General features: G+C 39.9%; 2 protein-coding genes across 12 annotated transcripts; one reads left to right on the top strand and one right to left on the bottom strand.

The window, feature by feature from the left end:
• The first annotated feature begins 26939 nt into the window (after window positions 1-26939).
• On the top strand, window positions 26940-62074 carry CIBAR1 (CBY1 interacting BAR domain containing 1). Of its 5 annotated transcripts, none has more exons than XM_078352701.1 (9): window positions 26940-27065; window positions 27608-27842; window positions 30569-30637; window positions 31532-31633; window positions 35061-35066; window positions 37683-37787; window positions 47568-47681; window positions 54792-54911; window positions 57335-62074. In XM_078352701.1, exons 1-9 carry the CDS (start codon window positions 27040-27042, stop codon window positions 57416-57418), a joined length of 861 nt encoding a protein of 286 aa, XP_078208827.1. In that variant the 5' UTR covers window positions 26940-27039; the 3' UTR covers window positions 57419-62074. The 5 variants fall into 5 exon arrangements, with proteins under 5 accessions (XP_078208827.1, XP_054102431.1, XP_054102432.1 ...); XM_054246456.2 differs by lacking the exon at window positions 35061-35066 and adding an exon at window positions 28859-28882; XM_054246457.2 differs by lacking the exon at window positions 35061-35066.
• On the bottom strand, window positions 59342-70735 carry RBM12B (RNA binding motif protein 12B). 7 transcript variants are annotated; one of them, XM_002759073.7, is made up of 4 exons: window positions 70551-70680; window positions 70302-70369; window positions 66649-66697; window positions 59342-65763 (listed from the first exon to the last, which is right to left on the bottom strand). In XM_002759073.7, the coding sequence occupies exon 4, from the start codon at window positions 65733-65735 to the stop codon at window positions 62730-62732; it is 3006 nt and encodes a 1001-aa protein (XP_002759119.1). In that variant the 5' UTR covers window positions 65736-65763; window positions 66649-66697; window positions 70302-70369; window positions 70551-70680; the 3' UTR covers window positions 59342-62729. The 7 variants fall into 7 exon arrangements, with proteins under 7 accessions (XP_002759119.1, XP_035133356.1, XP_008981143.1 ...); XM_035277465.3 differs by lacking the exons at window positions 70302-70369; window positions 70551-70680 and adding an exon at window positions 70693-70735; XM_008982895.5 differs by having other exon boundaries at window positions 69801-70680.
• Between the last annotated feature and the right edge of the window lie 1354 nt (window positions 70736-72089).

Below are 72089 nucleotides of genomic sequence, written 5' to 3'. Positions count from 1 at the left end.
CAGACTGAACAAGAGGAAGAGAAAGAGGATCAGACCTCTTTTTCCCAGTGCAGCTTTGTCTGTTTGATTAGGAAAGACAATTCCCCCTGAAATTTCTGCCTATATCTCATTAGCCTAAAGTATGGCACATAGCTGTTTTCGTTTCACACTCTAACAAACGTAGAATGTTTTCATAAGGAAGACTGGAGTAGAAATGGCACCAAGCAGTGCCTCCCACAGTTGCACAATATCCCAATTTGTCAGAATCTTCCATGTGTTCCTTCAGATCTACTCTCCACCCGTCCCACTCTGCTCTCTACTCTGGAGGCTGATCTCCAGGGCTACTTTCCACAGGCTGCCATGCTTTCCCAGGCCAGGTTCTTTAGAAACAGATCCTGAGGTGGGGATTTGAGTACATGTGACATATTGAGACAGTGCTCCCAGGAGCAACACTCAAGGGAGTGAGGGAGGCAGACAGGGAATGAAAAAGAGCTATGGAAGAATGTGGTATCAGGTGAAATCCAGCTTCCGTGGCATGATTCCATGAAAAGCTCTGGAGTGTAAATTCTGATGCAGTCTTTTTCAGCTTGGAACAAGGAAACAAGGACTTTGCAGTACCTCTCCAGTCAGTCCTGGGCCATTGGCCACTAGGTGGGGAAAGAATGTGTAATTTCCAGTCACCTCCAGGTAAGATGACCTCAAGCACCTAAGGGTAAGCCTTCTAAGAAGGGTGCAGGTGTTAAGTCTATAGCAGAAGCACCTGCAGCAACTGAGGAATGAGCACACCAACCAAATATTTGAGAGAGATTGTCAGGGCTCTGGGCTGCATAGCAACAGCTAGTATCTGTGCTTTCTGGCTTCCACTGGCTTTGGCCAATGGAGAGCTAGAACAGGCAATCGAGGTATTTCCCTTGGCTCTCTCCATGCTGGGTTTCCTCCCAAGAATTCTTGGACATGTGAGGAAATGTCATTTCATGACTGTTAAACTAATTAGACTTAATTTATAAAAGATATGAAGCGTATCAGAATAATTGAGCTAAACAACAAAAGATCGTCAAGTTGAGTAAATCCTGGTCTTTCATGGAAAAGAAAATGTATTTAGAATTTGTTCTATTCACAGTTATTGAATACAAAATCTCCAAGCAGATATAAGTTTGAGTATTTCACTTTTTGAATGATTTTTTTTTTTGAGACGGAGTTTCGCTCTTGTTACCCAGGCTGGAGTGCAATGGCGCGATCTCGGCTCACCGCAACTTCCGCCTCCTGGGTTCAGGCAATTCTCCTGCCTCAGCCTCCTGAGTAGCTGAGATTACAGGCACGCGCCACCATGCCCAGCTAATTTTTTTGTATTTTTAGTAGAGACGGGGTTTCACCATGTTGACCAGGATGGTCTCGATATCCTGACCTCGTGATCCACCCGCCTCGGCCTCCCAAAGTGCTGGGATTACAGGCTTGAGCCACCGCGCCTGGCCCAAATGATTGATTTTTTTAATAAAAATCTAGAAAAATGTTTTTCTAAATTATAAGAAAATTTATATAAATGATGTAACAAGCATGTCATTATTTTAAAATATGTAGAAGTAAGAAGGACATGGCAATGTTTATAGGACTGTAAAGAGAAAAATCACATACAAATAATCTCCAAATTAATTCCTCTACAGATTATTTTCTTGACATCATGTATCAAGTGTAGTCTTGAATTAAAGAGAAATTTGAAAAGGAAATAGCAATATACTACATTTTGTATTTTTCTTAAGAATATTCCAGTGTTTAGAAATTTTAAAGTTAAACTTAAATACTCTGTGAACCTAGTTATTAAGAGAAAGTGAAATTGCTACATAGGTGCTAGTGACATATGATACACTTAAAATGTTTTGCAATAAATTCTATGATAACTTAATCATGCATCCAATCTACCCTATTACAATAATTAAACATAACTTGTAAAATTCATGGTTAATTTCCAAATATAAGGAATGCTTTTAAAATGTCATTTAAAAATCTCAGGTATTACTTTGTCAGCAAAATGAAGTTTATCTTAATGGAAACTTATTAAAACAAACCATCAAAGAGCTACACTGTTCCAAGAAAGAATGGTTCATCTGTAATTGCTATAAATATTGCCATATTACGTGAAAATAGTGATTACAACTACGTAATTGGTGATTTTACCGAAATGACAGGAAAAATAAATTTATTAAAAGCATTTTTAAAAATTCAAAAAAAAGAAGGTCATTCCAGAATTCAAAAGAAATGTCATGGCGGCCAGATGAAGTAGGAGGAGGAGTGGTTTGAGAGAGTCACACTGATGAATATAGTTGTAGTTTCATTTTCACTTCCAGACAGTGATCCTTTTATTGCTATCCCACTAGTGTACTTTGTACTGCTAATGAACAGTCGGTTTTCCCCATTTTTTCCGATTATGAACAGTGTTGCTGTAAGGTGTACATGCCTTCTGAAACACTGGTAAATTTTCCAGGAGTGCGAAATTTCTGGGTTGTAAGGTCTCTGCATGTTCGTCTTATCAGTATAATGCCAAAGTTATTTCTAATGCTGTGGATATTCCCTTGTTTTTCTTTTAAATTTATGGTTGTGTAATAATACTGTGTGTGTGTGTGTGTGTGCGCGTGTGTGTTTGCACGCGCATGCATACGCGCGTTTTAAAACAGATTTTATCGAAATGTAACATACATTTAGAAATGTGCTTAATTCATAAGTGTACAAACAGTTATCACATGAACACTTCCATGTAACCACCAGATGAAGAAAGAATATTACTGGTATTTCAGACACCTCCTCTCTTTTCCTCCAAATTACACACTCTTCTCTACTCTACAGGTAACCAGTATTCCGACTCTGACAGTATGGTTTGGCTTTTTGTTTTGAGCCCTGTGCAAATGCAGCCATAAAGTATGCATTCTTTCTTTTTTCCTTTTGTCTGTCTTAATTTTCCCAATATTTTTGTGAAAAGATACATAATGTTTCCTGTATCTCTAACTAGTACATTTTATTCTATTCCTTTGTTTGAATATTGTACAATTCATGTAAGCATCTTGTACTGATGACCATTGAACTTTGCAGTTTGGGGTTATTGTGATTAATACTGCTATAAGCACATTTTAATATCTCTGTACATGTATTTCTCTTGGGTGCATACCTTGGACAGAAATTGCTAGGTCATATGAGATGCATTTGTTCATTTTCCGTGAATGCTGCCCATGTTCTACAGTTTATATTCCAACAAACTATTATGTGGAGTTAGACCAGAAGATACTCACATTGCCTTTCTTGTCTTAATTGATTTATATACTCTGCATGTGAGCCCACTGGGTGGATATATGTTTTGTAGATATTTTCTCCAACTCTGTGGCATGCCTCATGTTAACTGATTCTTTGGCTATGTTCAGATGATTAGCCTATCAAAGGCATTCTTCCATTTCTCTTATGATGGCTCTGATTTCTAATATTTCCTTTTGATTATTTGAGCTTCCATTTTTCTGCTGATAATGCAAGGAAGATGAGCCCCCAAACTGGGGATTAGCCCAGGAGATTCTCAGCTTCGCTCAGGAAAGAATTCAAGAGCCATTGGTGGTAAAAGAAGTTGGGTTTATTGGAGCACCAGGGCACAGCCAAGTGGCTGCCCGTTATGGAGCACGGGTGACTCATAGGCAGTATGCCCAGAGTAGCACCATATGGGCTGTTGGCCAGCAGTATTTATACCCACTTTTAATTACATGCAAATTAAAGGGTGGGCTACTCGTATAGCTCTAGAAAAGGAGTGGTAACTTCCAGGTGTGAGTGTCTTATGCTGATGGGCAGAGAGCACACCTGGAGGTAGCCTTCTGCACTATTTGCTGGATCTGCCAGTTTCTTTTTTCATTCTGTCTAGACTAGGAAATAAGCTCTACCTGTCCCCTCCCTCACTTAGATTACCCATCTGTTCTTGCGTGTTGTCCACTGTTTCTGTTAGAATACTTGGTATATTAACCATAGTTATTTTAAACTACCAATCTGATGATTACCTAATCGTTGCCATATCTGAGGCTGGTTCTAATGCTTTCTTTGATGGCTTGGCCTGCTGTGTTTCCTTGACTTCAATGTGCCTTGTAGCTTGTTGTCGAAAGCTGGGCATGGTGCATTCATTGAAAGGAACGGCAGTACAAAAGGCCTTCATTGAGGTTGTTCTGGTTAGAAGTTAGCCTTTGTTTACTGTTTGCTGTAGTTGTGGTATCAGAGGCTAAAATTCCCTCTAGTGTCTTTACTCTTATCTGCTATGTTGTCTTTCAGTTTTCCTAGACACTCTTGAAATAGGAGCTAGGCTTGCAATGCTTCTAACTGAAGTCCTATTACTATATAGGAGCCCTATTGATGTGGTGGTTACTCTGCAGAGAGTGAATAGCAGGATTAGGTCTCAGTCTTTAGTGAGCCTGAGTTGGATATTTCCCTTCCCCCAGGTCACTTAGACTTTGGTAAAACTCTAGTAGTTTAGTCTCTGGCAACATAGATTCCCTTGAGGGTAGGCCTTGCTAAGAACAGAATGTTCTGGGTGTAAATCAGAAATGCTCTTTCCTCCCACAGGCCGATCTTCACAGCAAGAACCTAGTTGGGCTCCTGGAGAGAGAACTCAAAAATGGTAGGAGAGGTTGTGAGTCTTTCAATTTGGTGTTTGTCTTAGAAGACTGTAAAATTTTCTCTTTTTCCTTCACCACCCAATTGCCAAAGGATCCTTCTCCCTTTGCTTCTGTCTTCCAGAAGCTTTGTGTTTAGAAGACTCTCTGATGTGGTTTGGCTGTGTCCCCACCCAAATCTTATCTTGAATCAACTCTCATAACTCCCATGTGTTGTGGGAAGGACTCAGTGGGAGGTAATCGAATCATGCAGGCAGGTCTTTCCTGTGCTGTTCTTGTGATAAGTGAATAAGTCTAACAAGATCTGGTGGTTTAAAAAGGGGAGTTCCCCTGCACACGCTCTCTTGCCTGCCACCATGTAAAACGTATCTTTGTTCCTCATTTACCTGCTGCCATGTAAGAGGTAACTTTATTTCTCATTCGCCTTCCACCATGATTGTGAGGCCCCCAAGTTATGTGGAACTGTGAGTTCATTAAAACTCTTTATAGATTACCCAGCCTTGGGTATGTCTTTATTAGCAGCATGAGACACAGTTGCTCGGGCCTGTAAATGACACATAGTTTTAAGTCCATTTCCTGGAGTTCTCCTATGATTGATCAGGGATTTTTTGTTGTATTTTGTTTTTATTTTTGCATTTTCAAATTAAGGGTAGATCAGTTTGAGGGTCTTGGTCCAGCTCTGTCTCAAGCCCCCCACCAGCTGTCTATCTTTCTTGCAGTTTACCTCACAGAGCCTTGGGGTGGGCATGTATGGGACTGTGGTGCTAAGATTTAATTGTTTTTCTCATTTTCCTCATAATTTTTTTGCAATTTTGGCATTCCCTCTGTCTTAAAGGCAGTGTTGAAGGTATAGTTTTCTGTAAAAGATTCATAATTGTAGAGTTACTTTATAGAATTTTTTTTTTTTTTTTTTGAGACAGAGTTTCGCTCTTGTCACCCAGGCTGGAGTACAATGGCGCAATCTCGGCTCACCGCAACCTCTGCCTCCTGGGTTCAGGCAATTCTCCTGCCTCAGCCTCCTGAGTAGCTGGGATTACAGGCATGTGCCACCATGCCCAGCTAATTTTTTGTATTTTTAATAGAGACGGGGTTTCACCTTGTTGACCAGGATGGTCTCGATCTCTTGACCTCGTGATCCACCCGCCTCGGCCTCCCAAAGTGCTGGGATTACAGGTGTGAGCCACCGCGCCCAGCTACTTTATAGAATTTGAGAGGAGATTTGGGAAGGTTGCTTACCACTTACTGGCCATTGTTTTTAGTTACCTGGAAGTCTCCTGACCTTAGTTTTTGAAGTACTTTGGCTGGATATGCTTTTTTTTTTTTTTTTCTTTTTTGAGACAGAGTCTCTGTCACTCAGGCTAAAGTACCATGGCATGATCTCAGCTCACTATAACCTCTGCCTCCCAGGTTCAAATGACTGTTGTGCCTCAGTCACCCAAGCAGCTAGGATTACAAGTGAGCACCACCACGCCTGGCTAATTTTTGTATTTTTAGTAAAGACAGGGTTTCGTCATGTTAGCCAGGCTGGTCTCAAACTCCTGACCCCAGGTGATCCACCTGCCTCAGTCTTCCAAAGTGCTGGGATTATAGGCATGAGCCACCGCAGTTGGCCTGGCTATGCTGTAAAGAGGTCATTTCTTTTTCTTCTGGCCCCTATTGTTTCTGACTAAAAGTTAGCATTATTCTTAATAATATTCCCCTATATCTAATGTATTGTTTGTCAAACTGCTGAAAACTCATGATAATTATCTAAAGAGAAGGCAGTGACAACACATAAATGTGAATGCTTTTATTTTGTTAACCTAATCACATATCAATTTTCTCTTGGGCCCAGACAGGATCCTAAGATGATGTAGGTGAAATTTTGTTGCCCTACAATATGGACAGTAGTTTGCAAGTGTCTGAGTTCTTGCTTTCAATTCTCATGAATTTTCATAAATTGTTTCTTTCTCATTTTCTCCTTTTGGGACTCCAGTTGTGCCACAGGACTCTGAGCTTCCTGTTTCATTTTTATAATGTGTTTGTTTTCCAGTTTGTGTGACTTCTACTGATATATTTAAAGTTCATTAATTCTTCTGTCATTTTCATCTGTCAAATCCATTTAGTGCTGCTTAAAATCCAGATATCTGAGGTCCTTAGGAAAACAGGTACTTCTCCCAAATGTAGCTTGGATTTTCACTGAATGTGGTGGTCCACTAAGCCAATAGCACACTACCTCCTGGCCCGCCCTGGCCACCCAGGGAGGAGTGAAAGGAGACATAAGTGTAATGGTAATAAACCTTGCTGTGCACAGCTTTGTGTAACAACTAGAAAAGGTGATGTGTTTTTCTGCTCCCATCCCCAAGCCTGATTTCTTCAAGATGCAATAACTGACACCCTCCCCCACAAACCCTCTCCTCCTTTCATTATTCTGTCAAGAACCCTGTCTAGGGAACAAGAAAAGCCTACAAAGAAGATGTCTCAAGTACCCATCAGCAGCCATAACGTGATGACAAGTGGGTCTGGTGCCATTAAGAGGTTGTTTTCAAACCAACTTCTCCTGCAAGCAGAACCCAATCACATGGGAATCCAAGCTCCATGATGGGGAGCTGGCATGAGCCTGCAGGGCCAGCAGGGACCTCATGGCTATGAAGACCCTGGACTCCTGTGTTGCTGGAGATGGTGTCCGTGCCTCACATGGTCTGCTCAGTCCTCTTTCTGCCACGTGGAGAAGCAGCTGCTGCCGTTCAGCACAACAGAAGCTGTAGTGTGTTTCCAGGGTGGGAGCCTGAGAGTGGTGGACTCTGACACTTTGACTTTGACAGATTTGTTCCTTAATGTTCTTCCTAACATGATTGGTTCTTCTGAGGGCCTCAGACTTCCTCTCCAATGGTCTTCTGCCCTCTCCCATTTCCACATTTTCATTTTTGAGCTTCCTTAGCTAAGTGGTTTTAGTTTGTTTTTTTGTTTGTTTGTTTGTTTGTTTGTTTGTTTTTAAGACAGGGTCTGGTTCTGTTGCTCAGGCTGGAATGCAATGTCACGATCTCAGCTCACTGCAACTTCTTCCACCCAGGTTCAGGGGATTCTCTTGAACCTCCAAAGTAGCTGGGATTACAGGTGTGCATCACCATGCCCAGCTAATTTTTGTATTTTTAGTAGAGACAGGATTTCACCATGTTGGCCAGGCTGGTCTCTAACTCCTGACCTCAAATGATCCTACCACTTTGGCCTCCCAAAGTGCTGGGATTACAGGCGTGAGCCACTGCACCTGGCCTTACATTCTCATTGTGTGTATACTGGCTATCGTGGGCATTGTTCCTCACCTGAGTGAACATATCTATGCATTCCTAATATTTGTGTCCTGGGGCCTGGTTTGGAATTTGGAGTAGAGAGGTCAAGGGTTTGCAGTTGGGCAGTTTACTTGCAAAATAGTTATGTATTGTGCTTTCTTCTTAGTAAAAAACCTTGGGGGACGGTTATGTCTGTGTCTGAGCTTGGACTTGGGTTTCTTTAGACCAGAGATTCCTAGTCCCTTTGAAGCTGTGAGTGTTGGGAGGGAGTATTTGTCTTTCTTGAGAAGGTCTAAGAGTTGCCATCAGTGTGGTGACAGGGTATGTTGTACTTAGAGACGTCATCAGAATGGATAACCCATTTTGCCTCCATCACTTATGAAACTACTTTTATCAGCTACGTTAAAATGCCACCAGTGTCATACTAGATTCTCACAAATACTGGGAATTAACTGATGACTTTCTCGTCCAGGTATTCACAGGCTTTGGCAATGCAATCATACACAAAACAGGTCACATTCATAGGATTCTTGACGTTCAACTCTGAAATATATAAACACAAGGAAGAAAAGTAAATACTGGCAAGAATAAATGCTATGAAGAAGAGTAAAGTTGATAGGGCCATTGACAGATGGGATTGACCCATTAAACCTGTACAGTGTACAGCGTACACTTGGTTTTGGCCACTTTAACATTTTAGGAAACAAAATCCTCACAGATAACCGCGAAAAGCAGTTTTCCCGAACATTTCAGTTTCTCCTAAAACAGAAGAGGGCTTGGAATGCTTACTGAGGAATCACCCAAGCATTTCCTTCTATCATGACAAGAGCAATTCCAGTTTGTTCCATGAGACCCTCTTTCTCACACTATATCTGGTTTTCAGGTTGCAGGATTTGAAAAATGCTTGTCAAAACTTGGTTATTTCTGTTTTCAAAGGCAGTTAGATCTGCATTCTCTTCCAGTCCATTCACTTCTATCTGGTTTGGCCTTCAAGATCTTAATCTTTTGCCCAAGAAGATCCTTCCATTTAAGCAACATGAGTTCCTTGATTTGTCTTTAACTAACCCACTGCTACTTTTCTGAGTTCAGAATAAAAGCTAATTATTAACTTTATTATTATTATAATTATTTATTTTGATGCAGAGTCCTGCTCTGTCACCCAGGCTGGAATGCAGTAGCATTCTCCTAGCTCACCACAACCTCCGCCTCCTGGGCTCAAGCGATTCTCCTGCCTCAGCCCCCCGAGTAGCTAGGATTACAGGCATGCACCACCACACCCGGCTGATTTTTGTATTTTTAGTAGAGACGAGGTTTCACCACGTTGACCAGGTTGGTCTCAAACTTCTGGCCTCAAGTAATCCACCCATCTCAGCCTCCCAAAGTGCTGGGATTACAGGCGTGAGCCACTGCGCCCGGCCTAAAAACTGATTCTTAATCTGATCTAGCTACTGCTTGGGAATCTAAATCAATCAATTTGCTTCCTAGAGACAGAAGTTTCAGCCTTGGACCTTGACAGTTATTTTGACCTAACACTGGTGATAATTTTTCTCTATCTCACCCAAGAAGATGGTGGATTGGAGCTCTTTTTACATAGATTCACCAGTCTTCCCAGCAAACTGGGGGTGGGGGGAGTCATTTATTTTCTGCAGAGAAGGAGACAGGTGCAAAGAGTCAACTTCCCAGCTGGAAACTGGAACCAGTATCAAGTGCTTATTCTGGCATTCAGCCCTCACTTTACCTCTTGATCCCTTTCATGCCTGCATCGACCAGTGGATCTGTTGGACTCAGAGTGCATGATAGAGGGGCTCACGGTGTTCCATTTGGCTTCCTGAATCCCTTCCTTTTCCCTTGCAGGGCTTCTATGCAGGACTTTGGGTGTGTAGTTGGGCATTTACATCCCTGAGTGAAAATGCTGAATGTTCAGCGAGCCTTGGTCAAAAGTTTTCCTAGGCTCATTAGTGAAGAAATAGCAATCACTCACTGGGTGTTGCTGGGTTCGGAGAAAAGAATGTGTACACTAGAAGCCAGGCCCAAAGGGAAGAGAGTACTTTCTCTCAGCATTGAGTCAAAGTGGCCATTTTTTAAATGAGCCTTGAGAATCCAGCATAGCAGTTCCCTCTGTGCCCACTTTCTCCACCACAGTAATGAATTCCAGGGACAACCTAAGTGACCCATGACCACTGCATCTCACTGCATTTCCCTGACAATTCTCAGAATAGACAAAGTATCACATAGTCTCTGGAGGGAACTTCTAATTACAGGAACACAGTCTTCTTGTCTGAGTCTTGTTTTCAGTTCTTGGAGCCTCTCCAGCAGGGACCATCTCTGTCTTGTGTAACATTTGGGTAACATCCAATCCACTCAGGAATTCTTCCCTGCTAGGGAACCTACTATATACACTCAGTGAATATCAGCTAAGTGCCTTCCACTTTTAATTAGGTTTAGGGAAGAAAGATCAATAAGACATAGTATTGCTTTTAAGGGAGTAAAGGTCTAGGAGAAGAGCGATATTAACAGTAAACAGGATACCTAGTTTGGCAGGTGAATTCATTTGGGAGGCCCCAAATGGGGAGGATGTTGAACTTGGGGCCATAAGGCAAATCTAAGTAGTAGAGATGATGCAAGCTAAGTGTAGAAGGCTTACCAAGAGTTCAGGAGCAAATAAGCATGCTAATCCTGAGGACGAAGGCACAGAAAAAATGACAGTATGTTACATTCTGTAGATAAAAGACTCTTTGGAGTAGGAGGCAGACTTGAAGGGTAATATGGGACAGATTGTAGCACATATCCTTTTTCTTTTCTTTTTTTTAAGGACAGTCTCATTCTGTCACCCAGATCGGAGTGCAGTGGCATGATCATAGCTCTCTGCAGCCTCAACCTCCTGGGTTTAAGCAATCCTCCAACCTCAGCCTCTCAAGACTTGAACTATAGAGACATACCACCATGCCTGATTAATCCTATTTTTTATTTTTATAGAGACAGGGTCTTGTTATGTTGCCGAGGCCAGTCTCAAACTCCTGGGCTCAAGCAGTCCTCCTGCCTCAGCCTCCCCAAGTGCTAGGATTAGTCATGAGCCATTATGCTCAGCCCACACACATATGTTAATCTTAGTCTATCAGTTTCCATTTAAATTTTAGTTGGAAATTGATGGAAATCAATTGACATTTGATGCAATTTGCAGTTGCGCGAGGTAACTGGCTCCCAATTGGGGAATAAATGAAGGGTCCTGTTTCCATGAGCTTTTGACTAATAGCCACCCCAAAAATAGTGGTTTAAAACAACCACCAGGCTGGGTTTAGTGGATTATGCCTATAATCCCACCACTTTTGGAGGCCAGGCGGGAGGATCACTTGAGTCCAAGGGGTTCAAGACCAGCCTGGGCAATATGGCAAAACCCTGTCTCTCAAACAACAAAAACAACAGCCCACCAACATTTATTTAGGGTTTTGTTGATAATTTAGGCTGTGCTTGGCTTGAGAGTTCTCTTGACTGGCTTCTGCAGTCAGTTTCTAGTTAGGGTGGGGATCATTATTCTTCACTCAAGATTTCATCTCCCAGCCCTCCAGGTAAGGCCTGTTCACACGTTGTTGGAGGGTTCCATCAGAGCTCGTGTTGGGTTTGCCTACACCCCATCAGCCAGTGTAATCATGCAGGAGCCCAAGGTGGAAGGGCCCTCAGTTACATGGAAGGGGCTTGGATATGGAAAGAAAAGACACAATGAGCATTCTTTTCTGCAGTTGGCCACAAGGCCAGTGCATTATTGCAAGAATCTAAGTAAGTGAACCAGCTTTATTGAGATGTGATTAACATGTGGGAAATTCACATATTTAAAATATAGAACCTGATAAATTTTAGCCTATGTGTACACCCATGAAATCATTACAGAAATCAAGATTGTGAACCATTGGCCAGGCACGATGTTATGCCTATAATCCCAGCTACTCAGAAGACTGAGGCGGATGGGCCACTTGAGCTTATGAATTCAAGACCAGCCAGGGCAACAGAGCAAGACTCCATTAAAAAAAAAGTGAACCCCCAAAAATTTCCTCATGTGCCTTTATGTTAATAAGTAACAGAAATAATAATTAATAAATTTTCCCAATCCTTCTCCAGGCAACACTGGGAAAAGTGTGATCCTTTCCCACTGGTTGCCTGGAGAAGGATTGGGGAAATTTATTAATTATTATTTCTATTAATTATTAACAACCATAACCATGTTTTCCTGTAAAGAATTGAAGCCTGACTTCCAACCACTGGTTTTCACTCCCTGCTCTTCTCCTCCCCTCTCCCCCAATCCTTTCCTCACCACCAATGTAGTACTCTGTGGAGCCTCTCACAGTGGATGTCTTATTGTGTCCTTAGTGGAAGGTGTGGAGCTGCAGAGATGTGGGCAGGCACTCAATTGGAGTCCTTCATGTTTCATTAGAAACTACACATGGAAAGAGCCATGTGGAGCATTCTAGAGATGGAAACAGAACATTGCACACAGGTGGAAGAAAATTTGTTTTATGATTCTAGGAGGCTGACCATGAAATCATGCCAGCAGACCAAAGCACATTATTTTATGAGATTGAATTCTTTATAGAGACACTCAGATCCTAGGAATAAATAGCACATGTTTAGAAGGCCTTGAAACCATAAATCTCACTAATTATCTCAGTGTCTCTTTAAGACTGGGGCAGAGCAAACCCTGCAAGCACTACTCAGCAGCCCCTGGCTTCTGCCCCTTGAAGTACCAAGGGGTGCAGGTGAAAGCACAGCATTTTCCAGACAGGTTCTACCTGAAGGCCACCATCCATTTGTTTTTAGAGGCATTAGACCTTCTATTTTATATATATCTTCTGGCAGATGCTACTGTGTGGAAGATCCTAAGTAAATATTTGCTTGGAGGCATTGGAGATAGGAGTTGTCTACAGATGGTATCCTAACTGGTTGATAGAAGTCTCCTCTTCTCTGCAGAATAGTATAACCCAGAATTGGAGGACAGTAGCTTTTGCTCCTGTGTTTCTCTTCTTGGGCTGGTCTTCCATACTTGGAGTGGGATTTGTGGTGTAATTAGGGGATGGTCCTGTCTGTTATGGTTTGGCTGCGTCCCCACTCAAATCTCATCTTGAACTGTAGCTCCCATAATCCCCATGTGTCATGGGCGAGACCTGGTGGGAGGTAATTGAATCTTGGGGGCAAGTTTTACCCATGCGGTTCTGGTGATAGTAAATAAGTCTCAAGAGAGCTGATGGTTTTATAAAGAGCAGTTCCTCTGCACACACTCTCTTGCCTGCAGCCATGTAAGATGTGCCATTGCTCTGCCTTCACCTTCCACCGTGATTGTGAAGCCTCCCCAGCCACATGGAACTATGAGTCCATTAAACCTCTTTTTCTTTATAAATTACCCAGTTACGGGTATTTCTTTATTAGCAGTGCAAGAATGGACTAATACACTGTCCTAGATAAAGTTGAGCTTGGCCAGTTGATGGAACTAGGGAATGGAAGACTCCATATCCCTAAATAAAGGCCATGGAGACTCAGCCAACTTCATGCAAACATACTCCTCAGTCCTTCGTCTGGTAGAAGAATTGCACCACATAGGTTGCTGGAACTTACTTCCTGCATCACACCTAAGGAGTACAGAACTCCTCCAAGGATATGGGAGGTTGGCAAGATGAAAGACATGTATCTTTTCCCAAACAGTCCCTGAAGCAGAATTTATGGGAAAGTCTTGCCTTAAAGAGCCATCAGTGGACATTTTTCAGATACTATAGTGACCAGTCAGTGATTTCCATGAATCATTCTGTGTTGCTATTTCCCTTTTTGCAAAACAGAGATAATAGTGGGACCCTCCCCATCCAGTTTGGATCTGTGTCCCTTCTAATTCCCATGTTGAAATGTAATTCCCGATGTTGGAAGTGAGGCCTGCTGAGAGGTGTTTGGGTCATGGGGGCAGATGGTCCCTTATGGTTTGGTGCTGTCCTTGCAATAGTTAGTGGCAATATCTGGTTGTTTGAAAATGTGTGGCACCTCCCCCAACTCTCTTGTGTTCTTGCTTTTACCACGTGCTGTGCCTGCTCCCGCTTCGCCTTCTGCCATAAATAAAAGCTTCCTGGCTCCTCCCTAGAATCTGAGCAGATGCCAGCACCAGGCTTCCCATCAAGTCTGCAGAACCATGAGCCAATTAAACCTCCTTTTTATAAATTACCTAGTTTCAGATATTTATTTATAGCAATGCAAGAATGGCCTAATATAATGCCACATAGGTGACTGAAGATTATCTGAGTTAACACATGTACAATGCTTAGAGTAATGGCCTAGCATAATGAGCATAGAATGGATATTCAGTTTAGCAAATATTTACTTAGGATCTTCCACTCCATAGCATCAAGAATAAAAGCAAATATCAAGAACAACCAAGGTTTTGGTCAGGCATGGTGGCTCATCCCTGTAATCCCAGCACTTTGGGAGACTGAGGCAGGTGGATCACTTGAGCTCAGAAGTTTGAGACCAGCTTGGCCAACATGGTGAAACCCCTTCTCTACTGAAACTGTAAAAGTTAGTTGGGCATGGTGGCATGCGCCTGTAGTCCCAGCTACCTGGGAGACTGAGGCAAGAGAACTGCTTGAACCCAGGAGGCGGAAGCTGCAGTGAGCTGACATCACATCACTGCACTCTAGCCTAGGTAACAGAATGAGACTCCATCTTAAAAAAAAGAAAAGAAAAAAAAACCAGAGGGGTTTCTTGTCTTCTGGAGTTTTGAGATCAACCTAAAAGTGTTTATCTGTTTATTCAGCTAACATGCTTTGGTGTTTCTTCTACTCTGTACCTATGGCCTCATTCTTCATCCAAAGACTCTCTTGACTAGAGGCCAGTATCTTAGGTCCACTCTGTTCTGGGCTATAAGACAACCCGGGTCTTCCCCTTACTTTTTCCTGCATTTTCCTTTCCTTGACTCTTCTGGCTCATGGTAGATCAGTGGCTCTCATCCATGGGCAACTTTGCCCCAAGAGAACATTTGGAAATGTCTGAAGACTTCTTTGGTATCCATGACTGGACATTGGGGAGGTAAAAGGGAATTGCCAGTGGGTTGAGGCCACAGATGCTGCTAAATGCCCTACAATGTGCAGTTTTATAATTGTACAATGTATCATTTTACTATTTAACAGAGACAGGGTCTTGCTGTGTTGTCCATGCTGGCCTCAAACTCCTAGGCTCAACTGATCTCCTGCTTCAGCCTCCCAAAGTGCTGGGACTAAAGGTGCACCCAGCCAGTATCTTACAATATACAGAACAGCATGCCCCATTAAGAGGTATCTGGCTGTCAGCATTTCCCAGGTTGAGGAACTTTGCCACAGACTAATAGTTTCTGAACCAGGAACTGAGGGAAAGATAGAGGGTAATCAGCTTACTCCTTAAAGCTCATAGGATGATACTCTTGGATACCAGGTCCAAGGGTTCCATAGAGTGGTTGGAAGCTAAGACCTTATTCCACTAAATAAGACGTTGTTTTCTCCCCCAGGAGCCATCAGTTTTTACCTCACCTTTACTCACCTGCTGGAGAAGAATGCATCCAGACAGTGCTTCCAGGGGTTCAGGGTCCTGCCAATAGATCTTCACATTTTTCTTTTTTTTTTTTTCTTTGAGATGGAGTCTTGTTCTGTCACCAGGCTGGAGTGCAGTGGTGCAATCTCAGCTCACTGCAAACTCCACCTCCCGGGTTCAAGCAGTTCCCCTGCCCTCAGCCTCCCAAGTATCTGGGACTACAGGCACGTGCCACCAAGCCCAGCTAGTTTTTTGTAATTTAGTAAAGATGGGGTTTCACCATGTTGGTCAGGATGGTCTCGATCTTCTGACTTTGTGATCTACCTGCCTCTGCCTCCCAAAGTGCTAGGATTACAGGTGTGAGTCACCGTGCCTGGCCGAAAGTTTTCTTTCAATGAGATTTCCCAGGTTGAAAGAACCTACCAATAGATTTGCCTGTTGGAACAAATTGAATAGTCAAGAGACACACTAGCCAATGTAAACAAAAATAAAACTCTAAGCACCCCAACCATCTAAATAAACCCCTCCTTTTGGCCAAGAGCATTCCAACTGAAAAACTAGTTTAGGCCATGATGGAAAGTGGGGGTTGAACATGACATTATCCCTTCTTCCTTTGGAATTCATTATATGCTCCTCTCATTGGAATATATCTTTGATATTCCTGCTAACATCACAGCGGGTGTACAACCTGTGATATGCAAAATATATCTTCAATATTCCTGCTAATATGACAACGGGGGTACACCCTGTGATATTTTGCAGAATATATTTTCAATATTTCTGCTAATATCACAGTGGGTGTACACCTGCAATATTACACAGAATCTATCTTCGATATTCCTACTAACATCACAGGGTTTCCACCCAAGGTGATGTTAGTAGGAATATATCACCTTGAGATATATTTCTATCTATCTATCTATATATATATATGTTAGTAGGAATAACATCACCTTGGGTATACAGCCTGTGATGTGATGCAGAATAAATTTTTGATATTCCTGCTAATATCACAGTGGGTGTACACCCTGCGTGTACACCATGTGATATTATGCAGAATTCAGCTTTGATATTACTGCTAATATCACAGTGGTTGTACAACCAGTATGATATTGTTCAGAATATATCTTTGATATTCCTGCTAATATCACAGTGGGTGCACACCTTCTGTGTATACCCTGTGATGTTATGTAGAATATATCTATCCTCCATATTCCTGCTAATATCACAGTGGGTACAAACCCTGTGTACAACCTGTGGTGTTACTCAGAATGTATCTATCTTCGATATTCCCGCTAATATCACAGTGGGTGCACGCCCTGTCTGTATACCCTGTGATTTTATGCAGAATATATTCATCTTTGATATTCCTGCTACCTTCACAGTGGCTGTACAACCTGTTTGTACACCCTGTGATATTATGCAGAATGTATCTATCTTCAATATTCCCATTGATATCACTGTGGGTGTACACCCAGTGATATCAGAATATATCTATCTTTGATATTTCTGCTAATATCACAGTGGGTGTACACCATGTGATATTATGCCAGAATATATCTAGCTTCGATTATCCTGCTAGTATCACAATGGGTACACACTCTATATCTACATCCTGTGATATTTTGCAGAATATATTTATCTTCAATATTCCTGCTAATATCAAAGTGGATGTGCACCTAATGTACCCACCCAATGTGACATTATAAGGAATATATCTATCTTTGATATTCCTGCTAATATCACAGAGGGTGCCCACCCTGTGTATACACCGGTGATATTAGTCAGAATATCTTGGATAGATACTCCTGCTAATATCACAGTGATTGTACACCCTATGTGTACACCCTGTGATATTACTTCAAATATCTTTGTTATTCCTGCTAATATTACTGTGAGATGACTGATAAACATCTGAGCAATATTTTTTATTCATATCACAGTGAGTAAACACTCTGTGTAAACACTGTGAGATGACTGATGAGCATCCAAGCTATATTTCCTTCATTCATATCTCAGTGAGTAAACACTGTGAGATGACTGATAAACATCCGAGCGATATTTCTTTCATTCACATCACAGTTTGTCAACACTCTGTGTAAACACTGTGATACGGTAACTATCATCAGAGCGCTATTTCATTAATATCAGTGTAAACATTATGACATGATATAAATACCAGGGGGATATTTGATTAATGTCATATAAACACTGTGATATGATATAAATATCAGAGGGATATTGTATTAATATCACAGTATATAAACAGTGATATGATGAATATCAGAGTGATGTTTTATTAATGTCACTCTGTGTACACACTATGATATGATGAATGTCAGAGCAATATTTCTCTAATATCACAGTGTAAGCACTATGATAAGATGAATATTGGAGGGATATTTCATTCATTAATACCAGAGTGATATTGATCTCTGTGTACACTCTGTGTACATGCTGTGATATGATGAATATCAGAGCTGTGTTTCATTATTTACTATCACAGTGTGTACACACTCTGTGTAACCAGTCTGAAATGATGACTATCAGAGTGATATTAATATCACAGTGTGTATACCCAGTGATATTGGTCAGAATATCTTGGATAGATACTCTTGGATAGATATTGTGATATAATGAATATCAGAGTGATATTTGTACATGAATGTGTACACACTGTGATATGATGGATATGAACAATATTTTATTAATACCACAGTGCATAAACATTCTTTGTAAACACTGTGATATGTGATAAATATCAGAGTGATATTTCATTAATACCACAGGGTGTAAACACTCTGTGTCAACACTGTGATCTGATTACTATCATCAGAGTGATATTTCCTTAATATCACAGTGTGTAAACCCTGGATATTATAAGTATCAGAGTAATAGTTCATTAATATCACAGTGTGTAAACACTGTGTGTAAACTCTATTATAATTATCAGAGCAATATTTCATTAATATCATAGTGTGTCAGCATTGCATGTAAATGCTGGATATTATAAATATCAGAGCAATATTTCATTAATATTACAGTGTATAAACACTGTGTGTAAACTCTGGGTATTAAAAGTATTAGAGCAATATTTTATTAATATCACAGTGTGTAAACATGTGTGAAAACCCTGGATATTATAAATATCAGAGCGATATGTCATCAATATCACAGTGTGTAAACCCTGGATATTATAAATATCAAAGCGGTATGTCATCAATATCGCAGTGTGAAAACCCTGGATATTATAAATATCAGAGCGATATGTCATCAGTATCACAGTGTGTGAAAACCCTGGATATTATAAATATCAGAGTGATATGTCATCAGTATCACAGTGTGTAAACCCTGGATATAACTATCAGAGTGATATTTCATTAATATCACAGTGTGTAATCACTGTGTGTAAACCCTGGATATTTTAAGTATCAGAGCGATATGTCATCAATACCGCAGTGCAGCCCACACTTAAGGAGAGAGGACTTTTACTCCACCTCCTTGAGGTTGGAGTAGCTACACAAATTATTTGGAATTCTTCTGTGGGAATTTGTCTCTTCTTCTCCATTCATTTATTCATTTAATCTCAGCATAGACTCAAGAATATTTAATTTTTTACTTTGGGTTATAATCCATTACTACTTTATTTTCTTGCTCAAATTGTTCCAGCCCTGGCCATCCAGAGCTCTTTTAATTGACTCCCATGTCTCCTTAACATACCCTCCCACATGTGTTTTTTGTTTTGTATCAATTTTTCAAATCAATTCACAAAAAGATTAATGTATTAAGAATTAATGCATGCTAATAGGTAAATTAACAATGCTTATGTAGCATTAGGCACAGAGACATTAATGATAAGACTGCTGATATAACTTAGTTAACAATATTAGCTCAACAATGATATTATTACAAATTCTCCCTTTTTAAATTATCCAAGTTAGAGAAACATTGACAATCTATGGCATTAGTAGTCGCTAACCTTTGTGGACCACTTACTATTTCAGGTACCATGGTAAGCACTTAACATCTAGTACTCCGCTTAATCTTTACAACCCCAGAGCTAACCCTGAGGAATGTAAGGCACTCTGGAGTCTAGGCCAGTGGTTCCCAAAGTGTGGTAGAGACCAGCAGGTTCAGTACCACCTGAGAATTTGTTACAAAGGCATATTCTTGATCCTCACCTCAGAACTCCTGAATGAGAAACTCCAGGGCTGGGGCTTAGAAAACTGTGTTTTAACATGTCCTGCTAGTAATTCTTGTTAATGCTTGAGAGAGCAGTGGAGCCATACTTTGAATCCAGGTATCAGACATACAGCCCATCAAAGCCCATGTGCTTAATTACTTAATCGTACTCCCTCCCTATTATACAAGAAGAAAACCTAATAGGTGATTTCTACTTAAAAATGAGTCATAAAAGAGATAGCAGTCCAGGCAGTTTCATTCTGTTCTCTTTGTCTTCCAAGGCTTGACCAAGTTACTTTAAATATTAAATTCACCACTAGAGGGTGTCCTGACATTCCTCAAATACTGAATGAACCTTTTAAAAGCATGTAACTAAACAAGCAAACCCTAAATCTTTTGCTGGAAAAAAAAAAGTTTGATTTGTATGTATCATCATTAAAACAATTTGTTTAAGCTACTTAATATGGAAGAGCTGCATTTGGAGTTATATTGTTTGGCACAAATTACTTTTAACAAATAAATACAATATTGCATGACTGGTCACTTAACATCTCTGTTCATTTCTAAAACAGAACTGGAGAAGGGAAGGAGGAAACTCCAGTTAGCAAAATAATAATATACTTAAATAAAAATAATCTCGTTTTAACTACATCATCATCTCTAAATTCCTGATGAAATAAGACTGGAAAAGTGTTATTTATTTTTTCAGTAATACTTTGAAATTAGCCAGTTGCATGTGTCTCCTTCCACATTACTCTGAGCGCTTGAGTTCAGGAATGTCAAATTTGGCACCTAGTAGATGGCAAGTTCTCAGTAAGTAATGCTGAATAAATATGTAAATAAAGCGACAGCAACTCTCTGCCTCCACTACACCCCTCTTAAAACATGCTAAATAAATTGGAGTTCATTCAGTATTACACAAAACAATACTGTGCTGTTTTCACAATAAATATACAAATATCACATGATAGTTCAGAACAGTCAGAACCTATAACGCTTATAACCTGGAACAATAATTTCCAGAAATTTTGAAATGCTATACTCAGCGATGGACTGATCCTATGACACACACCCTCCTTCTTCCAAATATAGAATGACTTTAAATGTTTCAACTTGTTTAAGATCTTTGCAAAAAGTCACTTTTTTGTATTTCATTTTTATTTTCTATTTCAATAGGTGTTTGGGGGAACAGGTGGTGTTTGGTTACATGAACACGTTCTTTACTGGTGATTGCTGAGATTCCGGTGCACCCATCACTTGAGCAGTGTACACTGTAACCAATGTGTAGTCTTTTAGTACTCGCCAACCCCCACTCTTCCCTCAAGTCCCCAAAGTCCAATGTATCATTCTTATGCCTTTGTGTCCTCATAGCTTAGCTCCCACTTATGAGTGAGAACACATGATATTTGTTTTTCTATTCCTGAGTTACTTCACTTAGAATAATGATCTCCAATCCCATCCAGGTTTCTGCAAATGCCATTATTTTGTTCCTTTTTATGCCTGAGTATAATCCACTTGTATTCCATGGTATATACACACATTTTCTTTATTCATCCGTTGATTGATGGACATTTGGGCTGGTTCCATATTTTTGCAATTGTGAATTGTACTGCTATAAATATGCATGTGCAGGTATCTTTTTTGTATACTGACTTCTCTTCCTCTGGGTTGATACCCAGGAATGAGATTTCTGGATCAAGTGGTAATTCTACTTCTAGTTCTTTAAGGAATCTCCACACTGTTTTCCATAGTGGTTGTACTAGTTTACATTCCTACCAACAGTGTAAAAGTGTTCCCTTTTCATCATATCCACGCCAGCATCTATTATTTTTAAATTTTTTGATTATGGCCATTCTTGCAGGAGTAAGGTGGTATTACATGGTGGTTTTGGTTTGCCAAAAAAAAAACACTTTTAAAAGCAAAAATGATCCTGGTACTATGGAAAGAACACTGAAGAGAGAAGACAAAGGATTTAAATCCAGCTCTTCTACTATCTGATCATGCAACCTGGCCAAGGCACTTGATCTCCCAGGCCCCCAGCTCCTCTTTGATGAGATAATGTGTCCTTGGAAAGAGCATAGCCTGTAAGAAGGAACATGCCTCCAAGTAGTAAAAAGACTTGAGAACGACTGTGTTAATGCATATTTTTTAGATATCTGTTGACAGGAGAATAATATCAAGAGCTCATATCGCAGAAGGAAGTTTCCTTGAGCACTTTTATTTCCATATATTAAGTGGAGATTGAAGAAGGGTAATCCAACATGCATCTGTTCAACAATTATGATACCATATACCAGGCATGTGCTAACAGCTTTAAGAGCTACACAATAAATCACTCACTTTAACACATCAATGCCTTCACACTGATAGAAAGACAATGACTGTGATGGTTAATTTTATGTGTTAATATGACTGAGCCACAGGTGCCCAGACATTCCTCCAAACACTGTTCTGCTGTGTCTTTGAGGGTGTTTATGAATAAGACTAACATTTGCATAAAGGAGAGTGCCCTCTTTAATGTGGGTGGGCCTCATCCAGTCAAAGACCTCAATAGGAAAAAGTCTCAGTAGGATGAAACTGCTCCCACCAGACCACTTGACTCGGGACACTGTCTTTTCTAGCCTTCCCACTAGGACTCAGTCATCTGTTTTCCTTGGGTCTCCACCTGCTGGCTTTCAAACAGGAAATAAACCATCAGCTTTTCTGGTTCTCCAGCCTTTGGACTTGAACTGAAATGATATATTGGCTCTCCTGGATCTCCAGCTTGTGAACTGCAGATTTTGGGACTTCTCAGCCTCCATAATCACTTGAGCCAATTCCTTATAATAAAATTATACATATTATATATTACATTAATTATAACACAGACTATTGGTTCTGTTTCTCTTAAGAATCTTAACTAATACAAGAGCCAATCTCTAAACTCCTTAGCACGGCCAAAATGCCCGAAACAACCCAGCCCCCATCTACCCCTCCAACTAAATCTCAGACCATGGAGTGCCACTTCCTCCACTCCACCCCATTGGCTTTCTTCCATGTCCTCACACATACTGTGTCCTTTCTGTCATGAGGTTTTCACTCATTTATTTATTCATTCATTAATAAATTCAACTAATTATTGAGTTTCTACTATGAGTCAAGCACCGAGGTGGTACTGGGAATATAAAGGGAACAGGTAGGCCAGGTGTAGTGGCTTATGACTGTAATCCCACCACTTTGGGAGGCCAAGGTGGGTGGATCATCTGAGGTCAGGAGTTCAAGACCAGCCTGACCAACATGGTGAAACCCCATCTCTACCAAAAATACAAAAAAATTAGCTGGGTGTGGTGGTACATGCCTGTAGTCCCAGCTACTTGGGAGGCTGAGGTAGGAGAATTGCTTGAACCCAGGAGACAGAGGTTGCAGTAAGCTGAGATCACACCGCTGCACTCCAGCCTGGGAGACAGAGTGAGACTCCATCTCAAAAAAAAAAAAAATTTTTTTTAATTTTTTAAATTAAATAAAGTGAACAGGTAACAAATTGGCTAGTTTCATGGAGAATATATTCTAGTCATAGAAGACAGAAATAGATCTACAGCCTTACCTGAACACACCTGATCCTTGAAGCTAAGTGAGGTCCAGCCTGGTTAGTACTTGAATTGGAGAAGACAGAAAGCATGTAAATAAACAGGTTAATTTCAGGATGTGACACGTGCTTCAAAGGAAATAAAACAGGGTGATAGAATCATTTGGTGATCAGAGAAAGCCCCACTCATAGGTGTTTTTTAAGCACAATTTTATAGGAAGGGGCCATCCATGTGAAGACCTGAAGAAGGAACATTCCAGGCAGAGAGAATTGCAAACACAGAACTAACAGTGAGATAAGTTTATCTATAGATAGACAGAGAGAGAGAGAAAGAGAGCAAGTGAGAGTGAGAGTGAGAGCAAGAGAGAGAGAGAGAAGCTTATCTATCTATCTAACTGTCTATATAGATATAGATAAATGAAGTGTGGCTATAGCACAATGGGGCAGCAAGAGAAGGTAGCTGGGTAACCAGAAATAAGACAAAGCCTTAATAGACAATGTAGGCTTTAAATTTTTATTTGAAGCACACTGAGAGGCTTTGACATCATCTGATTTACATGTTTGATTTTGATTTCTTTTTTTTTTTTTTTTTGAGATGGAGTTTCGCTCTTGTTAACCAGGCTGGAGTGCAATGGCACCATCTCGGCTCACTGCAACCTCTACCTCCTGGGTTCAGGCAATTCTCCTGCCTCAGCCTCCTGAGTAGCTGGAATTACAGGCACGCGCCACCACGCCCAGCTAATTTTTTTGTATTTTTAGTAGAGACGAGGTTTCACCATGTTGACCAAGATGGTCTCGATCTCTTGACCTTGTGATACACCCGCCTCGGCCTCCCAAAGTGCTGGGATTACAGGCTTGAGCTACCATGCCCAGCCACACTGCAATATGTAACAGTGGACATGGGGAGACTAGTAAGGGAGGTTTGCAGTAAGGATGACTGGTAGTAGCAGCTTGTTTTATGGGGATGTAGAAAAAAAATGAAGAAGAAATGATTCAGGGTATATTTTGAGGTGGAACAGATAGGAATTGCCCATGTGGCTGGAGAAAAGAAAGGATGACACCTAGGTTTTTGATTTGAACAATCAGCTGGACATAGTACCATTTCTGAGATATGAAATTCTGGGTAGAGACAGGACTAGGACTGGGGGAGGCATGGAGGCAAACTGCCCGTACTGTTTTTCTCTCAGGACTGTTTTTCACTCCCTCTTCACCTAGTTAACTCCTTCGTATTCTTTGGATCTCAGCTCAAATGTCACTTTCTCAATGAAGTCCTTCCCTGACGAGTTCAAACCAAAGATCTTGATTAAATATAGGCTCAATTGCTGCCACATAGTAGTAGATTGGAAAAGTAGTCACCAATTCCTCTACCAACCACACCATACCTAACATTTCCACTGCCCTCCCACTCTCATCCCTCTGGTCTAGGCCACATGACTTGCATCCACCAACAGGGCATCAGAAAACGTAACACAGGCAGAGTCCTGAAAGGCACTTGTGCAGTAAGTAGACTTGTCCTGGTACACTGTTTTGGAACTCTGAAACCATGAAAAGAAGCCTGGCTGACATGCTAGACAATCAGAATCATATGGCTCCTGCTGATGACCTGCCACTGCCATGACACAGGAGTGAGCCCTCTAGATCATTCAGTTGCCAGCTAACCAGAACGGTAAGAGCCCAACTGAGCAGAAACTAGGTAAAAGAACTATCCAGCCCACTCAGAATCCAAAGCTAGCCAAAGGACTGTAAAAAGCCACTAAGTTTTGAGGTGATTGGTTACACCGTGAAAGTGGATACAGTAGCAGTATCTCAGTTGTCATTTTACATCTTTGATTAGCTTCCATGCCTCCCACCTGACTGTGAGCTCTCTAAAACCATAGATTATTCTGGCGGGGTACAGTGGCTCATGCCTGTAATCCTCAGCACTTTGGGAAGCTGAGGCCAGCAGATCACAAGGTCAAGAGTTTGAGACCTGTCTGGCCCACACGGTGAACCCCATCTCTACTAAAAATACAAAAAAAAAAAAAAAAAAAAAAAATAGTAGGGTGTGGTGGCTCACGCCTGTAATCCCAGCTACTTGGGAGGCTGATGCAGAAGAATTGCTTGAACCCGGGAGGCAGAGACTATTGGGAGCCAAGATCGCACCACTGCATTCCAGCCTGGGCAACAGAGCTAGACTCCATCTCAGGAAAAAAAGAAAAAAAGGTCAGAACTTAGGTTACTGTGCCAACCTCAAAGCCCAGTATGATACCTGGAACACACCAGATATCCAATCTATAACATGCTGAATGAATGAAAGAAGAAAAGAGAGGTACACATTGTATCATAAGAGAATGGCACAAGAGAATGGGGGAAAGTTCAAAACAAAGGACTGAGGACATCTATTTGTCCAAAATAAAATCTTTTATCGAGCAGGACAAGGCAGTGAGGAATACCAGAACAAAATCGCATTTCCTCTGCCTCAAAGGGCTCAAAGTCTAGAGTACAGGAGGCAGTATAAAATCAACAACGTGTACTGTTTGAGCATTTAGACACTTCGCTCCTTCAGACAGCATTAGGGCCCTGTCCCAAAGCGTTAGGACTAGGCCCTATCGCTGCCTAAAGGAGCAAAGTGTGGGAGGTTCCCAGAGAGTTTTCTTGAAGCAGATAAAGTCTGAATTGAGGCCAGGTGCAGTGGCTCATGCCTGTAATCCCAGCACTTGGGAGGCTGACGGGGGTGGATCACTTGAGGCCAAGAGTTCAAGATCAGCCTGGCCAACATGGTGAAACCCAGTCTCTACTGAATACAAAATATTACCCCAGCATAGTAGTGCACGCCTGTAAACCCAGCTACTCGGGAGGTTGAGGCAAGAGAATTGCTTGAACCAGGAGGCGGAGGTTGCAGTAATTGTGCCACTGCACTCCAGCCTGGGCAACAGAGTGGGACTCCATCTCAAAAATATATGTATATAAATAAATAAAGTCTGAATGGAGTCCTTGCGGTGTTTACTGGGAAAAGCAACACACACCAAGGCTAGGAGGGTCAAAGGGACAGAGGCGTTCGAAGGAAAAAGGAGAGCCTCCTGTTTGCTGGTGTTTTATTATTTTTTAATTTTTGTTCCCCAGGCCAACCCTGAGAGCCAGGACTGTTCGTTGTTTATCTCAGCACAGGTTTGGTGTGTTACCTCCTCAACCAACGTTCAGGCCCTTCAGGCCCAGGACCCCTGCTTCTTATATTTCTAGTTTTCCCAGTGTCCAACAATCTCTTCCACCAAGTAGGAACTCGATACATATTTGCTGAATCAACGAAAAGTTAAAGATGAGGCAGTAACACCGCTCCTTCAAAGGGCAGCTCTCAAGAGCCCAGGTTTTCAGATTCAACAGCGAAGCGGACGCGTCGGGTAGGAGACTACAAGTCGCACAGGCGGAGATGAGCCCCCTGGGGCTCTAGTTTCAGGTCTCCCTCCTGGATCCCGGCAGACCGGCGTCTTTTCTCCCCTGCTCGGAGTAGCCGAGCAGCCAAGGAGGCTGGGTGTCTGTTTCGCGCGGCTGTTAGGAAGGATGGAGGCGCCGCAGACCCGTGATGCTTCCCACAGGCTTCGCCCGCAGGGACGCACGGGGCGACCGCGCAAGCCGCTCTGCAGAGGTGGGCGCGCCGTCGGCCCTCTCGGTCCCTCGCTGCTTTGCACTTCTCGAGCCCAGCAGCTCTCAGGCAGCCTCCGGCTTTGACCTCTGGGGCGCTCGCCCCGTTTCCATAGAAACGCCCGGGCTGGCGCGGCGGCGCTAGGGGCGGGCTCTCCGGCTCCCGGCGGCTGCTTGCGCCGCAGCGCGCGACCGGGCGCCTTGGAGCCCCAGTGGCTGATCCCCCTGGTTGGGCCCCCGCAAGGCCCTCTGCCGAGCGCGAGGCAGCATGATGAGGCGTACCCTGGAAAACCGGTAACAGCCCGGGCCCAGTTTCCTGGGGCCTTCACGGGAGGGCCGGGGTAGGGAAAGTGGAGCCTCTGTCCGTGGGGGCCTCTGCGCCGAATTCCGACCCTGGGCGGGAGACTGCACGGTCCCCGCTGTGGTCTGGGGCCTAATTCCCTGGGCTGCAGCGAGCGCTGGAGGCCAAGGGGAGCAGCGGGCCCCGCAAGCCGCCAGCCACCCACGCCGCTGGGTCTCGGGTCCTTGCACTGTCGCAAGCAGTGCAGAAGCCTGGGAGGCAGTTGGGCGCCCAGGCCGCGCCTCGCAGAGCTGCCACCTGAGGCCGGGCCCACCTGGCCCGGGCCTCTTCCTGTGCCTACACTGTCGGGTTAGTGCGGCCAGGCCCCAAATGGGATCCTGGAGGAGAGCAGTCCGCGCCGGGAGACAGTGGATTGTTGGTTGGTTTGCGCCTTCAAAGCTGCAGAATGCCCGGGGTGTGTTGGCATGTTAGATTAATGTGAAGCCTTCTCATCGCTAACGAGAATGTTTCAACTTTTGTGTCACTTTTTCTCTAGGAACGCTCAAACGAAACAACTGCAAACAGCTGTCTCAAACGTGGAGAAGCATTTTGGAGAACTGTGCCAAATCTTCGCTGCCTATGTGCGGAAAACTGCCAGGCTGCGAGACAAAGCAGATCTCCTGGTGAATGAAATCAACGCATATGCCGATACAGAGACCCCACATTTAAAGCTGGGTCTGATGAGCTTTGCCGACGAGTTTGCCAAACTTCAGGATTATCGACAAGCAGAGGTATGGAGTGAGGTCACAGTGTCGTTGTTATGAATGAGCCATGAAGTAGTGGATGAAGGAACCGTGGAAACTTTTACTTGTAATTTACCTAACTGCAGAGGTGGATACAAACTTGATAAAGTATACATTTTCATGTCTATAACGTTTTGTGAATCTATTAAAGAGAAGTTTTCTGTGTTGTATTTTACCGTTTCCAAGCTAAACGTTAGGGCGTCTTGAAGTCTTGAATTTCCCCTCTTTATTTGCTAACTTTTGGCCAAGGGGGTGGCTGTTTACTGGGGGTAGTATGAATATACCCAGGAGGAAGAAAAGAAACATAACTCATGTCTTGTGTGGCACGTAAGTACATTTTAAAGAATGACTGGAGATGGAATTTTCAGAATGATAATGTGGATGGATAAATTATTAATAAATGGGCAAGAGATTATTGTTGAACTGCAAAAAAGGAAAAATTACATCATGGAAGCAAACCAATACTGAGACACCGAGGGGGCTTTTTGCTCTGGGTAGCAGGAGAAGTGCCCTTGCGATTGTTTTTTTTCTAAAAGCCCATTTTTTTTCCTTTAATGTTAATAAGTGCTTTTACTTATATTTATTTTCAGTTTCAAGGCATAGGTTAACTTATCAGAAGTTGACCAGTTAGAACGTTATTGCTTTTTTTGTACTTTTCTCATCAGAACCTAAAACAGAAATTTCAATTTTCAAAAAATAAAATGAGCATGATCTTTGAACTCATAATATCCATACAAATGTAAAGAGTTATATTTAGAGGCACTTCTGGAAAAATGTTGAAGTCTTGTCATGAAACTTCTGTAATAAGTAACTCTCAATTATATATGATAACTGGGGACTTAATGTTTCAAAGATAATTTATGTTCACAGGTAATCCTAAAATCCTATTTTAGCCTAATTTCAATGCCCCTTTGTAGAAAACCTTTATGCTATTCATCAAATAGCAAAGTGAATTGATTTGCATTTGTTCTCCTTTTATCTCCCTTGCTTACCAAATGGTGGAGGTGCTAATGAACAATGACAAAAAGGTAGGCAACAAAAAGGAGAACAGAAAAAAGAAAAAAAGACTTAATCCTTAAACTGAATAATCAGTATGGATTATAAGAAATGGTATAAACCAGGCCAGGCCCTGTAGCTCACCCCTGTAATCCCAGCACTTTGGGAGGCTGAGGCAGGTGGATCACCTGAGGTAGCAAGTTCAAGACCAGCCTGACCAACATGGAGAAACCCCAAAAATTAGCCGGATGAGGTGGCTCATGCCTGTAACCTCAGGTACTCAGGAGGCTGAGGCAGGAGAATCGCTTGAACCTGGAAGGCGAAGCTTGCAGTGAGCAGAGATCGCACCATTACACTCCAGCCTGGGCAACAAGAGCAAAACTCCATCTCAGGAAAAAAAAAAAGAAAGAAAAGAAATGGTGTAAACCAAACTGCCCTGAATATCCATGATTTTAAGATTCCTAATATTTGAATACTTGATGGGAACTTGATTTGTATTTTCCTAATATATTTTAAAATGAAGCATCTATAACACATTTTGTTTATGAAACTAAAGAAAAATCAATATGAAATACAGTGTATTTGTCAATTATATAAATATGTATCATTAAAAAGCCCTTTTTCTGCTATTAAAATAATACATGTTCATTTTAAGCAGTTGAACTTCTATCTTGAGAGAAAAAGTTTTAATGTCTAAGAGAGTTATTTTTCTTATGCTATATTTAAATACTTGCCTTAAAAAAAAATCTGTCTCTTCAGTGCTTTCCACTAGTGCTGTTTATAAAAGAATTACTCGGGCCGGGCACAGTGGCTCACGCCTATAATCCTAGCACTTTGGGAGGCCGAGGCGGGTGGATCACGAGGTCAAGAGATCGAGACCATCCCGGTCAACAAGGTGAAACCCCGTCTCTACTAATGATACAAAAATTAGCTGGGCATGATACAAAAATTAGCCTGTAGTCCCAGCTACTCAGGAGGCTGAGGCAGGAGAATTGCTTGAACCCAGGAGGCGGAGGTTGCGGTGAGCTGAGATCATGCCATTGCACTCCAGTCTGGGTAACAAGAGCGAAACTCCGTCTCAAAAAAAAAAAAAAAAAAGAATTACTCAAAATGTGATTTAAAAACCTGTAACGTTTAAGAAAAAGTAATTCTAAATGAAACAGAGATGAGACATGCAGTTTGACAGCTCAGCAACTCAGACCATTTATCTTGTTCTGCAGGCTTTGATAATTCACAAATGGCTTCTCAGAAAAAAAAAATACAGCAAATACAGTGATCGCTAAGCTTTTTTGCTTTTGACAGCTGTGTTGCTTTAAATGTTTACAGGATGCTCTATCTTTCAGCTATGATTTTTCTGAACAGTTGAGCCATTAACAGTTCAGAGATAATATATGTAAAGGATCCAGTACTGTGCTGAACACACTGAAAATGTTAGCTGTATTAAAATTAGAGCTGTCTTAGCACTTAAACTACCACTTGAAGGTAAATAAGTAATCCTAAGGTGATGTGGCGAGGATGAGCTCCTGGGAAACCTGAGACATTTTCTTGTCATTTTGCTCACCAGGTGCTTTTCTACTTGTACTGTTACTGTGCAGCTTAACAGTTTTTAATGTGTTTGAGTTTAGATTCTGAGTCTTATCAATTTCTAGTTATTATCCTTTTATTTATAGGTTAAAAGGTTAAACATTCTAATTTAAAATTTTAATAATTTTCAATAGGTTGAAAGACTTGAAGCCAAAGTAGTTAAACCCTTGAAAGCTTATGGGACCATTGTGAAAATGAAACGGGTAAGTAAATCCGTTTTCTCACTTATGAGTTACTCTGGCAAAGAGTATGAGGATTACAATTGTTCTTTTAATAAGAATTACAAAGTAGTATGTAATCATTCTTTTTACATACTCTGAAAGGTCACTTAGATCTTTAAGAACAATGAAATATTTTTAGTGAGCTTATTAAGTATACTGTAGCAACATAAGACTTTATTATGGGAACTTTAAAATATTTAATATTTATAATGAAAAATATATGGACAGAAATTAGTTTACTATATGAATATAAGTATTTAAAGCAGATTATAGCATTTAGACTTTTAAAATGTGTGACAGAGTTCTAAAAACTAACTTTATTGAGGTATAATTTACATCAGCAGTCGTCAACCTTTTTGGTACCAGGGACCAGTTTTATGTAAGACAATTTTTCTTTAATTCACAATAGGGTTCGCATTCCTATAAAAATCAAATGCTGCCTCTGACCTAATGAGGCAGAGCTCAGGCCTTAATGTTAGCTTGCCCATCACTCACCTGCTCTGCTGGTCCAGTTCCTAATAGACTGGGGGGTTAAGTGCCTCTGATTTACATGCAATAAAATTTTTCCATTTTCAGTGATCACTGAGTTTTGACAAATTTTTATATACATGTGACCACTACCACAATCAAAATTACACACTTATATACATATATGTATTACGGTTATAGTTTTGTACTGAAATTGTGTCATTCTTTTGAGGGAATATTAAACACATTCTCTCATACATAGACACACTAATTATGTAATACTGGTAATTTCTGTAGTAATGGTACCAGGATCACACAAGAAATATTCTTCTGTTCTTAAAATGGAGTGTGTGAATTTCCTTAAGTCAGACATTTTTACTAACTAAAAAAAAAAATGCCAATTTGCAGGATGACCTCAAAGCAACATTCACAGCAAGGAATCGAGAAGCTAAGCAATTAACTGAGTTAGAAAGAACACGTCAGCGAAACCCATCTGATCGACATATTATTGTATCCTTTGAATTTAGGTCTTTAAAAAAAAGTTTAAGGTATGGAGTACAAAAGCAAATGTATATAGAAATTATGCATTTTTACTTTTACATGAATGGAGAATTTGAATATAAAGGTTGAAAAGAAACGCATTTAGGAATTCTCACTATAGAAAGAGGCTAATTTTAAAGAGGTTACACCACCTAATTCAAATCCCCTTATATTGTTTTCTGCAATCGATTTGTAAACAAACAAACAAACAAACGAAAAACCTACTCAAAAATGCAGATGTTTTTATAAAAAGTAAATTCAAATTTTAAATTTTATTTTCACATGGTGATGACTATATATTAATTCTACAACTAACTTAAAGATCTATCATTAATTCTAATATATCAATGCCCTCTATGCCCTGCTTTGAAAAAAGGGAAAAAATATTTCCCATTTAATTTCCTTCGCCTTTTTGAAATGAAACAACTATGTGAAATCATGACTTCCAGCCAGTTAATCTCAGGAGACTTAGGAGTATAATTAAGATCCATGTTGGACACAAAGGAACCTAGATAGGACTGTCTACTCTAACAAGGTTCTTCTGTTAAACATGATTATTTATTTTTATCTAGTCAATCTTTACTTTTTTTCAAATTATACTTTAACTTCTGGGGTACATGTGCAGAACGTGCAGGTTTTAGGTACACACGTGCCATGGTGGTTTGCTGCATCCATCACCCGTTCATCTACCTTAGGTATTTCTCCTAATGCTATCCCTCCCTCCTCTATCCCCCTGCCGGCTGCTATCCTTCCCCTAGCCCCCAACCCCCCGACAGGCCCTGATGTATGATGTTCCCCTCCCTGTGTCCATATGTTCTCATTGTTCAACACCCCGTTATGAGTGAGAACATGTGGAAACATGACTATTTCTTAAACTATAATGTGCCTTGTTGGTGACTAAACAAAAGCATACAAAATAGTGCCTAATTGCCAGCAACTGAGATAGGTGAGACTGTGTCAAAAGCACTAACATCCCTACTGCCTCTTTTTCCATTCCTTCTGTGTGTTTCCTTCCTACTTTCTTAAGGTTGTTACTGCCCAGCTCAAACCAGAAACCACATGAGGAGTGGCTCTATTGAGAGCATTTGAGATTCCAAAACACCTCCATTCCTGAGGGGAGTCCCTTGAGCATTAATTTGAGGCTACACTAATTGCTTGGTCCTTCTTCCTTTGGACCAGAGGTACAGAAGCCCAACTTTGTGCTAAACAAAAATGGGCAGCCATAGGGCTGGGAGTGCCCACTGGAGACTGGGAAAGAAACATCTAGAGTGTCATAGTGGCATAAGATCTGCAAATGGAGATGATAGAGTGTGTTTTAAGCAAGTCAGACAAACCAGAGAATGCTGGAAAATTTATGACTGATAACTAGAGATCAAGGCAGAGGCTGTGGCCGGTGGGAGGGTGTGTTCACCAGTGTTTAAGAATTAAGCTAGGGTTCCAAATTTTTTGTTTTGTTTTGTTCTTTGTGGCCTGAAATTGGGGAGGTGGTGATATATGAAAACATCTGGAATCCTGAGCAGTTGGCAAGATTGAATCAGGAGTACTGGTGTCTACACTCAACACAGAATCTATTCCTAAGACAAACATTTTTCTGACTTGGATGCTGTGCTGTAAACACTGCTGTGGAAGGGAGACAATCTTAGAGCACAGATGAAGCAGGTCTGTGGGGTCACATTGTGGGGAAATAAATAGAACCTAAGAGATTATTGCAACAGGTGAATCAATGTGCTCACTCGGTAAGATCTGCAACTTGTGCATTTTGACAACCTGAGACCAAAACATGAAGGACAATCTACATACAAATGTAGTCAGTATAAACATACAAATATTCAATCATAGTATCATAGAATTTTTACCAGGATAGACTCTTTTTTTTTTTTTTTTTTTTGAGACGGAGTTTTGCTGTTGTTACCCAGACTGGAATGCAGTGGCACGATCTCAGCTCACCACAACCTCCGCCTCCTGGGTTCAAGCAATTCTCCTGCCTCAGCCTTCCGAATAGCTGGGACTACAGGTGCACACCACCATGCCCAGCTAATTTTTATATTTTTAGTAGAGACGGGGTTTCACCTTGTTGACCAGGATGGTCTCAATCTCTTGACCTCGTGATTTACCCGCCTCAGCCTCCCAAAGTTCTGGGATTATAGGCATGAGCCCGGCCAGGATAGACTCTTAAAATTCATCTATGTTGAAATATGTTGAAGTTCAATATGTAAAATAAAATAGAGTCCCTCTGAGAGAAGAGAATAGGGAAAAGAAGAATCCCAGGGCTCTGCCTGCTCACCCCCCAAGTTAGGCCCCAGGTAGCTTCTGAACAAGCTTCCTGTAATGCAATGTAAGCCCAATCTGGCTTACCCTTTTAAAAATCATTTCAAACTCTTAACTAATTCCATTTTATATACCAATACCTTTATTCATGCAATTGTATCTTAGTATTTTATTTTATTTTGCTTTTGTCGTGTTTTTTTATGAGATGGAATCTCACTGTCATACAGGCTGGTGTGCAGTGATGCTTTCTCAGCTTACTGCAACCTCTACCTCCTGGCATTTCTCCTATCTCCCCAGCTGTCCCAAGTAACTGGGATTATAGGCACATGCCACCATGCCCAGCTAATTTTTTATATTTTTAGTAGAGACGGGGTTTCACCATGTTCCCCAGACTGGTCTCGAACTCCTGAGCTCAGGCGATTTACCCGCCTCAGCTTCCCAAAATGCTAGGTTCACCCGTGTGAGCCACTGCGCCTGGCCTGTATCTTAGTATTTTAATCCAAAGCATTTCCTACTCAAGTTGTTACATCATAGAATTTTGAAGAATTTTCGGTAAAAGAAATACTAGAGCCAGACATGGTGGCTCACGCCTGTAATCCCAGCACTTTGGGAGGCCGAGGCAGGTGGATCACAAAGTCAAGAGATCGAGACCATCCTGGTCAACGTGGTGAAACCCCGTCTCTACTAAAAATATAAAAAATTAGCTGGGCATAGTGGTGCGTGCCTGTAATCCCAGCTACTCAGGAGGCTGAGGCAGGAGAATTGCCTGAACCCAGGAGGCGGAAGTTGCGGTGAACCGAGATCGTGCCATTCTGCTCCAGCCTGTGTAACAAGAGTGAAACTCCGTCTCAAAAAAAAAAAAAAAAAAAAAATACTAGAAATCCATATTCTCTTTGTTAAAAATGGATGTGTTACTTTGGGTGAGTTGCTATACTTAAGTAAAGGAATTGAGACTTTCAGTAATAAGTAGAGTTGCTGGAGGCTATAAAAGGTCAAACTACACATATCCTTGCTATGGCTTCTGTTTCCCCATGCTTTCCTGTTTAGCCAACTCTACTTACCCTTCTAAACTGTCAAATGAAAGTATCAATAAATGAGGAGGGGAAAGACATAAGTCAAAAGGAAGTAGTCACAAGTAAAGAGCTGCATCAGTCATGTATGTATTAGTGTTAGGAATTAGTCTGGTTGAATATTCTCATTAGCAAAAGGTTAATATGTATCACATAACTGTTAGAGATTTTTTCATAGTAGTAAGTCTTCAAAGGACCTCTATTTTACCTTCAAATTTCTTGTAATGAAGTTGTAGTTTAAACAATCCTCAAACACAGCAATATAGAGAATCGTATGAGTATATAAATTTAATTTATTGAAAAAATTGTTATACTCTCTTTGAAATGTATTTTTTCCTTTATGAAAAATTTCAGTCACAGGTGGGTAATAAAGTGATGTGTCAAAAAATGGATCCTTAAAGTAAACCCTTTTACTTGTTTCAATTTATACATTTCTTGAAAAAGAAAGCAAAAGCTAAGTGTCACGCCATTACATATCATAGAACTTTGAAAACAAATGCAAACTTTTTCTATGATTAATTGTTAAATGATGATATATGTGACTTTTGAGTAAATTTAATATTAGCACAGGAAACAAAACTTTATTAGGAAGAATTTAATCAGAAAATTGGGCTGTGTCTTTTCAAATTCGTGTTACCATTTAAGAAAAAATCTTGGCCAGGCGCGGTGGCTCACGCCTATAATCCCAGCACTTTGGGAGGCTGGGGTGGGTGGATCACGAGGTCAAGAGATCAAGACCCTCCTGGTCAACAAGGTGAAACCCGTCTCTACTAAAAATACAAAAATTAGCTGGGCATAGTGGTGCACGCCTGTAGTCCCAGCTACTCGCAAGGCTGAGGCAGGAGAATTGCTTGAACCCAGGAGGCAGAGGTTGCAGTGAGCCAAGATTGTGCCACTGCACTCCAGTCTGGGTAACAACAGCGAAACTCCATCTCAAAAAAAAAAAAGAAAAAATCTTAAATGTTTTTTGGGCAATTTTTGTTAGCAGATGAGATGCTTAAAGAGAGATACACAATTAGATTAGAAATATTCTGCACTTAACGGTACTATAGCCACTAGCTATATATATGTGGCTATTGAGCTCTTGAACTAAAACTAGAGTAACTTTGGGGATAGTTTTTAATTTTTTATTTAGTTTTAATGAAAATGGCTACATATGGCCTAGTGGTCACCATATTGATTGGACAGTACAGATCCAGATAATATGAGTACATGTCCAAGTGTTTTAAGACTTGCCATCTAATTCATTAGTTACTAGTGTATTTATTTTTTGTAATAAGCATAGAATAGAAGCAGTGTAACATGGTTGTCTTGTAAGGAAGAATCTACAAGTACAAATCCCATGCTGAAATATTTGTAGTATATATTGTATTCCACCTGATGAGGATATTATAGAATTAAGAATATTTATCAAGCCTGTAATCCCAGCACTCTGGGAGGCCGAGGCGGGTGGTTCACGAGGTCAAGAGATCGAGACCATCCTGCTCAACATGGTGAAACCCCGTCTCTACTAAAAATACAAAAAATTAGCTGGGCATGGTGGCACATGCCTATAATCCCAGCTACTCAGGAGGCTGAGGCAGGAGAAGTGCCTGAACCCGGGAGGCGGAGGTTGCAGTGAACCGAGATTGCACCATTGCACTCCAGCCTGGGTAACAAGATCGAAAAACTCCTTTCCAAAAAAAAAAGAATATTTAATGCATTTGGAGAATGAGTAGAAGTAAGCAAGGTAGAAAGGGTCTTTGGTTATATACCTGCTATCCCAAAATACCTCAATGTTGTAACAATTTTAAAAATCAGACTCTCAGTGGTGGTAATTGTCATAGCTGTAGGTCTCTACTGTGTGCCACTCTCCTTAGTCCTTTCCAAAGATGATTTCATTTAATCCATACAGTAGTCCTATCAGATAAGCATAAAGAGTAAGAGATAATCAGTTGGGTGCAGCGGCTAACGCCTGTAATCCCTGCACTTTGATTGCAAAGTCAAATGGGTGGATCACCTGAGATCTGGAGTTCAAGACTAGCCTGGTCAACATGATGAAACCCAATCTCTACTAAAAATACAAAAAATTAGCTGGGCATGGTGGCACGTGCCTGTAATCCCAGCTAGTCAGGAAGCTGAGGCAGGAGAATCACTTGAACCCAGGAGACGGAGGTTGCAGTGAGCTGAGATAGTGCCAGTGAAAGCTAGCTTGACCAACAAGAGCAAAACTCCATCTCAAAAAAAAAGAATACAAGATAATCTCTAATTGAGAAAACTGAAAATAATGTTTACTAAGTCAGGGAGAGAGACAAAAGAAAACGAATTTTTGATAAATGGCACAGGCAGTGAAGTAGATGGAAGCAGTAGAAAATATGGGAAATGGTTTTACAGTAAGTTATCCAATGGTGTCTGGAAAAAATATTGATTTGCAGACAGAAAGGGAAGGATTTGGGGGTAGTTTTTGTTCTTTGGATTTTTTCCCTAGATCATGCATCATGTCACTAAATAGACATAAATTTCTTTATTCTGCATGTGCTTGCATAGATCATTTTATTTATATATGGTAAAATATAATATTAACCACTTACACTATTATGCCAGAAAGCCAGTACTGCAGTGGTAGAATTTACCAGTGGACTCAACTGAATGAATTCTCATTTGATTTTGTTTATATCTTTGGTTGGGGAATACTTTTGTAGGCAGAAACGGAATTACAGAGAGCGGCAATGGATGCTTCCCGAACAAGTCGTCATCTGGAGGAAACTATTTACAACTTTGAAAGGCAGAAAATGAAGGATATAAAGGTAATAAAGTAACTGTTAGGGTTCAAAACATGTTTCTAACCTTATTTTTTACTTTAAACTTATGAAAAATTTTAATTACTCTAAATTTTTTAGCCCATAAATAGCTCTTATAAAGAAAGTATGATAAATAAAGGGCCAGGCACAGTGGCTCATGCCTGTAATCCTGGCACTTTGGGAGGCCCAAGGCAGGTGGATCACTTGAGGCCAAAAGTTCGGGACCATCCTGGGCAACATGGCAAAATCCCATCGCCACAAAAAATTTAGCCAGGTGTGGTGGCACATACTTGTAGACCCAGCTTCCTGAGGCAGGAGGATCACCTGAGCCTGGGGAGGTCGAGGCAGCAGTGAGCCATGATTGCACCACTGCACTGCATGTGCTCCAGCCTGGGCAATAGAGCCAGACTCTGCCCACCCCACCCCCCTAAAAAAAAAAAAACACAGAAAAAGCCAAAAATATATATATTATAAATAAAATGTATCAGGGTTTTTTAATGGAAACAGTGGTATATAAAAAGACCAACATTCACAACCAGAAGCCAGATATTCAGCTGTTATCACAAATACTATTTAATTAAGGGGAACTAACATTTATTATGTTTTTACGTACCAGGCACTACTCCAGGCACTTTATGTAAATTCTTTCAGTCTTCACAGCAACTCCATGAGGAAGAGGTGGTATTATTAAGAAATTAAGCAGCCAGGTGCAATGGCTCACACCTGTAATCTCAGCACTTTGGGAGGATGAGGCAGGCAGATCACTTGAGGTCAGAAGTTTGAGACCAGCCTCGACAACATGGCGAAACCCAATCTGGCTAAATATAAAAATTAGCCAGGCGTGATGGTGCACACATGTAATCCCAGCTACCCAGGAGGCTGAGGCAGGAGAATAGCTTTAACCTAGGAGGTGGAGGTTGCAGTAAGCCAAATCATGCTGCTGCCCTCCAGCCTGGGCGACAGAGCAAGACTGACTCAAAAAAAAAAAAAAAAAAGCAAGCAGAAACATAAAGTATTTTACCCAAAGTACAATAGCCAGAAATACGAGCTATAAAACAATATTTTAATCTGATTTCTGTTACAATACAGTCATTAATTTTTATAGCTTAATACTTTATAATAAGTACATATTATCAAATAAGTAAACAGGGTAATAGTAGCCAACCACATAAATTCGCATCTACTATGATATGGCATCTTAGTCAACAAAATCACAGGAATTGCCAATTCTAACACATATGTGGATTTGAAACTTTCTTGGGGATCATGAACTTCAGCAGGTCTTTTTGATAGCCATCTTGACAAGACTTGAAGGACCGCTTATGACCATCTTACAGACTTTAAAATTCATCTAAGGCTCTTTTTGGCCCACTGAAGATTTTCCTGTAATGAGCATTAAATATGTTTGCTTTTATTTTACTACTATTGACAAATAAATCTTCCTTCATAAGCTATATTCTTTCAATAAAGTAAGCATTATCTGACACTTAATTATATCATTTATCTCTGAAATCCATGTAACAGTATTCATTTACATCTTTTATTTTAATTTCCTGTCGTAGTTTCAAAGATTTCTGAGCTGCTCAATTCAGTCACAGGCTCTGTACTCTTCTGTGTAATAGATTGCTACTCACAGAAGAGCATCTCAGGGGGCTGTCCCAAGATAAATTCCTTTACTGAGCTGGGAGAGTATGGTCAGGGTATAAAGATTTACAATTGCTGACATCCCCTCTTAAACTCAGGGAGGAAGGAGAATTATTAAGATAATTATTTAGCTTTAACCTGAAAAAATGGATGCCTGATACCACTGTTGGATAAGGGCTTTTCTTTTGTGATGGGACTGATTCCTTATTCCATCACTGTTCCTCAGACCTGCACATTTTTTATTTACACAAAAATTTGTCTCTACTCTGATCTTTGGGCTCACTTCTGTGTTCTGCCTGCATGCTGGTTTTAATTCCCTGAGCATTACAAAGTACCAAACCCGGGCAGAGAAAGTGACTGCAGCATTCCCAGCTACAATTCCTGCTGCCTGGGACTTCCTGAAGCAACAGGAGATGGAGTGAGGTGCTATACAGTGAAGGGTACACAGAGAAGAAAAGAGCTTCTAAGCTTTCCTCTATCGTGCCCCCAAAAGAAGGAAGTCTCTTGATTTCAAGAAGTCTCTTGGTCACAGAAGAAAAATTTTTTAAAAAGACAGGAAGAAACCTACACTTTTAAAACATTGGGATATAATTTATTGTGCAACTCTGGTTTTAAGTGAGTTCACATATATATAACCATCACTACTCAATGTTAGAACATTGTCACCACCTCAACCTTGTACAGTTTAGCTTTACCCCCCGCCGGCCTCCCAACCCTAAGCAACCACCACTAATCTTTGTCTGTACGGATTAAGCTATTCTGCAAATTTCATGGAATGGAATCATCAAGCATCTTGCCTTCTGTGACTGGCTTCTTTCACCTTGCCTGCTTTCAAGGCTTATCCATGTTGTAGGATGTATCAGTACTTCATTCCATTTTTTGACCAAATAATATTCCATTGTATGGATATACAACATTTTGTTTACTCATTTCATGGACATTTTGGTGGTTTTCACCTTTTGGCTATTGTGAATACTAATATAAACATTTATGTACAAGTTTTTATGTAGACATATATTTTTATTTCTTTTGAATATATACCCAGGAGTGGAATTGCTGGATCATTGGTAACTTTATGCTTAAGCATTTGAAGAAGTGCCAGACTGTTTTCTAAAGTGAATGCACCATTGTGTTTGCCCACCAGCAATATATGAGGGTTACAACTGCTCTGCATTTTCAGTACTTGCTACTCATCAGACTTCTTGATTATAGCCATCCTCATGGGTCTGAAGTAGTAGTTTCATTGTAGTAGTAGTCTCATTGTAGTTTTGACTTGCATTCCCTGATGCTTTTTGCTTTTGTTTTTTTTTTTTTGGTTTTTTTTTTTTTTTTTTTGAGATGGAATTTTGCTCGTTACCCAGGCTGAAGTGCAATGGCACGAACTCAGCTCACAGCAACCTCCACCTCCTGGATTCAAGTGATTCTCCTGTCTCAGCCTCCTGAGTAGCTGGGAGTACAGGCATGCACCACCACGCCTAGCTAATTTTGTATTTTCAGTAGAGATGAGCTTTCTCCAGACTGGTTGGGCTGGTCTCGAAGTGCCGACTTCAGGTAATTAATTCCCCACCTTGGCCTCCCAAAGTGCTGGGATTATAGGCATGAACCACCGCGCCCAGCCAGCTTTTTTCTTTTTTTAAAATAGAGACAAGGTCTCATTATGTTGCCCAGGATGGTTTTGAATTCCTGGTCCTCAAGTCATCCTCCTGCTTCAGCCTCCCAAAGTGCTGGGATTACAGGCATGAGTCACTGTTCCTGGCCTCATGATGCTTTTTGGCCATTTGTGCATATCTGCCTTGAACGAATGGCTATTCAGATCCTTTACCCTTTTTTTAATTGACGGTTTTTATTTGTGAGAGATTTTTATATATTCTAGATATAAGTCCTGTATCAGATAATCTGAAATTTTTCTCATTCTGTAGGTTGCCTTGTCACTTTCTTGATAGTGTCTTTGAAGCACAAGTGTTAATTTTGATGAAACTCAATTTATCTGTCTTTTGTTACTTGTGTTTTGATGTTATAGCTAAGAATCCATTGCCAAATCCAAGGTCATGAAGATTTATTCCTATATTCTCTAACAGTTTTATAATTTCAGCTCTTATATATCTTTGATCCATTTGAATTTTTATATATGGTTAAATTTTGTAAAGGTTAAATTTCAGCACCTTTTGTTGAAGAAACTGTTCTTTCCTCAATTGAATGGTCTTGGCATCTTTGTTGAAAATCAGTTGACATGGTTTTATTTCTGAGCTCTCATTCCTTTTCATTGATCTATGTGTGTCTATTCTTATGGTAATACCACTGTCTTAACATTGCTTTATGGTAAGTTTGAAAATCAAGTAATGTGAGTCTTCATACTTTCTTCTTTCTTAAGATTGATATGGCTATTCTGGATTATTGCAATCCTATATGAATCTTAGAATCAGTTTGTCAGTTTCTATAAAGAAATCAGTTTGAGTTCTGATAAGGATTGTATCAAATATGTAGATCAATTTGGGGAGTATTGATATCTTAAGACTAATTCTTCCAATCCATGAACATGGGATGTTTGTCCATTTATTTTAATATTCTTTAATTTCTTTAAACACTATTTGTAGTTTGCAGACTATAAATTGTATTTTTTGTTAAACTATTTTCTAAGTATTGTGTATTTCCTGTTGCTATCGTAAATGGATTTTTCCTAATTTTCAGATTGCTTGTCACAAATGTATAGAAATATAATTGATTTTTGTATACTGCCTATGTCTTACAACCTTGCCAAACTTGATTATTAGTTCTAATAGTTTTTTAGGTGGATTCCTTAGAATTTTTCACATATAAATTATGTCATCTGCAACAACCTACAATTTAAATGCAAACTCCCATAACCCTAGCAAACTCCCAGAAATATGAGCACCAGATTTTAATACTAGAGTCTGTTAGGGTTCTGAATCTCCATTCTGTACATCATTCCTCATCATTGTCAAATTGCCTCCTTTCTAAGTAAGGCCACATTTGGGATCTTTTATAATAAAGAGGGATGTAGAAATCTCCTAACGGTGGCCTCAAAGATCAATCAAAAGGGTTACATTACAGCCCATTTACTCTTTTTCTTTTATAGAGATTGTGTCTCCCTATGTTGCCCGGGCTGGTCTCAAACTCCTGGGCTCGAGCAGTCCTCCTACCTCTACCTCCGCATGTGCTGGGATTACAAGTGTGACCTACTATGCCTGGCTGGCCCCCTTATTTCCAATATAAACAGTATTTAGATATTGCCATGTTGATCTTAGCATGTCTCATAAACATTTCTGTGAGATAAATACTTGGAAAAGACAAATTATTGATGCCACTTTTTTCTTTTTGAGTCTCTGTCACCCAGGCTGGAGTGCAATGGCACAGTCTTGGCTCTCTGCCACCTCCACCTCTGGGGTTCCAGCAATTCTCCTGCCTCAGTCTCCTGAGTACCTGGGATTACAGGCACCCGCCACCATGCCAGGCCAGTTTTTGTATTTTTAGTAGAGATGGGGTTTCACCATCTTGGCCATGGTGGTCTCAAACTCCTGACCTCATAATCTGTCTGCCTCAGCCTCCCAAGGTGCTAAGATTACAGGCATGAGCCACCTCACCTGGCTGATACCACTCTTATTTTGGGGAGAAACAGACATAACATTCCTGTTCTTACCTGTTATCAGGCTACTGCTTCTGGTAGGGCAGAGTTTGTGGCTCCTTCTTTAACCACTCTGGAAGCAGAAATGATTAGCAGTAGTGAGCACTGCTCATAACTGCATTATGTATTTGAGGTGAGTTTAATCGATAAGTCCATTTGAATTTTGGTATTGGCATTAATCAGCAAGGTAATACATTTTAGACAGACTTTTCATAGGAACTTTGAAGAGTGTCTCTCTTGAAATAGGCTAGTAAAGAACTTAGTGTGCAAAATGGAAGAAGAATCAGAGGCCGGGCGTGGTGGCTCACACCTTTAATCCCAGCACTTTGGGAGGCCGAGGCGGGTGGATCACGAGGTCAAAAAATTGAGACCATCCTGGTCAACAAGGTGAAACCCCGTCTCTACTAAAAATACAAAAATTAGCTGGGCATGGTGGTGCGCACCTGTAGTCCCAGCTATTCGGGAGGCTGAGGCAGGAGAATTGCCTGAACCCAGGAGGCGGAGGTTGCGGTGAACCGAGATCGTGCCATTGCACTCCAGTCTGGGTAACAACAGCGAGACTCCGTCTCAAAAAAAAAAAAAAAAAAAAGGAAGAATCATAATCCCATTTGTTTTCCATATATTAGGAAAAGTCATCAGTATATGATCAATGTCAAGGGAATTTCACAATTACAAAAAAGGTACTTAACCAGGAGTTATTCCTGTAATGAAGTAGCTGACATGAGCAAGAAACATGATAATATTTATACCTTTATTTTTATTACAAATATAAATCATAAAACGTATCCATAAAACAACAGACAACTTTAATCTCAACACCCAAAAATATTAACCATTTTTTATTTTATCCTTCCAAACTTTTCTTTTGCATATATACAGAGATATAGTAATAATAGTAACAAACATTTCTTAAACATTGACTGTGTGCCAGGTACCATTCTAAGTATTTTACATGAATGAACTCATTAATTCCTCAAAACATTATGAGGAAGGTACTATTTTTAGCCTTAACAGTTATACATAAATGGGACCACCATATATATAGCATCTCTTCTTAAAACTTTCTATATCATGGATATATTTATGCTAAGAAACACATCCATATCATTTTTTTTGTATCCTTATGATATTTTGCAGTACGGATATATGAATTCATTTAACCAGTCCTCATTGGTGAATGTCTAGGTTATTTTTGCATTGTAGCTGTCACTGCATCATTACACATCCTTAAACAGCAGCCTTTGTACTGGCCCAGTTATTCTCTTTAGATAGGAAGTGGAGCTCCTCCTTCAGAGCATACACTTTTAATATATATTCTTAAAACGTCTCTCCACAAAAGTTAACCTAGTTTACGTTCCTACTAAACCTTGCAGGTAAAATGAGTTTGTTTGTTTGTTTGTTTTTGAGAGAGTCTTGCTGTCACACAGGCTGTAGTGCAGCCGTGATCTCAGCTCACTGTAACCTCCACTTCCCGGGTTCAAGTGATTCTCCTGTCTCAGCCTCCCAAGTAGGTGGGATTATAGGCATGCACCACCACACCCAGCTAATTTTTGTATTCTTAGTAGAAACAGGATTTAACCATGTTGGCCAGGGTAGTCTAGAACTCCTGACCTCAGGTGATCTACCTGCCTAGGCTTCCCAAAGTGCTGAGATTACAAGCATGAGCCACTGCACCCGGCCTGTTTGTGTGTGTGTGTGTGTGTGTGTCTTTTTTTTAATATGACAATGTTGACACCATATGTTGCAGTATTTTTAATAACAGACGATAGGTAAACATCAGTCTCTCATTTGCATTATTACTGCTGAGCAGTAATAATTTAGTGTATTTAGCAATACATTTCTTTGGTAAATTACATTTTTCCTTAACCTATATTTCTGTTAGATGTTGGTATTTCTTACTAATTTCTAAAAATTCTTTAGATTGAGAAAATTAGCCCTTCAAATTAAATGGAAAGTATGTTGCAAATGTATTTTCTCATTTTATTGCTTACAGTGTTTTTGCCACCTCTGAGTTTTCTTTTTATTGCCCTGTCCATCTCTTTTTTGGTTTCTTCCTTGGTATCATACTTAGATTTTCATCCCCTAGGTTATATAAATACTTGCTTATATTTTCTAGTTATTTTTATGATTTTTTAAGTATTTTAAACATTAAATATTTAGCTGGCAGCTGTGTTTTGCATGTGGTATGACATAGATACATAACTTTACAGTTTTCAAATGGAAGATGGTTATCCTGACATCCTTTATTGAATATTCTATATTCTGGAGAGCTGCCATTTCCTCTTTGCCCAAGTGTTCTTAAAACCCTTTTGTTAAAGATCTCTTTGTTAATCAGACAAAGTGGAGGCTTTACTGTTAGTCAGTCACTATGTCAGTTGAGCTAGTTGGCTTTGTTGCTGTTAAGACAGAGGTCTCCAAATGTTGCCGAAGCTGGTCTGGGACACCTGGACACAAGGGAACCTCCTGACTCAGCCTGCCAAATAGCTTAGATTATAGGCACATGCTATCATGCCTGGCTAGTTTACTTCTTCAGCATTAAAAATGAGTGTTTTGGCTTGTCATCGACTCTTAGTTCAGTTTTCCCCTAGGAGTTTCCACACTCAAGAAAACCTGACTCCTTTCTGGTTTGTAACTATCATAGGGACACTAACAACTAAGAGAGGTCCCAGCCCTTCTCAGAAGCCATTCCTCCTCTAAGGTATTCCCAGGTATCTAGAGATACTTTAATATAAAATCCAAAATTGTATTTTAGCATAATGCTATTTATCAGTCAGTTGCCACTCCAGTATACCTGAGCCCTCTATAACTTACATGAAGTGACAATAAAGATCATTGTGAATCATAGTTACAAGTCCCTTATATCTGGACCCCATCTTCTCAGACTGACACATATCACTGAGTAGCAATCAAAAGGCTCTTAATGCTCCCTTAAGTATTTTTCTAATTGTCTAGGAAAGAATGGGGCTGGAGGAAAGAATCACAGGCCACTGATAATTATTTATATGGCTATCTTCCAAAGTATATGACCACTCCTTTCTGGGTTATCTTAGGAGAGCAGGGATGACGGGAAATGTGTATCTGACTACTGCCTTCTAAAATAATCCATGCCTCAGTATTTTCTACCTTGTTCTTATTCAGCCCAGTTCTTTTTTTTTTTTTTTTTTTTTTTAAAGATGGGGTTTCACCATGTTGGCCAGGCTGGTCTCAAACTCCTGACCTCAGGTGATCCCCACACCTCGGCCTCCCAAGTGCTGAGATTACAGGCGTGAGCCACCATGCCCAGCCCAGCCCAGTTCTCTCCACATTAATGCTTATTTTGTTATCAGATAATTAACAAAATAAGATCATACTTATTAAAAACTTGCCTGGTTTCCATTTTTTTCCCCACCTACTGATTACCTCACCCCCTGCTTAGATCAACATGCATATCTTCATACTTTGTTCATGATCTTCCTTGTCGTAAGTTTCCATCATGCTTATAGAGGTTACCTGCACAGTCTATCTGCGAAGGAAATTATTGATTCAGCAAGAACAGCATAGTTCAGTAGGTAACAGCAAAAAAAAACCTTAAATGTGCTATAACCTTATAACCTTAGAATCAGATCTGTGTCTAAATAGTCTTATCTGTGAGCAACCCTAGGCAAGTCAATATTTGTAAACTAGAATGCTCCATGCAAATATATGATATTATTATCAGTGGCAGGAATGTCATTACTACTAAGTAATTCCTTTATGTTTAGAGAATACAAGTAGCATATAGTGTGGACTGTAATTCCTGTTTTAAAAATGTTCTACTGTTTGGCCTGCGGAAATTAAAAAAAAAAAGTTCCACTGTTTAAACATCAGTTGGAGTTGCTTAAACACCAGCTTCATAACTGAACTGCTCTAATACTTAATATGCATATTGCATTAAAAGTATATAGTAGGCCGGGCAAGGTGGCTCACACCTGTAATCCCAGCACTTTGGGAGGCCAAGGCAGGCAGATCATGAAGTCAGGAGATTGAGACCATCCTGGCTAACACAGTGAAACCCTGTCTCTACTAAAGGTACAAAAGAAGTAGCCAGGCATGGTGGCACACTCCTGTAGTCCCAGCTACTTGGGAAGCTGAGGCAGAAGAATCACTTGAACCCGGGAGGCAGAGGCTGCAGTAAGCCGAGATCATGCCACTGCATCCAACCTGGATGACAGAGCGAGACTCCATCTCAAAAAAAAAAATTACATTTTAGTCAGATCTTACTAGGTATAAAGAGAACTAACTAAAAAAATAAGAGTGAAGTGAATGGTGATAAAGGAAATACTTTGTATAATTTGAAGGTTTGGCAGCAAAAGGTCTTCACAACTATTTTTCTTTCAGTTACTTTTTGTACTTTACTTGCCCTATAGAAAAACAGTTATTTGGTATTTATAAAATGCCAACATTATAGTGAGAAATAAAGTTTCTGTATTCAGAAAGAAATTTAAATGATTGTTTAAATTCAATTCTTTGGTTTTTTTTAGACTGTACTTTCTGAATTTATCAAAATCGAAATGTTATTTCACGGCAAAGCTTTAGAGGTCTACACTGCTGCCTACCAGAATATACAAAACATTGATGAGGATGAAGATTTAGAGGTAGGACTATGTCTATCTAAGCTCAATTCTTCTTTAATGTGGAAATATTTTAAAAAGAACATTAGTTTGTATGTGATTAATATCTTAAATATGAACACTACAGTGGTTATGTGTAATCCAAAGCAGATGAACTTTTATGATTTTCCATTTATTTTCAACTTTTGAAAATAACCAGGGCAAAAGTTCGAGTTAATTTATTAATAGCTAGCAAAACATAATTTACATAAAGCCATTTAATAAAATACTGTGTATCAATTTTTGACTGGTGATATAAGCCCACTTAAGTGTGCTAAAAAATAATTAACATTTATGGACTTCAGTAACATTTGAGTGTTTGTTTACCTCATGCACAATGCCCAAAACTTTAGATGCATCTTCTCATTCAAACCTCAAAATCCTACAACTACAGCAATAGGCTTAGAGGATTGAAATAACTTATTTGTGGCCACTTAGTCAGTAAATGGAATCAGGATTCTGACTGTGTAACTTAATCAGTAAGCTATGAAATAAATGTATTCATAGCTTGCTTTATGTAGGCTTGCTTTATGCCAATGGTTTTAGTTAAATGTAAATAATTCTGATTGGCCAACTAACATTAGAGCAAGTAAGTATCAAAGCCTGGTCCTCAATGAGCAATTCTGTAAATATCCAACCCTCTTACCTTCCAAAAGGGAAAAAAAAGGTACGAAAGTATTTATGCTGAAGTAAACTATTCAAGACATACTTTCCCTATTTCATCTCTAAGGTAGAAATGAAAAAAGCCATATAATCTCACCATATAACAAGAATTCTGTATTAATAAAATATCGAGTGTCCACAATTTGACAAATTTGAAGATTCCCAGAATTTTTTTTTTTTGGTATCTTTTCTTCTTCCCTTGAGATAGTGTCTTGCTCTGTCACCCAGCTGAGTGCAATTTTGGCTCACTGCAACCTCCATTTCCCTGGTTCAAGTGATTCTCCTGCCTCAGCCTCCCAAGTAGCTAGGATTATAGGAGCCCGCCACCACACCCAACTAATTTTTAGTAGAGATGAGGTTTCACCATGTTGGCCAGTCTGGTCTCAACAATTCTCATGATCCGCCCACCTTGGCCTTCCAAAGTGCTGGGATCACAGGCACCCAGCCTAATTTTTTTGGTATCTTAACTGTCAGTAAAGAGATCCACTGAGCCTTCTCGACCCATTACTCCATGGGCTCCAGGAAACTTAAGTAAAACCAGAATATAGGTTAAAGAAATGAAGAAAAGTACATGTTACAGTATGTGTATAAATGTTTCCAACCAAATCTGGTTTATATTAGTTATATATACATATTTATATTTCTCTATTTGTCAGTAATGACTCTCCAAGTGTTATTTCAAAATACCTACAGCTAAGGTTTCTTAACTTTCACTCCTTTTCATGTCCTGCTTTTAAGAATTGATTATCGGCTGGGCGCGGTGGCTCATGCCTGTAATCCAAGCACTTTGGAGGCCAAGGCAGGCAGATCACCTGAGGTCGGGAGTTCAAGACCAGCCTGACCAACATGGTGAAACCTGTCTTTAAACAAAATAAAAATAAAAATAAAAACTGATTATCAAGGCCAGGCGCAGTGGCTCATACCTGTAATCCCAGAACTTTGGGAGGCCAAGGCAGGTGGATGACCTGAGGTTAAGAGTTTAGACCAACCTGGCCAACATGGTAAAACTCTGTCTCTACTAAAAATACAAAAATTAGCTGGGCTTGGTGGCGGGTGCCTGTAATCCCAGCTACCTGGGAGGCTGAGGCAGAAGAATCACTTGAACCTGGGAGGCAAAGGTGCAGTTAGCTGAGATTACACCACTGCACTCCAGCCTGGGTGACACAGTGAGACTCCATCTCAAAAAAAAAAAAAAAAATTATCAAGCTTTCATCTGTCACTTACAATAGTAAATGTTTATATAATGATTATTTTGAGTCAGCTACTGATCTTTGCATTTTAACTATAATATTTTAATCCTCTCAACAACTTTGATAAAAATACTTATTCTCATTTCTATGGACGAGAAAACTGAAGCACAGTGAGGTTAAGAAACTTCCCAGAGATCTCATAGCTAGTAAGCAGCAGAGCTGAAAGTCTAAGCCACAAGTTTGACTACAAAGTCCATTATACTTTAATTCTCTCTACATTAGACTTCCAAAAGTATGGTTCTTGATGAGTGACATTAACCATTTCCTGCAAGAAATAACACTGCATTGAGTGGCAGATTCAACAGTGATCCACCAGTTCTCCTTCAAGAGTGTAGTCCACTTTATAAGTATTTTCATTCTTTTTATAATACCTTTGACATGCTATTTATTACCTGAAATTAAAGTTCCTTCAAGCCCTTCAGACCCCAAGATTTTCCTTCTCATCCCAGAGGTCCTAATTCTTCTAATACCTTTGACATGCCATTTGTTAACTGACATTAAAGTTCCTTCAAGTCCTTCAGTCCCCAACATTTTCCTTCTCATCCCAGAAGTCCGAGAAATTCACACTTCCTTTGTAACTTCTTACCACTGCTCTTAATCAGCCATCTAAGTAGTTTGTGGAAGAAGAGCTCTATGTAAAACTAAAGGTCTCAGGAATATGTGGTATATGTGTTTTTTTAATATCATCTCCCCTACTTTCTAATGAAGTAATACTGAGCAAGTTAACTTCTTCACTCGTCAGCTTCCTCCTTTCTAAAATGTAGATAGTGTAGTAGTTACCTCATATAGTGTTTGTTCAACTGTTTATTGTGCACCTCATATACACTAAGCACCATTCTAAGTGTGAAGTATTTAGCATTCTAAGTTAGAAATGGTCCAAGTTAGTCAAAGCAATAACTTTAAATGTACCAGGCAATTCAGATCCCCCCCCCCAAAAAAACAACTGTGTAATGATTTTTTTATAATATGACCAGTCCCGTATAGAAAAAAAAAAGTGTGTTGTGTGTGATGGGATTCTAAATAGTCTGTAGAATCAGAGTGATTTCTTAATTAGAATTCTGAGGGATGCCTAGGAGGATACCTGGCAAAAACTTTCAGGTAGAGGGCATACATAGATATACAAAGGTCCTGAGGCAGGAGTGTTTTAAAGAAAGAACAGTATATTTAAAACAACATAATTGAAGAATCATGGTCTATATTGGGAAAAAAACAGAACAACACAATATAGGTCATAAGCACGTGTTCAAAGAACCATGGGCATAAACTATTTATTATGCCACATAGCAACTGTGGAGAGAGCAGTCTGGGGAGAATTGTGGGACCGGGGGAAGTAACTAATTGATATAAATGATATATCATATTAAACAGGTACCTACCAAGAGGAGAAAGGATCCTGTAAATACAAGGTTTCTTGGAAAGAAGTAAAGAAAACATGTAGAAAAAGACTGAGAAATTATTTGCTATTCTTCCAGACAGTCCATGCTTTTTAAGGACCACTGAGATTTATTCCAGCTGCAGCCAGTGTTTCATAGTTAGGCACCTCTAGTTATATCACAAACCATCTTACCTTACTTGTTCTTCACATAAGTATTGTCAGGTCACCTCTATATTAACTTCAGAGCACATTCAGATCTTGAGAATCACTCTTAGAAGACATCTTGGACCATGTCGGAAAATGCATTATTGCCAAAAAACTGAAGTAAAAGATTAATTTTAATAAATATTTAACTGGTATAGACTTGTATCCCAAGGGTTACATACTGCTTTTCATTTCCCACTTTAAATTCAATCTTTGCTAGAAAAGTTAGAAAAGTTATAAAGGAACGTTTTAACAAAAATATATCTTCTCCAAATACCAGTTGATTAGTGAGTCATTGCATTTTTATATCACACTAGGATGTCAGTGCTCCAAGTCTGGCACCAAAATAGAATTGGGTCCTTGGTAACCTGTTAACCTAATTAGCACCCCTGAATTCCTTTAAAATACATGTCTCAAGTCCTATCTTTTATCCTTGATTCCTTTCGTGTCCTATAGTTCTCTTAAAGAAATGTGTAGCCATCCCCTAATTTGGGTCTCCTTTTACCCCCAATAGAAGATGTTTATTAAATTCACTTTTGCCAAATGACTGTTGGCAAAACATTCATTTGGCAAAAGTGAATTTAATTAACATCTTCCATTTGCCAGGGAGGAGTTGCATAGATAAAACAGGGCTCCCTTGCTCTAGAGAACTTATGACTAGCTGAGACAGATAATGTAATCAACTACAAAACACTGAGTTAAAAGCAATACTTGAGGTTATGAACAGTAGGAACTATTAAGACAATAGGAGGAAGCATAAGAAAGATGGAGTTTTATATTGTTCTTGAAGGACAAGTAAGTTTGCTGTAATTCTAGGCTAAAGAACCAGCATTGCAAAGGCCTAGTATAACTTATGTTCTGCATTTACAGTCAAGAGCCACAGAAAGTTTTAGAATAAGTAGGCTGAGCGTGGTGGCTCACACTTGTAATCTCAGCATTATGGGAGGCTGAAGCAGAATTCCTTGAGGCCAGGAGTTTGAAACCAGCCTGGGCAACATAGCAAGACGCTGTACAAAAAAAGAAAAAATTAGCCAGAGTGCACCTGTGGTCCTTCTGCATTGAGTGGCAGAGGGACCACTCAGGAGGCTGAGGCAGGAGAATCACTTGAGCCCAGCAGTTTGAGGATACAGTGAGCCATGACTGTATTACTGCAGTTTAGCCTGAGTGACAGAGTGGCTCCCTGTCTAAAAGAAAGAGAGCAATAACTTTTGGCATTAATTAAAAAGTAAGCTATAAAAGGTATGTAGAGTCAGTAAAAGTGCCTCAGGTGAGAAACGTGTGTGTGTGTATTTTTTTTTTTGAAACCAGGTCTCCTCCTTTTGCCTGCTGGTATGCAGTGGCACAATCACAGCTCACTGCAGCCTTGACCTCTGAGCTTAGGTGATCATCCCACCTTAGCCTCCCAAGCAGCTGGAATTGTAGACATGTCCAATATGCCTAATTTTTGTATTTTTTGTAGAGATGGAGTTTCGCCATGTTGCCCAGGCTGGTAATGAACTCCTGTGGCTCAAGCGATCTGCCTGCATTGGCCTCCTAAAGTGTCGGGTGAGAAATTTAGGAAGAATGGCCAGGCTTATAGCTTGGTCTTCTAGGTAAAGATAATGTCTTTCATTATAATAGCTAATCTAGAGCTATACTGTTTAGTAAAGTAGCCACTAGGCATATATGACTATTTAAAGTTCAATTAATTTAAAAATTCAGCTCCTCAGCCACATGAACCACATTTCAAGTGCTTAGTAGCTACACATGGCCAGTGGCTACATTTTTGGACAGCACACAATAGCAATCATTTCCATCATCTCAGAAAGTTCTACTGGACAGTGCTAATCTAGAGCAGGAGATAGTTGGGAGCATGAATACAGCTGTCACAGGGTATGCTTGTCAGGGGATTAGTTGAAGGGTAGTCATTAACGGTGTAAATATATCTTTGAGAGAAACTTCTTTGAGACAGGGTCTCGCTCTGTCACCCAGGATGGAGTGCAGTGGCATGATCTCGGTTAACTGCAACCACTGCCTCCCAGACTCAAGTGAATCTCCTGCCTCAGCCTCCCAAGTAGCTGGGACTACAGGCATGCACCACCACCACTGGCTGATTTTTTTTTTTTAATTGTTTGTAGAGATGGGGTTTCGCCATGTTGCCCAGACTAGTCTCAAACTCCTAGGCTTAAGTGATCCTCCTGCCTTGGCCTCCCAAAGTGCTGGGATTATAGGCATGACTCACTGTGCCCAGCAGCATTGTTTTTATAAAGTGGCCTAAAGGAAACCCTTTAAAAGTATTTTAGGTTTAAGTAGTAGAAAAGGAGATGTAAAGAAACAAGCCGGGCGCAGTGGCTCATGCCTGTAATCCCAGCACTTTGGGAGGCCGAGGCGGGTGGATCACAAGGTCAAGAGATCAAGACCATCCTGGTCAACATGGTGAAACCCCGTCTCTACTAAAAATACAAAAAATTAGTTGGGCATGGTGGCTCGTGCCTATAATCCCAGCTACTCAGGAGGCTGAGGCAGGAGAATTGCCTGAACCCAGGAGGCGGAGATTGTAGTGAGCCACGATCGCGCCATTGCACTCCAGCCTGGGTAACAAGAGCGAAACTCCGTCTCAAAAAAAAAAAAAAAAAACCAGAAATTGAGAAGCTAGGACAATGAAAGAACTTAGTAGCATGTAAGTTTCAGGAAGGGGGTCAATGAGGAAGAGAAAAAAAAGACCTTGATGATTTGGGCAAGAGCAATTTTAGTGGAAGTGAAAAGCTCAATTGTAGTTTGTTGAAAAATAAATGGAAATTTCTTAGAAAAAAATGGAGATGAAGTCAAATATTCAAAGTCTTTTAAGAAGTTATACCTTGAGGTAATTAAAAAGAGAGAGAGACTGATCTTGACCTTGTTTTCTAGGAGAGGGAACCTGTGGAAAACAAAAACTTTTGTTTGTTGGTTGGGTTTGAAGTTTTGATTAGAAAAATGCACATTGGAAATAAATCAGAATTGTATTTTAAGAAAGAAAAGGAAAAGGAGGGGCAAAAAGCTTGAGGAAAAGAGGAAAGTTGAAGAGACTGACATCTGATAACCTTACCTACTAGTCTATTAGAGAAATGGTGGGAGTAGGATAGAAAAGATGGAGATAGGCAGGCTTAAGAGTAACATTTGGAAATAGTGCCTTAAGGAAAGAGAGCTGAGAAGTCATGGCATTCCAGATACTAGTTAAGGTTGGAATCCATAAATTATAGTGGTTCCAATTTACTCTAAGGTGATTTTCCATAGCAGTACTGCGGTGAAGTTAAATTAGTAACAGTTGAAAATATGAGGAACAGAGAGAATCAAAGGTGTGAGCCGCAGCCTCCCTACTAGCTTGCATGCTCTTTAAGGGTCTGAACTTTTGCAGTTCTCCTGGCAAAAGCATTTAAATGATTGTTTCATGACTAATTTATATCTGCCATCATCTTACATAGTTCAAACATAATTTTTAGCTTTCATCTTTCTAACTTATTTTTTTGTTTTACATTTGTAATAACTGGAATTTTGTCCATTTGGGGGGAGTTGTTTAAAAAAAATTTTAACTAAAGAACTTGACTGTCTTTTATCATCTACTTTATATTTTTATCATTACAATAGGTTTTCCGAAATTCTCTGTATGCACCAGATTATTCATCTCGTTTAGATATTGTAAGAGCAAATTCAAAGTCACCTCTTCAGAGATCACTGTCAGCTAAGTGTGTATCTGGAACAGGACAGGTGAGTAAGAAACCATAATCTAAAGGAATTTGAGCTGCTGCCTTTGGAATTGTTGAGTTCTAAAAATGTTTCCCCTCGGTCATCACACCTCATGTAACTTATTCTCCCCAGACCTACTTCCTCTTCTATAAAATGACCGAAGATTCCACTAGGTGCAGCTGTTATTTCTTAAGTATCTTTTACACTGTAATTTATATGTAATAAAGCATAACACTTGAGAGCAGAAGTGAAAAAGAAGAATACTAATGCAGATGTGTTATCTGCTATAATATGAAAACCACAGATTCTGAAGTCAAACTCAGGTTTAAATCTGTCAAGACTTAGTGGATCTGATTAAATTATAAATATAAATTTAATACTGAATTATACCAATAAAGGGCTTTTGCTGAATACAGAAATCATTTCATTTTTTTCTATATCCAGAAAGCCTGAGTTTCCCAGTATCTAGAGCAGGTTCTTTTTCTGTAAGATGTGGAGACTAAATGCCTTAGGCTTTGTGGACCATATGGTTTCTACCCAACAACTATAAACACATAAAGCAGTGTGACTGTGTTCTAATAGAATTCTATTTACAAAAGCAGGAGGCTGGCTGGGCCACAACTTGCCAAACCCTTTTTTTCATATCTAGCCTTCAGAATACAAAATTCAGCAAACTGTTTTCAAAATACAACTTTTAGGTATACGACTTTTAGGTAAATAAAAGTTGTATTTTGAAAACAGTTTCTCGGCTGGGTACGGTGGCTCACGCCTATAATCCTAGCACTTTGGGAGGCTGAGGTGGGTGGATCACCTGAGGTCAGGAGTTCAAGACCAGCCTGGCCATCATGGTGAAACCTCATCTTAATTTAAAAAAAAAAAATTCTCATTTCTCTTTTCTATTTGATTTTCATTTGATTCTCCTCTAAGCATTTGTTTTACACGTATATCTCTCCCAACCCAATATTTTTATTATTCCAGCATTAAGTACCTTGAACATAAATTTCATAAATTCACTTGTATAGTACATATTAACATTTTGACTACAACTAATATTGTTACCTTAATTAACACTTGTATAGCACTTTAGAATGCTTTATCCCTAGGTTTCTCAACCTCAGCACTACTGACTTTGGGACAAATAATTGGGCCCACAAGGGAGGAAGAAGGGGACGGAGTATTCTCCTGTATATGGTAAAGATATTAAGCAGATAATGGGCCGGGCGCGGTTGCTCAAGCCTGTAATCCCAGCACTTTGGGAGGCCAAGGCGGGTGGATCACGAGGTCAACAGATCGAGACCATCCTGGTCAACATGGTGAAACCCCGTCTCTACTAAAAATACAAAAAAAAATTAGCTGGGCATGGTGGCGCGTGCCTGTAATCTCAGCTACTCAGGAGGCTGAGGCAGGAGAATTGCCTGAACCCAGGGGGAGGAGGTTGCGGTGAGCCGAGATCGCGCCATTGCACTCCAGCCTGGGTAACAAGAGCGAAACTCTGTCTCAAAAAAAAAAAAAGCTAAGCAGATAATAACATCCCCAGCCTCTACCCAGAAGATGCCAGTAGCACACGTAAACACACAGCCCCAATAGTGACAAACAGCATCTCCAGACATTTCCTATTGTCCCCTGGGTTAGACATAATCACCCTCAGAGAAGTTTTAAGCAACATACCCCATGTGCAGCAGTCAAGCAACTTAAAGCTGGTGAATTCAGATTCTCAATCCTCATTCCATTTAAATCACATTACTTTTATATCAGTATTTCTGTCCCACTCCCTAGCTGAAATATCCTTCTATTTTCGCCATTTAATGATTCTCAAATACTGTTTTTATGAGCCAAAATTTGTTGTTAACATAATATGCTGAGTTTATACTTTTTTCTTGAGACGGAGTCTCGCTCTGTCATCCGGGCTGGAGTGCAGTGGAACAATCTCAGCCCACTGCAACCTCTGCCTCCTGTGTTCCAGTGATTCTCCTGCCTCAGCCTCCCAGGTACCTGGGACTAATACAGGCATGCGCCACCATGCCCAGCTAATTTTGTATTTTTTTTAGTAAAGATGGGGTTTCACCATGTTGGCCAGACTGGTCTCAAACTTCTGACCTCAGGTGACCCACCCACCTCAGCCTACCAAAGTGCTGGGATTACAGGCATGAGCCACTGCGCCCAGCCTGAGTCTATACTTTTAAGGTAATGTTTTTGAAGTATTGATGGCTATCCAACTAGAATCAAATGGTTAATTATACATTTTTATTCAAAAAAATATGAACGAAAAAACTGACTTCTAAGCTTAAAATTCATAGGGAATTTTCACTACTAAAAGTTACGACATATGGACATTTTTCTGAAATATTTGTTGTGTGCCCTTCGCTATAATAGCATAAAAAGATACCAAGCATGTAAAATTTTTTTAGTATCTTTATTTTTAAAAATGTGTTAACTTTTAACAGGTATCCACTTGTCGACTAAGAAAGGATCAACAAGCAGAATATGATGAGGATGAAGAGTTAGATGCTACAGAAGAAGAAAATTAATTGTCTTAACTACATGTTTCCATTTTCATCATAAATGACATGAAATACACACTGACTAAATTGTAGAACTTTATACTCACTTTGATATGTTAAGCCTCAAAATGAAGACCAACTAATGGAAACTTATGCTGACCACAAATGAAGGCTTGAATCCTACCTAGTGTTATGTGATTTTTGTGTTAAGTACCATTCTTTTTAAAAGATGGTATATTTCAAAGTATTTCATATTAATGCACTATATCTACTTGAAGTTCCAATAGTACATTACAACAGAAATCAAAAGATCTAACAATTCCACTTAGCTTCTTTTAGGTTAAGACTCCATGCTTTCATAATCCCAGAAAAGGGTCCTAAGTTGTCATTCTGATTACATGTAATTATATTCCATGAAGCCTTAAGAAAAAAAGATTTTTTTATGCTTTCCCTAAATTTTTGTTTTATTGTTTGATAAGTAAAATTTACTTTTCAAGAAGAGTATAATCAAAGAGTAAAGATAATGTGACACTAAGGTACCAGTGTTTGATGTTTACACATAAAGCATAAATTTCAACTGTAAAAAGAGCCACATTGAATCTGACTCTGGTTTTAAAACTGCTGTCATACTTATACACGATACTGCAACTTTTGGAAGGCTAGAAATTTGGTGGAGTGTTTTCTCATCACAGAATACCATAAACCATTAAAAACTCTGGCCGGATGCGGTGACTCACACCTGTAATGCCAGCACTTTGGGAGGCCAAGGCGGTTAGTAGTTTGAGACCAGCCTGGCCAACATAGTGAAACCCCGTCTCTACTAAAAATACAAAAATTAGGTGGGCGTGGTGGCACATGCCTGTAGTCCCAGCTACTTGGGAGGCTGAGGCAGAAGAATCACTTGAACCCAGGAGGCAGAGGCTGCAGTGAGCCAAGATCACACCACTGCACTCCAGCCTGGTGACAGAGCAACACTGTCTCAAAAAAAAAAAAAATTCTGTAAGAATTTTACCAAGCTACCATATAGTTAATTAAAGGGTATAGTCACTTTTATTTCTGAAAAACATAAAACAATTGGAGCCTTTCAGTGTATCTGATGCTTCTGTCTCTTTTGGTAAGTAATTATACTTTTATTTCATGGATACCAGGCAGGCATATAAAAGTTAAAGAATTTATAAAATCATTTGGGATAATTCAAAAATGCAGTTATTCATAACAGAAAAATAAAGACTTTCTAGAAAGTTTTTGACTTTGTCATTCATGGCTCTGTTCTTAACAAAGCACTCTTTCCTGAGAACAGTCCTAAGTGACAAAGTTACTTCAGTAGTTTTTTGTAAAATATTTAAAACATTTAAAAACCATAAATATTCTTAAGAAAAAGATATCATTGGATATTCACTACTTCCTCACTCAGTATTTAAATTTGGTGGTGTAATCTGGGGGAAAACAGCAGTTACTGTATCTTGCTGCTTACTAAATGTGAAGAGCAACTTCTCTTGAGCATTATTTGCCTTGTTGGTAAAGTTAAAACTGCATAAAACAGTAATTCTGGAATAAAATATACGTTCTGCCTACCTCAAAGAAATACTCTAAGAACAAAAGGAATACTATCCATGAAAATACTTTCATTAATGTAAAATTTTCATTAATTAGACCATTAAATATTTTACTATCTGCCAACCTAGGTCTGGTCTAATTTTTAAAGGGCCAGATAGTAAATATTTTTACTTTGTGGGTTGAGGCAAATTCAAGACTATTAATAAGGGTACTTATGTAACCATTTAAGACTTAAATACACTTAAAAATGTAAAAAAAAAAAACATTCCTAGCTTTCCACTGCCACAATAGGCAACCAATCCAACCAACCCAGCCTGTTAAGTCTCCTTATCTATTATCTCCAAACTAGGAATACAAATTGAGTATCCTTTATCTGAAGTGCTTGAGACCAGAAATATTTAAGATTTTTTATTTCTTCAGGTTTTGGAGTATTTGCATTATACCATTTCAACATTCCTAACCCCAAAATTTGAAATCTCAAATGCTGCAATGAGCATTTTTTGAGCATCATGTTGACACTGAAAAAGTTTGCGATTTTCAGACCATTTGAAATTTCAGATTTCCAGACTAGGAGTACTTGACCTGTAGTACATTTACTAGGATTATCAAAATTAAATAGTTAATTCATAATTATACATCATATAATATCTAATACAGCTCAATAAACAGCTTGTATTTACTGCAAAAACAAAGGCAGCAAGGTCACTACTTAACAGGCGATAACATGGCTCAAGAACCACAGCTCTGAACAGTGTTCTCAGTAAATTGATAGAAAAGCACTCCTAATATAATTTTTACCTATCTTGGTTGTGGAATTGCCTTTCTAGACACGATCTCCATTTTTTTAGATAATTTCTAGGCAAAAAATGTATGGCTTTAAGACAAATGCCACTGGATATCAGACTAGAAAATATGCCTCCAGTGTACCTGATATACCTTCAGGATAGGAGAGGAAAAACTGGCTATAAGATTATATGAGATGATAATACTGAAGCTGAGTGATGTGTATATGGAAATTTATTTTTATGTTTGAAACTGATAAGGTGCTGGGAAGCTGGCTCTCTGAGGGGACAACGGGAGGGGAATGCCTTGATTTGCTGCAATTTCTATGGTGTAAATACTCCTGCCATGGTCAATTTCTTATTGACATATCACTAAAGGCAGAGTTGGGGAGAGATGTGCAAAGATGGCTCCCAATTAGAATATACCACTTTCTGTAATAAACTTTTTACAATAAAGTTTAAAAATACTAAACCATGATATGTTAAGGAGTAAAAGGAAATATTCACATCAATTAATTTAAAAATCAAAATATAAGGCTGGGCACAATGGCTCACACCTGCAAACCCAAAACATTCTGGGAGACCAAGGAGGGAGGATTGCTTGAGGCCAGAAATTCCAGAACAGCCTGGGCAACACGGTGAGACCCTGTCTCTCCAAAAAAATTTAAAACTTAGCCAGACAAGGTGGCACACACCAGTAGTCCCAGCTTTCACGAAGATGAAGCAGAAAGACAGCATGAGCCCAGGAGTTGGAGGCTGCAGTGAACCATTATCAAACCACTGCACTCCAGCCTACCCAACAGAACAACTCTGGCTCTTAAAATAATAAAATAAAACTACAAAGCTTATGTTTAGTATAGCCAGGCTCTTATCTGCCACCTCAGCCCAGTTTGAAAAGCAATTCCACAGTAAATAATCTCTCACATAAAGCTTCTTAGCTTTATTCCTTTGTATTTGAGAAGTCTTTTTTAACTTTCCATATATTATTCAAGATGGCTGACCAAATGAACCATCTATACAATCTTTGCTCAATTAAAAATATTTCTTTCTTTCTTCACTGTGCTTGGTTTCGATATTCCAAACAATCAATTTAACGTTATCCTAGCTACTTACAAGCTTATCAAGAATCATACTGAGGTGCTTTTTTGTATCAAATTTACCTGTTTATTCATTCTATAGTGAACAGATTTTGTTTATTCACTATTTAAAACCAAGAAATTTAATCAGATTTTTCTTAGATTTCCTTAAATCACTGAAAAGTAACACCAAAAATACATAAGGTACTAACTGATTAATTACTGACAAAGTGTTCTACCTATGCAATATCCTTAAATTACCATATGTAAATTTAACTGTATTCTTATTTACTCAACGTGTTAAATCTGGATTACAGAACTGAGGAAAATTATGTTTTATGTAAATTATAAAAGGCCAACCAAAGTCAATCATGTCAAATAAAATGAACAATTCTGAAACAGAAGCCAGTAATATACAATGTGAGTATCCCCAGAGAAACCCTGAATATAAAGAAACTTTTAAAGTCACTCACTTTTTTTCAATTAACAATGTTTGAGCATGCTGGTTTTACCTTTTTTAATGCTAATTTTAAACCAATAATTGAAATAAGAAAATATCACTTATCTTTGCAAGTTATCTTTTAGCATGGATTCCTAATTTAAAATACCATTTAAAAAAGTGAGGCAACAAAGGTAAGCATGAACTGGAGTCAGTGGTCTGGGTTGAAATTGGCCCCATGATTTAATACCTGTGACTTCAAGCAAGTTGCTTAATCTCCCACTTCATTATCTCATTTGTGAAACAGAGGTAAATAACTAACCCTGTACTCATAGGGAATACTGAGATTATGCATATAAAGTGCTTACAGTGCCTAGCACATAGTAAGTGCCTGTTAGCCATAATATTATTATGGGTATAGAAAATCAAATTTCCTATCTGAGAAATGTATGCACTAAATGCTGAATATCTAAGAAGTCAAAATTCAACCACACAAGTCTTAGTTATGGAGTCTTTGCATGGATACAAAGTTTTGAAGCTAAAAAATGAGAACCTAGTATTACATGCAAGTTATGTGACTCATCAGTAGATTCTTCCTAGAAAAACAAACTACCATTTGTCAGATTCTTCCCAGCATAAGCCCGAGTCCCCTTGCACCTACAATTAGATTCTTATTTTACTGTCTTTTGAATATGTTGTATTATTCTTATTTTGTTAAGATGTCGAAGAAACCATGGGATTACACACAGCACTATACATTATTATTATAGAATGTCTGGTCCCTCTCATCAGAAATATGGTTTAATAAAGCTATTGAAAAACTTCACAATATCAAGCTGCAATTCTTTTTTCTTTTTATACAAATACAAGTTAATTAGTTGCTCTATTAAGTTGCAATTTTATTTTTATAAAACTTTGTAAAGTTTTGAACATGGAAACCCTAAGAATCACCTAAGCTTTTTACATAAGTAAATTTCAAGTTGACTGTCCATTTTGAACTATTTATAATTAACAGGACACTTAACACAGTAATATCTCAGACAAGAAAGAGGGCGTTAATTCTGCAGGCAGGTAGCAATGAAAATGCCAAACCTGAACAGTCAGTCACTATTTCCTTACATAGTTTGAGTAAAAAATGTAGACTACAGAATGAAAAAAAAGTGAAATGTAACTTCCCCAAATACAACTCTACTTCAGTGAGTCTTGAAGCTTACCCATGACATCAACAAAAATGAATGAACTCAGGGAATTCTTTCTCACCATCAAAGAAAAGAACAGCATGTATAATTTTAAATTAGAAAAAAAATGAATGGCAATTTGCAAGCAAAAGAAAACCAGATTCACATTCTACTATTTACATTTGTTCTATTCACAGGTCAAAATTAAAACACTTCACTAGATTAAAAAAAAAAACACCTTTTAAAAACAAATGTATTTTACTCTATCAATACTGCAAGGAAGATAACTGAATTTAGAAATGCTCTCTATAGCAAAGTTAATTTAACTTTTCGGGGCCCAACTGGCCTATCATTTAGATCTTTAATAGCAGCCATAGCTTCATTATAGTTTATCATAGCAACAATGGCTTCCCCTGTAGGTAAGCCTTGCTCATTATACTGTATTGAAACTGAATCAGGTATGATTCTGTAACCATGGAAAAAGTCTAAAATTTCATTAACATTAGCTTTAAATGGAAGATTCATTATCTTAATAGGAGTTACTCTACCTGAACCACAATTTATCTTTGGATCAGGAATAAATCTCCCCTCAGCAAAACTTCCCATATTATGCTTTCCAAAATCAAACTTGCCACCTTCTGGGCGACCAAAATTCACAAAAGGGCGGTGACTTCTGAAATCATCAGGCGGGCTCCTAAAATCCTCACCAGGAGGTCTAAAATTGTCAGGAAGTCTAGGGTCCTCCTCCAGAGCTTCCCTAAGGTCTTCCTCTGGGAGCTGCCTGAAGTCCTCATCAGAAGGGCATCTAAAATCTTCCTCCTGGGGGTTCCTGAAGTCCTCATCAGGTGGGTGCCTAAAGTCTTCATCGGGAGGGCTCCTGAAGTCTTCATCTGGTGGGTGCCTGAAATCTTCCTCTCGAGAGCGCCTGAAATGCTCCTGAGGCGGACGCCTGAAATGCTCCTGAGGCGGACGCCTGAAATGCTCCTGGGGCGGTCTCCGGAAGTGCTCGGGGGGCGGCCGCCTGAAATGCTCCGGGGGCGGCCGCCGGAAATGCTCCGGGGGTGGCCGCCTGAAATGCTCCGGGGGTGGCCGCCGAAAATGCTCCGGGGGTGGCCGCCGGAAATGCTCCTGAGGTGGCCTCCGGAAATGCTCCTGGGGTGACTGCCTGAAGTCCTCCTCAGGGGAGTGCCTGAAATCCTCCTCTGGGGGCCGCCTGAAGTCATCCTCGGGTGGTCGCCTCCATTCTCCCTGAAGAGGCCGCCTGAAGTCCTCCTCTGGGGGCCGTCTCCAGTCCTCCTCGGATGGCCGCCTGAAATCTTCCTCTGGGAGCCGCCTGAAGTCCTCCTCAGGAGGTTGCCTGAAGTCCTCCTCAGGAAGCTGCCTGAAGTCCTCCGTGGGAGACCGCCTGAAATCCTCCTCCAGTGGCCGCCTCCAATCCTCCTCAAGGGGCCTCCTCCAGTCTTCCTCCCTAGGGTGCCTGAAGTCATCCTCCGGAGGGCGCCTGAAATCTTCCTCCCAAGGGCGCCTGAAGTCCTCCTCAGAAGGCCGTCTGAAGTCCTCTTCCCGAGGTCGCCTGAAGTCCTCTGGGGAACGCCTGAAGTCCTCCGGGGGAAACCTGAAATCCTCTGAGGAGTGTCGGAAGTCTTCTGGAGGGTGCCTGTCAGGCTGCCGGAAATCCCTCTGGGGATGCTTGAAGTTATCCAGTTGCCTCAGGTCCTCCAGCTGATGTCTAAAGCTTTCAAAAGGACCAACTGAGTATATTGGTGGGTCTTTTGAGTCAAATAAATGGGAATGATCACTTCGCTCACGTGACTGTGAACGAGCTTGCATCTTCTCACTGGACATCAAGGAAAAATTTACACCAAACTCCTGCATTTGTGCGTCAGATATAAGTCTTAATAATACCTCTGTCCCTAAGAATCTTCGTCGGTTTAAACGTTCAGCTTTCATGGCCTGTTCTTCTGATTTAAATTTCACTAATGCTTCTCCCAGACCAACACCTTTGTCATCATAAAGCAAGCAAATGTCATCCTCGGCAAGAAGAAAGTCTGCAAAGAACTTCTGCACTTCAACTTTTGTAACATCAAATGGAAAATTTCTTATATAGATGCATAGCTTCTGGCCAGAGTTACCTTCTTGAGAGTATTTCTGTGAAACATGTCCAGGCCTGTCTCTCTCTAGTGACCCTGATCTCTTCTTTTCATAACGTGCAATGAACTTCAGCATTTGTTTTCTAGAAATTGGATCAATATGAACGGGACGATACTGTAAAACAGTCTTATGTAAACTCAGAGCAGTATTGTAGTCTTTCAGAGTCTTGAACCTCACAAAGGCATATCTTGTTCTATTTTCATCTTTATATAAAAATCTAATCTGTTCATCAGTCAGATCAGTCCCTCTAAAGAAATTTCTTAAATCTCTTTCATCAATACTGAGGGACAGATTTTTTAAGTGAACATAAAATCCAAGAGGGGAACGAGAACGTGTCCTTCTGGGAGATTTTGAATGAGATCGTTTTCGAAAATGTCTATCATTAATTCCTCTTGGTGGAGAATGTTCTTCAGATCTCCTAAGAATGTCACCCTCCTTAACTGCATTACCACCAAACTCAATCCACTGTTGTTCTGATCCTTGCATTACTTCTATAAATCTTGAACCCATAAAACTTCTATGACATTTAAGACCTCCGGAAGCATCAACGCAGGAAGCAAATTTTACTATGGCATCACCATTATTTCGGCCATCATGATGTTTTAAGAAAATTACTCCATCCACACACAAACCAGAGAAAAAGACACGTACATCATCTTCATTTACTAGGTAAGGCAAACCTCGTAGAAACAAGTAAGGATTCTCAGCCTTCAATGGCCTTGTCTTTCTTGGCCTTAAATTACCATGTCCTGTACCATTAGTATGAAACCCAGCATCTTGATTAATTGAAGAGCCATATCCAGAATTACTTGCTTCTTCCTTAACAGACTCAATAAAATGGGACAGGCTGCCAACCCCTGATGCCCCAGATCGTGGGCGCCCTCTTCCTACACGATCAGTTCTTTTCATGTCTATAGTCTTCTGCATTTCTGCCTTGCTACTAAGAAAGAGCTCTACAGATGAATCCTTGATAAACCCTCCTGAACGACTTATGGCACGTCTTGCATCTTCATCTGTTGCAAAAATAATAAAAGCCTCCCCAATTTCCCCTCCAATTATATGCACTCCTCCATCAGGAATAGTCAATCCCGTGAAGAAGTGACGAATATCCACAGGCCCCGCAATAAAAGGAAGCCCCAGTAAACGGATGACTACAGCCATGCTGAGCTCAAACCACAGCAATAATGACCTGCAGACAAAAAGGTACACATAATAGCAAGTCTTATTTTTGAAGTACCTTAGCCCAAACTAAGCTTAATAATTACCTGGTTCCTGCTTCCTTCAACATTTATAAATGAAAACAAGATACAAGTTCACAAAAATACTGATCATATCTAATTATTAAAGAAAACAAGGAATAAACTTTCTCCCATCTAAAAATACAAATAAACCAACTACCTTGAAGAAACATTTCGTATCACCTATTCTATACAATAGGAACATCAAAAATATAAAAATCTTCCTTTGCAAATCTGCCAAATGCTGCTTCACAAGACCAAACTACTTTCAGACTCATTTAGAATCTTATCTTCTACTGAAACATGAGAGAGCTTTGTAAATTAAAGCATTTTATCAACTGCAATGAATTTTGCATATTTAGAAAATTCATCTATGGTTAGTATATAAGTTTTGCTCATAATATATTGCCTACCACTGGCCAAACACAGAGAACAAAAGCCAGGCCAGCATGACGGCTCATGCTTGTAATCCCAGGCTTTGGAAGACCAAGACAAGAGGATCGCTTGAGGCCAGGAGTTCAAGACCAGCCTTGGCAAGAGAGCGAGAGCTTGTCTCTAAAAACAATAAATTAGCTAGGTGTGGTGGCATGCACCTGTAGTCCATCCCAGCTACTCAGGAGGCTGAGGCGGGAAGACTGCTTGAGCCCAGAAATTTGAAATTTGGGGATACAATGGGCTGCAACAGTGCCACCACTGCATTCCAGCCTGGGTGACAGAGTAACACCCTGTCTTTAAAAAAAAAAGAACAGAAGTCATAGGTACCTAGATATACTATTCTACTTCACATGTTTTTTTGTCAAGTCTCTGTAAAAAGCCTTAAACTCTGGATATCTTACCTTTTTTAAAATTTCTTGGAGACCTGTTAATTCTGTAAAAGCAACTTAACTGTGGAAAGAAAATGAAATATAATTAATCCTTGAACCCTGTAATTTATCTTAAACAACGCCAGATTAGGATATCCATTTCAGAATTACCTATCAAAAGTGAAGCAATATAAGGAACCACAATTACAGGTGTTAGAAAATGGTCTTTTGTTCCAAGGGGAAATTAATCATCCTTCTGCAAAAAGGAGATACAATATCCAAATAGACATATAAAAATTATTTAAAAATTTAAAACTTGCCAAAAATTGAACAACTGCTCCTTGATTGGAAGTAGCATGAAGAAAGGAGTGACAGAAATGTTATATATTTTGAATGCAGTAGTAGTTACATGGGTGTATAAATTTATCAAGGTTTACTGCTTTGTATCATTAGGGTCTATACATTTTGCTGTAGACAAGTTTTACATCTACTTCAAAAAACTGTTCTACAAGTAAAATTCGAGTACGAAAAGTTCAAAAAAGAAAAAAGACCTTCAATTATTTTGCCACACGAAAATCCAAAACTCTAGTTTATATTTATATCCAACTCTCGAGCTGTTCTCCTCCCTTTCAAAACATAAGACCAAATCAAATTAAAGAGCAATCATTCAAAATTATACAATAAATAAAACAACAAAGGCTGAAATCCAAAAATCAATTTTTAAAAGAATAAATCCAAACCTATGGCTACTGTTTAGATGCAATTTAAAGGTCTATATAAACTCACACTTCCACACATGGAACCAAATTTCATGATGCCAGTAGAATTAAGGCAAATATTTAAAGGTCTATATAAACTCACACTTCCACACATAGAACCAAATTTCATGATGCCAGTAGAATTAAGGCAAATACTACAATATCCCTAAAGTCAAAATCTCAATACCACTCCGTACTGCAAAAATAGTAACTGTTAAAATTCATCTCAAGTCAAACAGAAAATGCTAATAATAATGCTAATATTAATAATGGCAGTAGCACATTTCCATTTCAAACAACTACTCCGCATTCTACCAAGGAAACCCAAATGACAATGCAGAAAAGTAAAAATGAATTTGCAATATTGAGATTACCAGGTCACTGAAAAATCTCAATGTATTCTTTTTTAAGAAATTTGCATTTAATACTTTCAGGAATACCCAACCTATTTCATGAAGACTTGCCAAACTAATCATTATAATTTACACTTTTGGGGAGGGAGGAGACAGGGTCTCACTCTGCCACCCAGGCTGGAGTGCAGTGGCATGATCTTGGCTCACTGCAGCCTCAACTTACTCAGGCTCAGGCAATCCTCCAAACTCAGCCTTCCAAGTAGCTGGGACTACAGGTGCACACCACCACACCCAGCTAATTTTTGTATTTTTTGTAGAGCCAGCATTTCATATTTCCCAGGCTGGTAGGAAACTCCTGGGCTCAAGCAATCAGCCTGCCTCAGCCTCTCACAGTGCTAAGACTTACAGCTATGAGCCACTGCACCTGGCATAATTTACATGTTTTTAATGTACAAATAAATGTGGCTTTAATCGAGTATTTACACTTAAGTATCACTGTTCCCCCAAAGTGGGGGTCTGAAGACATATGCACTGAGGTCTGTTTTCCTTTAAAAAGGGTCCATAGGCCAGGCACGGTGGCTCAAGCCTGTAATTCCAGCACTTTGGGAGGCCCAGGCGGATGGATCACGAGCTCAAGAATCGAGACCATCCTGGTCAACATGGTGAAACCCCATCTCTACTAAAAATACAAAAAATTAGCTGGGCATGGTGGCACGTGCCTATAATCCCAGCTACTCAGGAGGCTGAGGCAGGAGAATTGCCTGAACCCAGGAGGCGGAGGTTGCGGTGAGCCAAGATCGCGCCATTGCACTCCAGCCTTGGTAACAAGAGCGAAACTCCGTCTCAAAAAAAAAAGGGGGGGGGGGGAGTCCATAGATTAACCAGAAGCTAAACTAGCAAAGACATCAAATTATTTCACACATTCTACATATGAAAAATATTAATGAAGTTTGCTATTAAAGTATTTGCACAGGAACAAAAAATTAAAAAGCCTATTTTCTTCAACAAACCAATATCCAGACCAAGACTTCAACAAAAACTATAAATAGTTTCTGGAATATTTATCCACACTAAAGTCCCAAGACTCCCTCCTATGCAAATTGTGTTAGCTACTCTTTTACTTTTAACATATTTCAGAAAGCACCATATTTTTGTCTCTCCTAAGCTTTCTTAAAAATTTTAAAGGGATTTACCCTGGGAACATAAATTCATCTACAAGAGAAATTAGAGACGTTTCAAGGAATAATTATATCACAAATTCAAAAAAATCTCTAGTAATTTATCCTACCTAACTTAAAAACTATCTTTTAACTACATAGTTTCATGAGCACAAATCTCATGAATTCCAATTCACGCAGACTCTTTAAAAACTTTATTCTCATTTGCCACAGTTAAAATACAACTAATGCTTAAACTTCTCTGCCCTTAAGACAGTAGGGTTATGCACCATTTATGCCTCTGCAATAACACACCTTAGAGACCAACTAAGAGATCAGCTCTCAAAATGGGCACTTTTCTGTTTCCAATATGGTATTTCCTTAAGCAAATTCTCCAGAAATTCTACTCCTAACACACTAAATTACACAAAAGCAAAACACAAAAATTGCCCTAAAGTACTCTGCAATTAAAATTTTCCTAGTTATGAATGCAAAAAGTATTTTTGTGCCTTATGTATTTGGAGACATTAATCTGTTAAAATTTCTACAAAAAGAAAGTGGGTCCCTAAAAGATCATTTGAGTAAGTCAGTGAAATTAAAAGCGCATTTTAAATAACTTTGCTTTTTTATCAAACGATTCATACCACTTAATCACCATCATAACTAAACATGGAATGTGCATCTTCTAATCAAGATTTAAGGAGATACGAAGAGGCAAACAGGGGAGGGAGGCTGAATTTGAATAGGTAATATCTCAGATCCATTTGATTTTTAACGAAGAAAAATTCATTTTCCAGATATGGTAAGGGAAAGAATTTTTTTTAACTCTGTGACTACTTCGTAAAGCCCAAAGTCATGATGTAGCACATTCAAATTCTAAACGTGAGTTTCCCCTGCAGAAAATAATCTACACCAACCCGTAATTATTCATGATGATCCACCTTTTATAATGCAGATGTTTAAAATAAAAACCAAAAGTATGACCAATTAGAGCCATAGTCCCTAAGAAGAATTGTAAATGAAGACGAATCCACAGGGCACAGGATTTCTCCCAACATCCATCATCCTCAAACGGGAATCATCCGAAGGCATCGATTCTACGGCCAAAAGCCTTTGTCCACAATTCCCACAGGTCAGAGCTTCCTTCTTTCGCGCCAGGCCAAAGTTGCTAAGTGGGATCCGATGTTGTCGCCAGACTTTCAGCCAAAATCAGCCTTCAAATTAACCTGGACCGCCCAACCTTTGTGCCTTTCCGTTATGCCGTCTCAAGGGCAAACATTCCACCGTAACTCGCCAGAGGGTGAACTGCCCCCAAATCTAACTGAAAACACTTGCCCTTCTCAAGCCTAACGAGCCGGGCCTGCAGCGCTTTTCTGCCACCACTGACTACGATGACATAGCAAAGAAAAAAAAAATACCTATGAAATCCTTCGAGATCTTCACTCTCAAGATCCCTGGGAAGCGCACATACACCACCACATGGAAGCTGACGGGAAAGGGAGAGTCGGTGTTTTAGCAAGAAAAGAGGGTGCCCTAACTGCAGGAGCTACGCTAGATCCAGGGGCGACCGCCGGCCCCGCCTTTCCCCGTTCTTCCGGCTTGGTCGCCCAGCCCTCCCCATCCCCGGCGCCCAGAGGGGAACTGCTTCGCACTTGGCAAACACACACCACTGCTGCCGAGTCGGACACACAAGGCCGGAGGCTGAGGGCACTCTTCGTCGCCGCAGCCTCCCCAGAACAGGTAGAGCCCTCAGTGAGCCCAGAAGAAGATGGCGCCCACGGCCCCTCAGCTCCGGACAAACGGACGTACCGTTTGTCTGCCCATGCGCTCTCCCAGCGTAACCTACCAACACGCTTGCGCAAGCGCGGAACCGCTCACCCGCTTCCCTTGCGAGCGGAGGGGAGGCGGAGCCACGGGTTGGCTGAGCTCCTGCGCATGCCCAGATTTTGCCAAGCCCAAAGACCTCGACTTGAAACGTGAGAAATTCGGAGACATAGTGAAGGCTCAGCTGGTAGGTGTACTGAGAAACTTCTGTAGACAACTGTCGAAGTGCAATGGACAAACTTTCAGGATTTCCAGAAGTTAAGAAAAGAGATGCGAAAGCAGAGAAAAGACGGTTTGTCTTTTCAGTGTTGCATTACTATGTGGCGTAAAGCATCTTCTAAAAAAGCTCCTGTGGCCGGACGTGGTGGCTCGCGTCTGTAATCCAAGAACTTTGGGAGGCCGAGGCGGGAGGATCACTTGATGTCAGTAGTTCAAGACCAGCCTGGCCAACACAGCAAAACCCCTGTCTCTACTAAAAATACCAAAAAAAAATTAGCCAGGCATGGTGGCGGGCACCTGTAATCCCAGCTACTCAGGAGGCTGAGGCAGGAGAATCACTTGAACAGGAGAGATGCAGGGTGCAGTGAGCGCAGATCGCACCACTGCACTCCAGCCTGGTCGAAAGAATGAAACTCCGTCTCAAAAAATAAAAATAAAAAAGGCCCTGTAGACCCTTGATGACCACAGAAATGTCAATTTTACTGCCATAGATGTTCGCCAAGTACAGTCCCAACACCTAGGGCTTAAAAAATGCATGCTTAGTCAACTTTATAGATATTAATAACCTTGTGAAATGTCTTTATAAATTTGTTTCTATCATCTGGATTTTGTAACAAGAGAACAGATGAGCCAATACTGAAATTTCAGTAATGGAAAAGCAATGTTGCAGGCATATTCTGTGATCTCTGCTACATAAAAGCTGGTAAACAACCTCTTGTTTGGTTCTATCATTTGCAAATAGCAAAGTTGCCCACCACGTTGTATACCTACATGGTGCATTTGTGGATGGATTCAAAGCTCATTAAGCAGAAAGTACATTTAAAACATATTTATTTATTTATTTTTTATTGCATTTTAGGTTTTAGAGTACATGTGCAGAACATGCAAGACAGTTGCATAGGTACAGACATGGCAATGTGTTTTGCTTCCTTTCTCCCCTTCACCCACATTTGGCATTTCTCCCCAGTCTATCCCTCCCCCAGCTCCCCCCCCCACTGGCCCTCCCATTTTCCCCCCAATAGACCCCAGTGTTTAGTACTCCCCTCCCTGTGTCCATGTGTTCTCATTTTTCATCACCTGCCTATGAGTGAGAATATGCGGTATTTCATTTTCTGTTCTTGTGTCAGTTTGCTGAGAATGATGTTCTCCAGATTCATCCATGT

Source organism: Callithrix jacchus, chromosome 16, assembly GCF_049354715.1.
Source record: "Callithrix jacchus isolate 240 chromosome 16, calJac240_pri, whole genome shotgun sequence".
Classification (NCBI taxonomy): domain Eukaryota; kingdom Metazoa; phylum Chordata; class Mammalia; order Primates; family Cebidae; genus Callithrix; species Callithrix jacchus.
This window is presented reverse-complemented; position numbering and strand designations above follow the sequence as displayed.

What these genes read in the sequence shown, in the direction of transcription:
- CIBAR1 (XM_054246456.2), top strand. Translation starts at nt 27,040, where the DNA reads ATGATGAGGCGTACCCTGGAAAACCG. An exon ending in TAATGAACAATGACAAAAAG is followed by an intron (nt 28,883 to 30,568) that starts GTAGGCAACAAA and finishes AATTTTCAATAG; the next exon opens with GTTGAAAGACTTGAAGCCAA. An exon ending in CATCTGATCGACATATTATT is followed by an intron (nt 31,634 to 37,682) that starts GTATCCTTTGAA and finishes ATACTTTTGTAG; the next exon opens with GCAGAAACGGAATTACAGAG.
- RBM12B (XM_035277465.3), bottom strand. Translation starts at nt 65,735, where the DNA reads ATGGCTGTAGTCATCCGTTTACTGGGGCTTCCTTTTATTGCGGGGCCT.